Source organism: Eumetopias jubatus, unplaced genomic scaffold, assembly GCF_037043125.1.
Source record: "Eumetopias jubatus isolate StellerSeaLion01/CBP00866 unplaced genomic scaffold, mEumJub1_p1.0 scaffold_6, whole genome shotgun sequence".
Classification (NCBI taxonomy): Eukaryota; Metazoa; Chordata; class Mammalia; order Carnivora; family Otariidae; genus Eumetopias; species Eumetopias jubatus.
The window spans coordinates 137,916,374-137,988,462 of NW_028274812.1; the positions used below are offsets into that span (position 1 = coordinate 137,916,374).

At 42.5% G+C, this 72,089-nt stretch overlaps 1 protein-coding gene across 1 annotated transcript; it reads left to right on the forward strand.

Annotated features, from left to right (window-relative positions):
- Positions 1-4,166: 4,166 nt before the first annotated feature.
- STMND1 (stathmin domain containing 1) lies at positions 4,167-27,709 on the forward strand. Its single transcript, XM_028107368.1, has 5 exons — positions 4,167-4,247; positions 13,733-13,913; positions 18,715-18,863; positions 26,679-26,804; positions 27,434-27,709. Exons 1-5 carry the CDS (start codon positions 4,167-4,169, stop codon positions 27,707-27,709), a joined length of 813 nt encoding a protein of 270 aa, XP_027963169.1.
- Positions 27,710-72,089: the final 44,380 nt, after the last annotated feature.

Consider the following 72,089-nt stretch of genomic DNA (forward strand, 5'->3'; position numbering starts at 1 on the left):
AAGTTCGGCAAACAATTCTTTCCCTGTTTGAGGGCTGACTTCTTTCTGGATGTTCTCTGCAAGAATCTGTCATATCAAGTCCTTGAAAGCGAGGCCTGAGATGGGCCTGCCCTCTGCATTTTGAAGCAACTCCATTAATTCATTGCTGGTGTTACTGCAAGCATTTGGACACCGATCGGGTCGCAAAGATCTTGATGACGCAACTCTGTCGTTGCCTCGTTTTTGTGACAATATTCCGGTACAATTGTTTCTTCTTTACTAGCGGTAGTTCATAGACAGATTCAGGAGGTTTCTAAATGTGCTTGGTACTGTTGTGGAGGCAACCTGCCAGAAAGACAAACCTCAGAGGCTCCTCACGTCTGAGTGACACGATGTGTGTGTACGAAGGAGAAGACTGTTTCCCAGATCTACAGTGTTTGGGTGGAAGTGTCTGACAAAGGAACATGAAGAACCAGAATGAGATGGGGTTTTTTAATTAGGTCTTTAAATTCAAGAAGACACTCAAAATGCCACTCGTTTCTGACAATCTGGTGCTCTCTTTTCTTTTTCCAGAAGCTACAATGTTCCCTGCACCACCTCCCAGGATACAAAACAGCCTTTCAACATAGTGAGGTGGTGTTCCCCACTCCACAGCCTTCCTGTCCAACAGGGTGTTCCAGCAAAGCCCAGGGGGTAAAAACCTTTCTTAGCTCACGTATCAGGGCACAAAAGCAGCCCTAGATAATATGTAAACAAATGGGACTGATTGTGTTCCAATAAAACTTTATTTACGGACACTGAAATTTGAACTTCATGTAATTGTCCCAAATGATTAATTAATGGGCTTCGTTTTTCTATTTTTTTTCCAATATTTTTTTCAACTGTTTAAAAATATAAAAACCTTTCTTAGCTCACGTGTCAGACAGACAGTGGGCCCGATTTCGCCCGGGGGCCATAGTTTTCCAATTCGGGCTTTAAGCCAATAACTGGCTGATAAAATAGAAATAAAATAGAAACACCAACATAGGCATCAGCTTCCCTCTCTCAGTTAATCCTTAGCAAGCACCCAAGATGTCAGCCATTACTGTGGCAATTAGTCATTTGGGACATGTTTGGGAATGAAGGTCAGCATGGAATCGTTCTATTCAGTGCAACCGAGCCTGCCCTCATACACTAATGTTCTCAGTGCTGCAGGGAGACATCTATCTCTGCCCTCTGGTTTATCCACCATCCCTGGAAGGATAGCCAGCTCAAAACAGACAAAGAGGAAAACCTAACTCCAGAGCTTGGGTGACAGCAAGTAAGGATTTTCTTTTCTTCCTCGCCATGACCCAGTTCCTCACAAAGACCCATCCTCTACCAGGGAGGAGGGAAAAGAAGCTATAATTCTATGCTCAGAAGTACTTCCTAGATGGAAGTAAAATGAAGTATGGACTTCATGTTCATTCTCACCTCTCATTTTCCTCCTCAATTCTTTCTCCTTCCTTCCATCTTTCCCATCTGTCTTTTGAAGTAATGATTTAATATTCAGATGTGTTCTATACGCTTCCTACCCCAAGTGCGATGCCCTACCAACAGTACCACTGGAAGCTTGTTAGAAATGTGGTCTTTGGGCCCCAGTCCAAGCCTACTCAATGGGAATCTGCATTTTAACGAGGTCTCCGGGGAGCGCACATTACAATTTGAGAGACACAAGTCCTTACAATATTCTCATCACTCCAGAGAAAAAAGAGTTCAGATCCAAACTCAGGCTTAAATCCTATAGGGAATTGGAGAGTTGACCTTCTCAAGATTATTCGAAACTGAAGAGAAAAACCAAGGATGGTAGTCAAACTTTAAAATGGGCAAGTGTTCGGGCGCCTGGCTGGTTCAGTCCATGGAGCATGTGACTCTTGATCTCAAAGTGGTGAGTTTGAGTCCCAACTTGCACGCAAAGCTTACCTTAAAAAAAAAAAAAAAAGAGGCAAACGATGGCCCTGTTTTGGTGAAAATCAAAGGCTTTTTCACACTGGCAGCCTTCAAAGTGGAAACAAATTATCTAAGACCAGAGCATGATCATTAAGAGCCAACAGCACAGAGCCTTAGTAGGACACTCGGGTTCGAAGGGAGGAGGAGAAATGATACACACACATTCCATGGCTGGGGGTGGGGGTGGCTACAGAAATCAGGGAAAGGTAAGCAGAGCAGAGCTATTCCTTGATGTTCCCAGAATAAAAGAGAAAAGGCCACGTTAGGCTGGTAAATGTTTAATACCCAGCTCCAGGGGTGGGAGTTGGGGGAGAAAGCCCTGATTGTTACCTTTTATCGATTTTCATGGTGTCCATATTCCCACTTTGGCTGTGATGTCACTGGAGGTGGAGTTGGAAAAAGATCCACAGTAGCACATCATGAAGGCACAATAAACATTAACAAACTCAAAAACATAGCAGCGGTAAATTGTCATAAAATAATTAGGAACTGATGAGTTGTATTTATTACCTTTATTTTTAATATAACTAATTTAATCGTAAATTTACATAACTTAATTTTTAATAATGACTGTGTTTAACAATTAGGTCCAAACATTCCAGACAGTCAGCTCTCCTGAGGCAGCATAAGTAGACTCTAGCACATCCCTAGAAAAAGCATTTTCACAACTTTGGAAGTTATAGGATGCTTCCAGAGATACCTGCACAACACATTTGGCTCCCACCCCATTGATTCACACTGACAGCTTAACAAATCTCTGTTCACAGATTGCCTGAAAAGGAAAGGAAAGGAAAGAGAAAAGCCTTTCACCATGCATCCTGTACACTTTCATTAAACTTTCTCAAGAACATTTCACTGGTGTCTTTTGTGTCAAATTATTTTAGTTGAGAATTTTTCTGTTCCCAGCTGGAATATTTCATGTGACTTATTACAACCATGAGTTAATACTTTCAGATATGTTCCCCAAACACCATCTGAGCCTTGTTTCAGCTTCATTCACAAATCCTTCAAACTCCTTGCTCAATAACTATAATGCTTCCACTTGAGTTTTATCCCCTCTTTCCTCGCTTCTCAATTTTAGTGAAAGGAAAATTGACAGGCAACACCATCCAAGCAGTAAGGAGAGGCAGTGAAATGAACTTAAATGCCATGATGTAAATAATCAGCTTCTTCTAACAAAGCTGACCAGTAATTTCCCCGGAAGGATCCAGGATTTTTACATTCCCAAGAATCCTTACTGGAATCTTCCTGGTGTTGTGGATTCATGGACCCACTGAGTCAGGCCACCCCGTTCCTCATTCTAGATCCCTCATTAACTAGTCTCCCCACCGCAATCTGAATCACTCAACCTCTCTGAGCCTAGGTTTACAGCCTGTAAAATAAGGGGTTGGTAGATGATGTCAAAGACCCCTTTCAGCTTTTTTTTTTAATTGTTGAAAATAAAAATTAATTTAGAAATAGAACAAAAAGAAAAAAGAAATCCAGGAAAGAACCTGTTGCTCTTTGAGCAGTCTTCCTGGTCTGACTTTTTTGGTGGATGACACCATTTTTATTTAATTCTCGGAGAGAAGTATGCCTAGCCAGGCACTTTCCTTACCATGTAACAGCTCACAAAACGCAGTCTCCATAAAAATGATTTGCATAACCCATTGCTCGGCTGCCTGGTTTTCTGCATTGTGTGGGTTTCTGTTTGCGTAACCGTGACTGTCCTCCCCAGCTCTGCCTGTGACCCTGCCGTCGGGGGCCGTCGGTCTGTCTGCACCGCCCGCCTCCGCTCAGGAGCTGCTCGCGAGATCGGACTCCGCCGCCGCCTTCCGCGCGGTCCCCAGCGTCCGGGGGGCCCGGGAGAGGCTCCCACGGGCCTTGGAAAGGAACAAAGAGGTCCCCGCAGGATGCCTTCGACTAGGGTACTTTAAAAACTAACTCAGTCGGGCAGCGGGCTCCTCCCATCCCTCGCTTCCCTCTGCAGAGGGCTGCAGTTTGCATCCTGCTTGTGGTTTAGACGCCTCGGATCTTCCAGTTTCCAGTTACAAACGTCCCACCGCCGCCCAGGTCCCAGGCCGCGTGATGCGGTTTATTGTGGCAACAGTTCCCGGCAACTGCCCAGCTGCCGAGCGCCTCCAGACCCGAGCGCGGGTGCAGGGCGCAGGGGCGCAGCAGGGAGCATCCCCGGGGGCGCACTGCCAGCCCGACCCGAGGGGAAGCGCGCGGCGCGCGGCATGGGCTGCGGACCTTCCCGGGCTGCTGAAGCCCAGAGACGCGTGCCCGCGCCCAGGAAGGGCTGGGAGGAGGGATTTAAGGTAAAACAAGCAAACACAACAAACAGGCGGGCACAAAGCCGTTTGCCCCGCTTGGGGGGCGACTGGAGGCTGGAGCTGGGTCCGCAGGGGCTCACAGACCTCCTGGGTGGGTCGGCGGGGTGGGAGCCGCTCTCTTACCCCGTGTTTAACTGCTGTTGAATCCAGGACTCATCCTGCCACAGGACTAGCTTTGAGAGCCTTTTGTGTTTCAAGAACTTGCGGAGGTGGTCACACCCCAGGGCAGAGGCAGGAGTGGCGGGTAGAGCTGTGCGTTCTGCCCAGAGCTGGGGTTGGGGGTGATTCTCGTGGTCGGGGGCGGGGGGAGTGCCTGGGAGCTGCTATACGTTATTGGCTTTCGGAAAGTGGGCTCTTTGAGAATTACTTAGAGCTCGAAGAGATCGTGGAGGCCATCGGTCTGGCTGAGCCCTCTCGCTTATCCCCGGAGGACCCTGAGGCCCAGAGAGGTGGACGTCTTGCCTGAGGCTGCACAGCTTGTTTGGGGGCAGAGCTGGAGATAGAATCTGATTTTCAAGAGTTTCATTCCAATACTCTCTCTGCTCTCTCTCTCTCTCTCTCTCTCTCTCTCTCTCTGTCTCTCGGTTGCAAACCCCGTAATTTTTCTGGAGATATAAAGGGGAATTTTTTCCAAGGTGGGGCCTGGAGGGATGAGGTCCAGGATTTCCTCCCATCCTCACCACCATCAGTATTGCACAAATGAAACTGGGAACCTGCAGGGCTATACCTTGGAGAGGGGTCACCTAAAGATAATATTACCATATAATCTATCATCAAAAGCAGGATATTTTTAAAAGTGGAAAGGAACACTATTAACAAATTTGCCCAATCTGATTTAAGTCCATACAGTCTGCAGAAAACCAGGATTTACAGTCACCCTACCAAAAGGGCATTTTTGGAGCTACTATCTAAAGAGCACACCTTTTTTTTTTTTTTTTTTTTCAGAAATGTGCCAGTCCATTTGATGCCACTTCCAGCAATCACTGTGTGGGTGGCACACATGCCAGGCTCTTGGGGCACATCATAAAACAAACCAGAGACTCGGGCTTAGGACCTGGTACCCACCATCTTGACACTGTTTTCTGCTTGCTTTCTTTTTTTAAAAAGATTTTATTTATTATACTTGACAGAGGAAGAGAGAGCACATGCAGGGGGAGCAGCAGAGGGAGAGGGAGAAGCAGGCTCCCCGAGGAGCAGGGACCCCCCTGCGGGACTCGATCCCGGGATCCCAAGATCATGACCTGAGCCGAAGGCAGACGCTTACCCGACTGAGCCAGCCAGGCGCCCCTGTTTCCTGCTTTCTATCCCAATTGTCTCTGTCCCAGTTTAGGGCCCTATTACCTCTTGCTGGGTCTTCCTGCCTCTCCCATTGGCATCCGCCCTACCCCATCTACCTCTCACACTGCCACCTTTCTTCCTAAGAAAAAAAAAAATCCTTGGAGTGTGCAAAACCCTTTGCATGTGGTCCCGCCGTTCTTCCTGACGCCGTTGTGTCCAGTCCCGCATACTCCTGGGTCTGCCCCAGGAACCTGCAGTGCTCCCTTCCTCTGCTCATCAACTCCATGTATGCTGTTCCCCATGCCATTCCCCCTTCCTGGAATGCCCTCCCCAGACCCCCATTTCCAGTTCACCTGATGAATTCCTACTTAACCTCCAGCACCGAGCCCAAACGCCACTGCTGTGACAGTCCTTTCTCACGTGGTAAATGTTTGTTTTAAAACTCCTTCTGCCTCATAGATGTATTAGCTTCTTGGAAACAATTGGTCATCTTTATTACTCATTACTGCTTTGAATTAATATATAGGAATACATTTTTCTCCCTTTTTCCAAAAACTATATTAATGTGGGGCATGTGGGTGGCTCAGTCAGTTAAGCATCTGCCTTCAGCTCAGGTTATGATCTCGGCGTCCGGCGATAGAGCCCCAAGATGGGTTCCCTGCTCAGCGGGGAGCCTGCTTCTCCCTCTCCCTTGGCCCCTCCCCACCACTCATGCGCTCGCTCTCTCTCTCAAATAAATAAATACAATCTTTAAAAAAATATATTAATGTGATTTAAAATATTAACCCATTGTGCTTTTATTCTTTTCGTATGAAAAAATTTTTTTTAATTTACTCTACTGGCGTGATTACGAATAAGACTTCCATAGAAGTAAATTTTCACTATCTGTGTTTCTTATCTGGCCATTATCCTTTGTTTCATTTTGCGGTTATTACTGAAAATGATTTTGTTGAGCAGGAGGGAGGTAGAGCAGGAGGAAGTGATAAAAAGCAATCCTCTCTGTGTGTTGGATACACTGGGTCCCTCTAAGCCAAGCTTCCTCAAGCTTGGGAGGGTTTCTGTATTTCTCCCTGAAGTCCCTGGGTGTGAAAGTCACTGCGTCTCTGTTGGACTCCTGTCCAGTTCTCCTAACTGGTCTCTCTGGGTCCTTCCTGCCCACCCCGACCTGTGCTCCAGCTTGTCCTTTTCATGACCTCCAGTGCAATCCTGAGTTATTACCTTCTCACGCATATACCTCCTCCCCCACCCCAAGCACTTGACTTTGGAAATCTGATCCAGCAAAGGTATGACTATTAATTAAACACTCTCTAGCTATCAGAGCAGTGATGCTTTTGCCAACTTCCTAAATGCACAGGCTGAGGGTTCAGTAGTTCACCGGTGTCTTTAAAATGAGATGAACGTGCTTGCTTGCGTGAAATATTTATGTTTCTTAGCGGCACAACTTTAAAATATTCTGACTCGAACTTCTCAAGACCTGCCTACTGACTTTCTCCTCACTTTTACCTTTGTCTAAAGTGGTAAAAAGACACGGTAATAAAATAATGCACGATAAGAAAAGCAGGGGAACCTTTTCTCAGTTGGAGAAATGTTCTTCTGTAGGATGAACGCCGAGTTTACGGCTTATTATGAAAAGGAACAGACTAGATTGGAATAGACCATCTCTAAGGGTGCTTCACAGGTTTTCCCTAATCTTTGACAAGAAAAGTCTTGTTTATCATCAGAATAAAAGGGACTAAGTGACTTCTTCTAGTCAAGATTTTTAAAAGATAATATTTCTGAGCGTTTTTGGAGGGTTGCTATTTGTTTTTACATTCATTAGATGTAAACTAGAAAAATCAAATTTTGAAGAATACATTTTGCTTATATGTCTGCAAGACAAACGTATTTTTAAAATGCATCTGCCAATAATGTGATTTAAGGTTTCAGCTCAGGGGAGACTTGACAGATGACTCCCTCCAAACTGTTTGGCAAATGTGTTTCCTGAAAGATTTAGAACACAACCTCCAGACCCAAAACAAACAAAACACCAAAAACAACTCTGTCTGTAGTTAAAAGTAGTATCTTTTTTGGAATGCTGATGATTCTCCTGCATCGCTGTTAGCTTAGAATTCTCAGCTTTTCAATTCTGTCTAAAATTGATAAGATTTTATCCCTAAGACAATGAAGTATAGAATAGAATTGATACAAAATACAGAAACATATTGATTCTGTACTTCTACCACAGCTTCGTCTCAAGGAAAAAATAAAATCTCCCCCTACCTCCCCACCCTCACTCCCAGCACCACGGCAGATAGACTTCTCGTTGGTGTGAAAATGAAAACCCTCCACGCATAAAAAGAACAAGAAATCTGTTTTGCCATATCCCCGAGGGGCAGAGATATAATTACTTTGTAATATCTCTGGTCTTTGAACTCTGTCTATTTTCCAGTCTAGATTATGAAATAGGGTTAAAATTTCCAGAATGTGTTGCACATGGATAAGGTATTTGAAAGACAGACTTAGTTTTCCAAAGAGAAAAACCTTACATTTCTGCTCTGGAATCTGAAGGCTGGTATATGGTATTTTATGTCAAAAGATTGTGTTTCCTCTGCTACCATTTAAGCTTTGGTCACTAACACAGCTTGAAGGCAGACTGGGTCTAAGTAAGCATAAACGGGTGAAGATGCTTGCTAAGGCCTGGGTTCGTGGCTTTGATGAAACCATTGGGAGATCATGCAGGGTTGTGGCACTTCAATATACTCTGACTTGTAGATGACAGAATATCTTTGTGAAAAGCCACCTTTGAGGCTGAGAATGTTCCAATTTGCTCTCAGCTCCAATATGGGCATTTTGTTTGTTGTGGTTAAATTTTTCAGGGTCTCCAATGGGAAATGTGAGATGGCCACACTGCTCCCTGTGTTTAACTCAGTGCCTTCCTAGGTCCAAAACTCGAAGGGTCTGCAAAACAAAACGAAGTTGTAAAATCACCTGTCTCACCATCACGGCAGATAATTGTTTTTTAATAGTTCATTTGGAAAGAGGGGCAAGAATACCTAACACGACTTTTGCTTTACCTTCAGCATGAACTGTGAGTCCCAGAAAAAATATCAGTCTCCTTTTCCTTTGTTATATGTAACAATATGTATTTATATATATTTGCGATATGTGTGTGCATAAGTGTGTGTGCATGTGAGAGAGACCCTGTCTGATATAATAGGATTATTACATAATAAATAATAATATGTAATATCTATAAAGACTTTTCCTGGTCGGCTTACCATACAGGGACTACATGGCAGTAACTATGTCGAGGAAGAAAGACAAATGGAGATAGAAAGAAAAAGCACATATTTGTTCTCATGCTTTCTCCGTATATTACTTCTTTGCTTACTCGTTTGTTCAGTTGCGTCACTTTTTCATACTTTCCCCTGTAGTCCTGAAGCACAGATCTAATTAACCCTCAGCACGATAAAGTGATGTTGATTTAGGTAGAGCGATCATGCTATGTAAAACCGGTGATGAGGAGCTATGTGAGTCTCCCTATGAACATACGAGAATCCCTAACTCAATGACAAGAACCTGAGGGTGTTGGAGCCACCGTGACCTAGCTGCTGTGATTTCTACTTAGCCTCCGAGGGATTTCAAAGCACTTTGGAGAACTTCCAGAAAGTGAACAAATGTGCTTAGCTTTTTTTTTTTTTTTAATTTGTATGATTTTTATGGTGAGAGTACCAGGAGTTTCATGCTGTTGTCCTGTTTTGTTTTGTTTTGTTTTTTCTTATTCAATTTTCCCAAAGGGAATGCTTTCTGTTTAGTGCCTGGAGTCATAACTTCAAACCAGAGAGACCTCCCTCCTTTATTTATTTATTTTTTAAAAGATTTTATTTATTTATTTGACAGAGGGAGACACAGCCAGAGAAGGAACACAAGCAGAAGGAGTGGGAGAGGGAGAAGCAGACTCCCGCTGAGCAGGGAGCCCGATGTGGGGCTCGATCCCAGGACCCTGGGACCATGACCTGAGCCGAAGGCAGACGCTTAACGACTGAGCCGCCCAGGTGCCCCGAGACCTCCCTCCTTTAAATGGAAGTTCTGAGAAGTGTGCTGTCTTCCTTTCTAATGTTTCTGGGCCCATCTCTTTCCCCCAGTTTCACTGCCACTGTCCTAGTTTACGTTCAATGAGATCTCACCTGGAAAATTGCAGTCATCGTTACTGGCCACCCTGCTCTGTCTCTTCCTTGCTTCCTTCAGCTCCCTTAGTTTGCACTAATCCCAGTGATTTCTCTAACAACACATGCCTGATTATTTTATTTCACTTCCATATACAGAAATCCTACGAAGGATTCCTGTTGCATTTAAAATAAAATCAAATTCCTTGACTTTCCTTTCCCACCTCAGCACCTACCCCTCTATACCTCCATCTGTTTCTGCTCCACTGGAAAAATTCAAGTTCAGACGCTTACAATATTGTTTCATACCCTGTCTTTGTGTGTGCTTAGACTCTTGTCTAGAAGGACCCTTTCTTCTTGCCCACTTTTCTTCTTGGAAACTCAATCATCAAGACCCAATTCAAGCATCTTCTCTTCTTCAACACCTTCTGCTGCCCCAGCAAGATACAACGTGGTACTAGGGTACCAGGGCATTGCTGGAAATAGTGGGGTTTGGAGGTAGGATCCTGGGGCCCTTCGAATACACAGGGGAGAGGAAGAGCACCCCTTGGGCCAACAACGTGAAATCAATAGACATGAGAAGAAGACCCAGAGGACAATACTCATAGAAGGTGATTATGTTCTTAGGTCTCCTGGGGACACTGAAGAGGCTCCCTCTGGTATGTGTGTCTTAGATGCAGAAGAGTTTGGCCAATCAACCCAAGCAAGAAAAGAAGAGCCAGCGCTGAGAGGGAGCGGGCAGGGGAGTTAGAAGGCACTGGAGAAAAGTGTTCCTGAACATACCAATATTTAGAACATGCGGCTGCCTTTCCAAATAAATGACAGTTCTTTAAATTGAATTAATTTAGCTTTTTGAAAAACTCACTACATTTTTGTCTTACTTTTCTTCTCTTGTTGTGGGACTCTGAAAGATTTGATGCAGACCAGCATTCTGCAGTCCCCGTGAAACTAAATCATATATGGGCCCTTTTTTTACAGAGTTTTGACCTATTTGCAAGCAACGGAATTGTAGTATGGAGAAATTGATATTCTTAAAAGGGAAAGGTGGTGGTGTACGCCAGTGCAGGATTTAGGGAGGACCCTCTAGAAACCTGTATTCATATAAGATGTGTACATCTTTGATCCAGCATGTCCATATCTAGGGATTTATTCTCATGGAATGATTGGGTGAGTTCACACTGATGTTTATGCACAGGTATTATGCCAGCACTGTTCATTATATTGAAAATATATATAGAAACACATATATAAACACAGGTAGAAACAACTAAATGGCCATCAGTAGGAATTGGTTAAACAAGTTGTGGTATATTACATAATAGACCACACTACAGTCATCAACTAAATGACTACTCCCCACCATTAAGTAGAATGACATAAACCTATATACACTGACCTATATACCCCTATATACACTATATACACTGATGGAAGCAAATGTCTCTGATATATTGTTAATGAAAAAACAGGTTACAGAAATATAATACAATACCATTTGTGGGCGCCTGGGTGGCTCAGTTGGTTAAGCGACTGCCTTCGGCTCAGGTCATGATCCTGGAGTCCCGGGATGAGTCCTGCATTGGGCTCCCTGCTCAGCAAGGAGTCTGCTTCTCCCTCTGACCCTCCCCCCTCTCATGTGCTCTCTCTCTCTCTCTCTCTCATTCTCTCTCTCTCAAATAAATAAATAAATAAAATCTTTTAAAAAATAATACAATACCATTTAATATATGACCTGATTTATTCACAAATAGCTTTATTAAAATATAATCCACATATCATACAACTCGCCCATTTAAAATGCACAATCCACAGTCATCACCACAATCTAATTTTAGAGCATTTTTATCTTCCCCACAAAAGAAACCTCTATCCATTAGCGGCCAACCTCCACTTCCCAAGCAACCACTAAATCTATACTCTGCTTCTATTAATTTGCCTATTCCAAATATTCGGTAAGTGGACCCATCCTTGCGTCTGGCTTCCTTCATTCAGCATTAATGGTTTCAAATGTCACCTATGTAACAGCATACTTCAATATTTTATTTCTGTTTATTGCCATATAATATTCTTTGGTCTGGATAGACCACATTATATTTATCCATTCATCAGTTGATGGATATTTGGGTTGTTTCTACTTTTTTAGATATTATGAATACTAGTTTTGAACATTTGTGTGCAAGGTTTTGTGTGGACATATGTTTTCATTTTGTTTGGGTATATATATCTAGAAGTGGAATTTTTGGATCAAACGCTAACATTCTGTTTGGCTTTTTTTTTTTTTTCTTTTAAGATTTTATTTATTTATTTGAGACAGAGAGAGAGCGCACAGCAGGGGGAGCGGCAGAGGGAGAAGGAGAAGCAGACTCTCTACTGAGCAGGGAGCCCAATGTGGGGCTTGATCCCAGGACGCTGGGATCATGACCTGAGCTGAAGGCAGACGCTTAAACACCTGAGCCACCCAGATGCCCCTCTGTTTGACTTTTTAAGAAACCCTAACTGTTTTCCAAAGTGGCTGCACCATTTTATATTCTCACGGCACTGTACAAAGGCTCCAATATCCCCACATCCCCGCTCACACTTATTATGTGGTTTTCTCATTGTAGTAATCCTGGTGGATGTGAGGTGGTATCTCCTTCTGGTTTTGATTTGCATTTCCTTAATGACTAATGATATTGAGCATCTTCATGTGCTAATTAGCCAATTCCAGTTTATTTTTAAAGATTCTATTTCTTTAAACAAACACATCTGGGAAGTTATATACTAAGATGTTAATAGTGCTTTTGCCTAGGGAATAGTACCTACTTACTTTCTACTGTGTTTCTGTATCATTCAGGTTCTACCAAAAGAACAGAACCAGGATTATGATTTGCTGGCTGGATAGATAGATAGATAGATAGGTGGATGGACGGATGGACGGATGGACAGATGGATGGATGTATTACAAGGAATTGGCTTATGCAATTATGGGGGCTGGCTAGGCAAGTCCAAAATCCACACAAAAGCATAAGTGGTCAGAAAGGACAGGTTGGAATTGAAGATGCAGTCCACAGAATGAACTCCTTCTTCCTCGGGGAAGATTCTACTCTTAATGCCTTCAACTGATTGGATGAGGCCACCCAGATTATCAAGGATACTCTCTTTTACTTAAAGTCAACAGATTGTAGACGATAACCACATTTACCAAATACTCTGACAACAAACACCTAATTTGATGGAATAACAATACTATAGACTAGCTTAGTTGACACATAAAACTGATCATCACCAGTTTCTGTATTACTTATTTTCACAATGAGTCTGTATTACTTTTTTAATCAGCAAAAACAATAAAGACACTTTCATTAAAAAAAACAAACAAACCTTTTTTACACCGCAATATCTTCACTTTTCACACTTGATGAACGTGTTCATCTTGGAGTCATCAGGGGTGCTCAGTGTAGTAGCCTGTATCTGATAGATTCCTAGTAGATACTATATCCATTTCTATTGCTGCTATGACAAATTATCATACACTTGGTGGCTCACTGCCACCCAGTTTTACTCTCTTCCAATTCTGGAGGTCTGAAGACCAAAATCAGTTCCACTGGGCTCAAGTCAAGGTGTTGGCGGGGCTGGTTCCTTTCAGCGGCTGTGAGGAAGGAATCGTCTTCCTTGTGTGTCCTGGCTTCTAGAGCCGAATTCCTCCCGCTCTGCGGCTGGTGGCCCTTCCGCTGTCTGCTGCTGGTAGCATCTTCAGTGTGTCTCTGCTTTGTGGCACATCAATCACCTTCTCCACTTCTGTAGTCGCGTCACCCTGTCTCTGTCTCATAAGGACACTCGTGGTCACACCTGGGTAATCCAGGATCATCGAGCCATCTCGGGGCCCTTAAATGAATCACATCTGCAAGCAAGGTAACATCCCCAGGGAGCTGGGGCTATCTGGCCTCCACTACAGGTACCAGTTGGCTGAATATTCGCAAAGCAGACCTTGTGATGTTGTTTCCATCTTCCAAGAAACCATTTCCTAAGAAATCTTGACTCTCACATGGGGCTATTCCCTTTTCACAGGCTGATGTCGGTGGGACTCATTCCAGGGAGGACAGCAGGCCCCAGAATGAAGCTGCACTACCCAAGGACACTGTGGGCAGCCCCGACAGCCTGGAAAACCAGGCTCCATTGGGAAGCTTACCTGGAACCATACCAGAAAGTTCCCCAGCTCTTAGTGAAAGAAACAGAAGAATAAATTCAGGTAATGGCCCTCATTTATATGAATCTCCACAAAATACTGTGTCTCTAAGCATATTGTATAATGTATGGTAGCAACCCTTTTATCACATTTTTGTGGACCAGGCAGTGCTCCAAATGGCAAAGTCCCTACCTCTGAGACATGAGGATGGAGCCTTAGGACTTCATTATGTGAATAAATAATGCTAACCATTAATCTTCTTGCAGATGAAGTAATTAAAACCGTCTTGTTTTTTTTTCCTTTTTTCTTTCTTTCTTCTCTCTCTCTCTCTCTCTCTCTTTTTTTAAGCTAAGAGCCCTTCCTGGTGGTTGGGAAACAAGCCTTAGGAATAAGACTCACACAGACTTCGGTTACATTCCTGTAAACTTCCGCTGTGTTCGCATCTTTCCAAGAGAAAGTTCTCCATTTGAAAAAATAAATATAACCTACATCAAACTGTTTCCCCCATGTCTCCCATCCAAAGGATCAGCAAATATACAAAATAGTCATCTTCCAAAAACACAGAAGAAGTCATTATGACCTGGTGTGCTCCCTAGAAACTATTTTGATTTTTCCCGTGGTTGTTTTTCTTTACTTGAGTTACCACCACCCCACCCCCGGTGTTGATTTAAGAGCCTCTGAAACAAAGTGAACTCAATAGAACTCAAGGAAAAATGCTCTGGTTTACTTGAGGGGAAGGCTTTCGTGTCATTCCTCACCACTGTCATTTCTTCCGTAGGCCCATGTCAGACCTGGAAAATAGTTGGGTTAGTCGTTAAGCGTCTGCCTTCCGCTCAGGTCATGATCTCAGGATCCTGGGCTCGAGCCCCGCGTCGGGCTCCCTGCTCCGCGGGAAGCCCGCTTCCTCTCCCACTCCCCCTGCTTGTGTTCCCTCTCTCGCTGTCTCTCTCTCTCTCTGTCAAATAAATAAATAAAATCTTTAAAAAAATAGATGGGTTAGTAAATGAGATTCTTTTCCTTGGACTTTGGGGGCGCACTCTCTACTAATGGTAGATTTCATATTAGCCTTCACCTCGTGGTTCTGGTGTGAGGTAGGAGGTGGGGGATACAGCTGGGCGGCCTCTCCTCTCTCTGTGTGTCCGGCCAGCAGGTATATTTTTTCTCAATAATTCCACTGATGGGAATTCCTCCTAGACCTTGGCACAGATGCTCAGCGTCTATGGTGCTAGCAGACTGTAGACCGTCAGGTGCACAGGGACCCGGGCGAACCCTCAGTCAGTCCATCCAGCGGGGTAGTGCTGACAGACACCAGGCTGGGGAGGCAGTGAGTTTTAAAGTAGGTGTTCCCAAGATGTGGCGTAAATTAGTTTCCAGGGAAGACCTTCCCACAGAATGAATAAGAACCAGTATCCTACGCTTTATATTTGTTCTCTGCCCAGTTTCTCCTCTGTCTCTTTTCTGCATCCCTGCTCTGCCCATCTTTAGAGTGTATTTGTTAAAAATTTCAAGTTTCACACTAACACTTCCCAAGTCTTTCCTTTAAAAAAAAAACTTACTTTGAATAATTTCAGACGTAAGGGAAGTTGCAAAAAACAAAGTATGCCTGCATTCTTTCCCCCAGATTCCCCAAATTCTAACATTATACCACATTTGAATGTGATATAATTACATGCATCACGGTCCCTCTCTCTCCCCCTCCTTCCCTCTCTCTCTCTCTCTCTCTCTCTCTCACACACACACACACACACACACACACACACACACACGTAGGTTTTTCTGAGAGCAAATTGCAGACATAATGACACTTTACTCCTAAGTACACCAGTATGTGTTTCCTAAACCAAGGATATTCTTTGTATAATCACAGGAGAAGGATCACAGTCAGCAAATTACCCCTTATGCAGTACATTATCTCATCTGTATATTCAAATTTTATCAATTGTCTCACAAATGTCTTTTATAAATAAATGTCACGTTCAAGATCTAATCCAGGATCACATGTTTAACTTAGGTATCATGCGGTGCTTTTCTCCTTTAATCTGGAGCCAGTCCCTCAGCTTTTCTTTGTCTTTTATCTAATTGATGTGTTTGGAGACATAAGCCATTTACTTTATAGAAACTTCCTCAGTTTGTGTCTTTCTGATATTTCCTGATGATTAGCTTCAGGTTATCCATTTTTAGCAAAAATACCAAAAATGATATTATACCCTGTTTAGTACATCAAATCAGGAGGTATGCGATATCTATATTTGACCTTTATTGCTTTTTTTTTTTGCCTTGCAAACTTTTTTTTAAAGATTTTATTTATTTATTTGACAGAGAGAGACAGTGAGAGAGGGAACACAAGCAGGGGGAGTGGAAGAGGGAGAAGCAGGCTTCCCGCGGAGCAGGGAGCCCGATGCGGGGCTCGATCCCAGGACCCCGGGATCATGACCTGAGCCACAGGCAGACGCTTAACGACTGAGCCACCCAGGCGCCCCGCAAACATTTTTTAATGTAAAATTTATCAATCTTTTTTTTTACTGAATCTGGAATTTGAGTCATAGTTAGAGAGCCTTTCCCTACGCCAGAGTTAAAGATGAATTCATCTACGTTTTCTTCTACGACTTCACTTTTTACGCTTATGAAGAATTTCTAGCCTTGTGAGAAAACGCTAATCTATATGTTAAGTGCATAGGAAACAGAACTGTACGTTCAGTATGAGGTCGAATTTGTAAAAATAAAATTTGAATTTGATATAGCAACAGTGGTAATCTCTGAATGGTAAGAGGATGGGCATTTTTCTTTTTTTCTATACTTTCCAAGTTTACTCTGATAACCATGTATTACTTTCATAATCAGAAAGAAACATCATGTCACTTTCCCACATTCCCCCAATCATCTTCAGCATCCCGACATATCACAAGGATTAGTTGCAAGACCATCATAGTGGAGGGGTTTCTTTGTAGGCTGACCCCCATCAATGTCAAGCCAGTATTTTGGTAGACTCAGAAAAATAATTGATCGAGATGGTTGTTTTTATTTCATAATCATTTTAATAATTTTATTACGTTAGTGATAGTTGTCGACTATGGCATTCTTTTTAGAAGCATCCTGATGGGACGCCTGGGTGGCTCAGTTAGTTTAAGTGTCTGCCTTCTGCTCAGGTCATGATCCCAGGGTCTTGGGATCGAGTCCTGCATCGGGCTCCTTGCTCAGTGGGGAGTCTGCTTCTCCTTATCCCTCTGCTGCCCCCCCTGTTTGTCTTCTCTCTCTCTCTCTCTCTCTCTGACAGATAAATAAATAAAATCTTAAAAAAGAAAAAAAAGAATAGAAGCATCCTGAGAGGGGAAATGGACCATGCAGTGTAGCTCTTTCCATGACCTTGGGGAAGGAGGTGGCAGAGAACATGGGTATTAAAGTCAGACATTCTTGGATTCCAATCCTAGTTGATTCTCTTCTTACCCGTGTCACCTTAAGCAAGTTAATTCGCCTCTCTCATATAGTTTATTTATACAATAGGGATAATGGTAACTCTGTCACAGAATTCACAATGTTACAAAGTATGTAAAGTACCTAATATGGTGCCAGGCACCTAAGTGCTCAGTAAGTAATAACTATTACTTTGACCCTTCCAGATAAGCCCACCTTCTAAAAGAAAAAAAAAATCCTCCTAATTCTTTGAAGAGGATTTACCTCTAACTTTTTATTGAATTTTTCTCTATTGTTTCAAGCTTTAGTTTACTAGTTTACCGACTTGAAAGACATGTTTTACCACTCTACCAAAATCTGTACATAGCTCTTTAAAGTGAAAATTGAGTCTATTTCAAGGGTAGAAGACCCAGCACTGGACGAGAAATGAGATTATTGGCAATTTGTTGAAGTTACTTGCCGTGGTCAATAAAGAAGTCTCTTGTAACAACAAGGTGAATATTCTGAAGTGAGAAACATCTGGCTAGTGGGTGGGTGGGTGTGTGGGTGCGTTTTCTTTTTTTTTTTATCTTCCCACTACAAATTCATGAAAACTGTCTTTGTTAACCAGTGAGGTTAGAAAGTTTCATAAAAAGACTCTGTCCACTAGATGGAATGAATCTGGTTACTATCAGGACTTCCCGATGATTACAAAACAGAAGATAGCCCACTTCTGAGGACTCCTCATTGCACCTTTATTTTATAATGTGAGTCTGTAAAAACAGATGCTTGCTTGTTTATTTGTAGAAGTGGGTGATTTCTAATGGGGGGGTCTCTCATTAGTGCAGTTTATAAAGGCTCCCCAAGAAACTGTTTCAGTGCATTTTTAGAAACAGTAATAGAAATGTAGCTGATATCACTTGACTTCAATTGTGATTTGGTTCAAAGACTCTTTTCAAAAAGGCATACTCTTACTTACATAGATTTAGCAGATAACGTCATTGTAAACTCAAGGTTGCAGAACTAGAAGTCTCTTGGCAACATCCCACTGTTTATGCTTTGTATACAAAGCATAGAAACCAAACTGCAACTCAGAAGAGTCACTGGAAGAATATCTCCTTCCTAGCTGTGTTTTAGCTTCATAATTAGCGTAGAGAACCCATGTAGTCATACTCAAGTGTGTAAGTGTTGTTACAACAAAAAAGTAGTGCATAGCAGCACATGAAAGACTTTTTTTTATGTTAACATGGGGTCTGCTAAATAAACGGTATATTATGCTGATGTGTATCCTCTGTAAGAACATTAAGAATTTGAACTTCAAACCATTCAAAGATTTATAATAGAAACAGATACATAGGTAAAAGTGTTGAGACTAAGATTTAGTTAAGTAACGTGATTTATAAGGCATCCATTTAGCATCTGATTGATAAAGTGTTCATGCTTACATTTCTATTCCTTCTTTCTTTCCCTTTAGACCTAGTGACCGGATTAATCCGTAAACCCCAACCCCTAGAGAGCCAAGAGAGACAAAAGTCATCAGACATTCTGGAGGAATTAATTGTTCAAGGAATAATACAAAGCCACAGCAAAGTATTTGGAAATGGAGAATCTTATGATGTCATGGCAAGTAATTCCATAATTAACATTAGCTTATAGTTAAAAATAGCAATAGAATAGGATCGGTAACAAGTAACAGTCTGCAAACTCTTCAAGTCACCATGCAGATTGTAGCATTTAGCTAAGCCAGTTTTTTCGCCCATAAATTCTCTCTCCTGTCTACACATCACCCTTCTCTACAGATTCAGGAAGTGCCCTAATCCTTTTTTCAAACTTATTTATTTAAGCAACCTCTAACCCGATTGTGAGGCTTGAACTCACGACCCCGAGACCAAGAGCCGCATGGTCCACCGACTGAGCCAGCCAGGCACCCCAGAAATTGCTCTAATCTTCAACGATTAATGAAGCCAATAAAACATCTTGGGTTTTACTGAATTTGAGAGATAGTAAGTCCCATTGAATAACCTGCCTTCATTCTTTGAACAATTTTTATTAAGCATTACCTGTGTACTAGGTATTATGACTATAAAACTGAACTTCGATTTCTGTAATAGGAAAATACACCTAAATACCAAAGCTGTAACAGATATGCTTATATACACCCTAAGGTCAAACATGAGGAAATGAATACAATGATAAAAATCCTCATACTTTAATTTTTTTTCTTTGTTGATTCATCTTGACTAACTGATCATTGTTTTTCCTTAGTGTGGGCAGTATTTTTACTTTGATTTTAACTGGTTGTGGGCCAAGTCTTGACTCCTTAATTTTTTAATAAGTTCTAAGCCCAGGAAGAGGATAGCAGGTGTTGTTTTGGTCTGTTTTCTCCTTTGTTTGTTTGTTGACCAAAGCGCCCAGGCAACCCCCATCATCCTAAAGAAGATGGAAAGAAGAATTAACAGAGAAAAGAAGCCTAAGGAGAAATGAGTAAGAAAAAAAAGAAAGACACAGAAATGATGGAAATAGGGACCAGAAGGAACATCAAAGTCTCCTCTATGGTTGCCCATCCCTGTCTTGTAGGGAAAACAACTAACTGGGAATAAAAAAGATGCATTATTTAAATTAAGTTTGCCACCTCGACCAAGTCACTTAAGTGTTTGAATAAAGATAATTTCCTTCCCTGCGTGTAGGAAATGCTGAGAACTCATGAATAAAAGCCAAAGTGGCATTTTCTTTTGAAGAAGGAAAATACACGTCCTGCAGAAGGTATTTGGGGCAAAGAGAGGAGATTGCAAATCCTCATGAATGGTATTATCGGGCTGCCAGTAATAAGAGGGTGTAGGGGTCAGGGGATGGTAAAAATCGATGATATAATGGAAAAGATAATGCCAGTATAATGACAGTTTACATCTGGGCGACGCTATTGTGATACACGGCACTTCAGAATACCGTATCTTATTTGAAAGTACTAGAAGATGGGTCTTTAACATGGAGAAGGAGGGGAGGGATTCTTTTCTAGCTGTTGGGGAGTCTCTGGGGGTCAGAAAAGGGAAGGTGTGTCAAAAGGAAAAAGACAGGAGAGCAAACTGGAGGAGGATGGATGGTGAAAACTTTCAGTAGCAAAGCGATGCCTTCTTTAGGGAAATGCTGTGAGAACCCTGATGCTAACAGCAGTGGGAGCAGCGTTAAAACATTTGTCAGTGTTTCAAATGCCAGAGATGAATGAGTTCAGACTGCATCTTTACAAGGGCACCAGCATAGTTAATTAATCTAAACTACAGCATGAAAGAAATAGATCTATTGAAAAATGAAAACCATGGGCTTGACCTTCAATAACATCATTAGGTGAGCCCAAGAGAAACACTGGGTTCATTTTATATAGAAATGGAGTTGTTGTCAGGAGCCTAGCTGGAGGGTTCTCAAAAAGATCTTAAAGATGACAGGACCACAGAGGTAGGCAAGAATAACACATTTCGTTTCTTTTGCTTTTTGCTTTGCAATTGGGCTATGATGTTCCAGCATAATCCAGACTTGCAACAACACAGCTGTGTGTTTGATCGCCTAGGGCCGTGGTCCTTCACCTGGCTGCACATTCAAATCACCTAGGAAGCGTTAAAAAAACCCCAGTGCCCAGGTCCCACCTGGGACCAGTGACTGGGGGGTGAGCCCTGGCTATAGAGTTCCCAGGTGATTCCGGTGGGCAGCTCAGGCTGAGAACCAACCATTGCCCTGAGGTTTCTACCAACGTGGACACAAAATCCTCAAATTCATCATAAAGCTGCAAAGGGTTAAATCTTTTGAAATTGAATTCCCGGGGCGCCCGGGTGGCTCCGTCCATTAAGTGTCTGCCTTCAGCTCAGGTCATGATCCCAGGATCCTGGGATCGAGCCCCACATCGGGCTCCCTGCTCAGCGGGGAGTCTGCTTCTCCCTCGCCCTCTGCCCGCCACTCCCCCTGCTCATGCTCTCTCTCTCAAATAAATAAATAAAAATCTCAAAAAAAAAAAAAGAAATTGACCATTCACTATGAAAAAAAATTCTAAATTGTTCCTGAAAATGTTATTATAATGCTATATATATTAACATAATAATATAATAAATATATAATGTTAATATTACAATGTTATAGTAATTATATATGTTTATTATATGTTATATATAATTATATAATTAATATTATAATGCTATAACGCACTTTCAGGTAGAGGACTAAGGATATACCCAGGAACATATGGAAATGAAGGAGAGATATAATTGCTCAGTGTCCCAGGTAAAGTCTCTCAATTCAGGTGTAGTGAGAACATATATATATCAGACATATTTTAGGAAAAGTTAGAAGGCCAATGTAAAAAGATGAGTGAATACTGAAAGGGGAACCATACTAAGAACAGAAATATTATTAGACAGTTCATACTTTTAACTATCCAATATTTAATAATAGTTAACTGGATCATACTTTTATTTATACTATCATACTTAATTGGATAGTTAATTGGCTCATGCTCTTAACTATCCAATATTTAATAATATGTTTTGAGGAAAAAAAGAACAGATGATAAAATTGGCTAAAAATAAACAAACCAAAAGGGATGTTAATGTCAGCAGTTCCTACAATGGGATGAAGCCAACTAGACATGTAACACAATTTCTTCACTGATATCAAAAAAATCTTTTAAATCAAATATTGGGGGGGAATGGAATAATAAATGGAGACTACTTTAAAAAGACTTCTTATGTAGACCAAGAGTGTAAATATAAGGGAGTGTTAGACAGATCTGTCCACTTCTGCAATTTGGTTCTCATGTAGAGGGAAATATACGAAAAGATTCTGTAAAGTGAGGGTCCTCTGCTCATCTGCTGAATCAGGGGACAGCCCCCCCGCCATGGGCCAATCTCTCCCTGGAGTTCCATGGCAGTAGATGTCCCCCACAGGCTCCCAGTCAACTTTTTTTTCTTAATTTTTATCATTTGCTTGTTGGCAAATACTACAGCAATTCCATAGTGCCCCGCCCACCCCAGATAACATGCTTTCAAGCAGATTCATACTAATAGAATATACCCTCACTCAGAAGGAATTATAATGATATGTAAGGAATATAATATTAAGCTAAATATCAGACCAAGTGAATCTTTCAGTATACTTTAAAACATTCTAAAGAGACTTAAGTGGCTGTATTATAAACGTGTATATACTTTATATACACATGAAACTATGTGTCTGGATGGGTATAGATCCCTACAAGAGTTGTAATCGGCTCTCATTTATCCACGTTGGTATTATCCACTTGAAGTGTCTTTTCTCCTTAACTCCTTTTTCTCCCGTCTCTAAACCCACCCAGGGCCTCCAAACACAAGACTCCGATTTCTCTATTGACTCCTTCTGTCTCTGGCCAAGTGGTAACCTCCAGTAGAGTGAGGGAGTTGGTTCATCTTGCACCAGAGTCTCTAACATTGTTGAACTTCATGAGGAGTTTCTTAAGGAGGTGGGACGTGGACTGAGTAAGACTAATGTCAGCTGACGCTGTGGCCTTGCTGGGTGGTCTCAAGGGATGGCGCAGGAATGGCAGGAAGCTTGGACCCATTCTGTGCACAAGACGCTAGTGAGGGAACTTAGCCAAGGTAGTTCATCTGTGGGTCAACAGTTAATTAGGGAAGCTCTGAGGAATCCACAGTGGCTGCAAAAGGAATATATACAAGCAAGGATGGCTGGAAACATGATCCAAACCTTATCACAGCATCTTTGGCCATAGCAGTCCTCTGCTGGTATTCTTAAAGACAATCATTGAACTAGCAACTTCCATAGGTTTTTAGAGTGGATTTTTTTTTTTTTTTGAGTTTCTATGAGTAGCACCTCTCTGAGTGTAGTATTATCATTGTTATTTTCAAGTGCCGACAGTTGGTAAATCTTGACTTCGGAAAATCCAGTGGGAAAGAATACAGATATTTTCCCTCGGGTCTTTCAAGGAAAGGAAGAGGGCTGCACAGGGAGGATTCACTTCCGGAAGCAGGAGGAAGTACTTGATTTTGTAGGTGTCATCTGGGATGAAGCCACAGGAAGAGTCCACCGAGACCCGAAATCCCATGTCTCTCAGAACTACTCATCTACTCCTTTAGTCAAGATGCAGACTCCTGTGGAAAGCCTCACAGAGTCTTTCTTCATTGAATCTGGGATTACCATTTCATGTTCTTTTAGCCCTCCATGAGTGAACTTCTCAAAAAAACTGTTTTCGTACTAATTTCACAGTATCTTTAGCTGAACCACTACAGCAAGAACATCCCTCTTTGCAGCAAATAGCTTTTGCCAGCAGAGAGCCTGAGAGCCGATTGTCATAAAAATAATACAGTGATGGGGGAGGGGAGCTTGCTTTGACAAACATCCCACGGTTTTCATGTAGTGAAAAACTTCTCACCACATAAAACTGTCTGATGGCTGTAACTGAGCCAGAACTTCAACAAATGTTTCCCTCTAAAAGGCTTTCCGAGAATCATGGTTCTTAAAGCTGGAAGGAACCCTAGTGGTCCTCAGCCTCCTCACTATTTTTCCATGAGAGAAAACAGAGTCCAAACAGAAGCGGTGCCTTGTCTCAGGTGACACCATGGGTATTAGTGGTCAACCCAGGTTTAAAGCCCAGGACTCCTGCTGGCCCCTGTGATTTGGGTTCCCATTCCTGCCCTTCAAGACAAACACTGTAACTTGGTGATGATTCTGTGTTGAAAAAAGCCACCGCTTGAAGACATGAGCAGACATCTCTCCGAAGAAGACATCCAGATGGCCAAGAGACACAGGGAAAGAGACTCAACATCACCCATCATCAGAGAAATGCAAATCAAAACTACAATGAGATATCACCTTACACCTGTCAGAATGGCTAAAATCAACAACACAAGAAACAACAGGTGTTGGCGAGGATGTGGAGAAAAAGGAACCCTAATGCACTGTTGGTGGGAATGCAAACTGGTGCAGCCAGTGTGGACAACAGTATGGAGGTTCTTCAAAAAGTTAAAAATAGAACCTTCCTATGATCCAGTAATCGTACTACTGGGTATTTACTCAAAAAACACAAAAACACTAATTCAGAAGGATACATGCACCCCTATGTTTATAGCAGCATTATTTACAATAGCCAAACTATGGAAACGGCCCAAGTGTCCATTCACTGATGCATGGATAAAGAAGATGTGATATATATATATATATACACACACATATATATGAGTGAAAGTGAAAAAAAGAATGAAATCTTGCCATTTGCAACAACACGGATGGAGCTAGAGAGTATTATACTAAGTGAAATAAGTCAAGTCCGAGAAAGACAAACACCATATGATTTCACTCATATGTAGAGCTTAAGAAACAAAACAAATGAACAAAGGGGAAAAAAAGAGAGAGCAACAAGCCAAGAAACACTCTTAACTATAGAGATCAAACTGATAGTTATTAGAGGGGAAGTGGGCGAGGGAGGGGGATGGGGAAACGGGAGCGGGGCATTAAGGAGGGCACTTGTGATGAGCCCTGGGTGATGTATGGAAGTGCTGAATCACTCCATTTTACACCTGAAACTAATATTACACTGGATGTTAACTATACTGGAATTAAAATTTAAAACTTCATTTAAAAAGGCATTGCTTTCACTGAATGAAACGTAATGACCATTTCCTGAGTGATTACTGATACTTCCTTAAGAAAGAAAATCCTGTGAGATAAGTATTATTAAAATGTCTTTTTTTTTTAAGATTTTATTCATTTATTTGACAGAGGGAGACACAGCGAGAGAGGGAACACAAGCAGGGGGAGTGGGAGAGGGAGAAGCAGGCTTCCCGCCGAGCAGAGAGCCCGATGCGGGGCTCGATCCCAGGACCCCGGGACCATGACCTGAGCCGAAGGCAGACGCTTAACGACTGAGCCACCCAGGTGCCCCTAAAATGTCATTTTAAAATGACAAAAGCAAGGCTTACAGAGCTTAAGAACTCAGGCCAAGACACACCATGGCCAAGCCAGGGCTCAAACCTAGGTCTGTCTGAGTCTTGGTTTGGTATCTTTTTCTATTGAGCTGGACCTCCTCTCTGTGGATGTTATTTTCAGTATGGGCAGTCTTATAATATAAAGAAGCAGTCTTTTAGATATTACAATGGGTATCAATAGTTCCTTTGTCTTTAAAAGTCTTTAGAGAAATTACCTAGAACAATCAGTTTATTTATAATGAAACCCCAGAGTTCACTGGGACCTTCCCTGGTTGTCATAAATCTATATATTCTGACCTAGAAGGACAATCGTAGTAAATTAAGTGAAAAAGGCAAATTGCAGAGCCTGGTGAGGGTATAATCCCATTTGTTTGGCTTAACATTACAGAGGTACATCACATACATACGTATATAAATATATGTGCATAGAGAATTCTGGAAAGACACATACCAAACTCTAGTTCATGCTGATGAATAGGACTGGGGGCCAGGTGGTTAAACCGAAGCCTAGGAAACTATTTATGTATTGCTTTACTTTTTCATGACGAATGTATGTTATGAAAAATTAATTTCTAGGGGCACCTGGGTAGCTCAGTTAGTTAAGCATCTGCTTTCAGCTCAGGTCACGATCTCAGGGTCCTGGGACCCAGCCCTGCATCGGGCTCTCTGCACAGCAGGACTCTGCTTCTGCCTCTCCCTCTGCCCCTGCCCCTGCTCGTGCTCTCTCTCTCTCCCTCAAATAAATAAATAAAATCTTTAAAAAAGTAATTTAAAAAATTAATTTTTAAAAAGAAAAAACATGTACATTAAAACTTTCTTTATAAACCCTTTACAACAATTTTACTTTTTTATAACTAGAAATTGTAATCAGAAAGTCATTATCTCTGCTTTGAACTACAGAAAGGGTAATAGTCGGGGATTTTTCCTAATGTCATGAAAAATTCTCAAAGTCCTGACGCAGCAGGGTCGCTGCTCAGGTAATTGTTAATTCTCTCCTTTTTGAGACCCAGAGTACTAAAACCCAACCTCGATCCTAAATGAAAGGTCTTTGTAGCCTGTGGGATATTACAAAATTACCAGATTTAACTTCTTACCTTGAACTACACGTTCATCACTCATCTGCTACGTTTCTCTGCCTTGTGCTTGTTCTCCAGAATTCTCCAGAATGTGTTCTTCTCCTGAATCCTCTTCCGGCTCCAGAACATATTTACATTCTTTCATGGGTTTCAGGAAGAGCCTGTTTTTGTTTTGTTTTGTTTTTTCTAGGCATCTCGAAGACTTATTAGTTTTATTTATTTATTTATTTTGAGGAATTAGTTCTGTTGTTCCCAGCATTCACATGGTGGTTTTTAACTCTGCCAAAATACCTGTGTAGATTTTTAGGACTGACATTTTACACTGTGTGTATTCTGCCTCTCCAGGATCTCTCCTCAGCCTGAACAACATTTATTTCTCCCTTTTGAAAACTGTCTTCCTCCAGGTAAACACGACTCCGCTGAGAAAGCCACCAGCCAGGCTGAAAAAGCTTAAGCTCAAAATGGAAGCAAAAGCATTCACAGTGAACGACCTGGAAGAGAAGATGCAGGAGGTGGAGAGGTGCAGGAAGGTACCCGAAGTCTCGCCTGAGCAGGTTGCCTGCTGAAATGCACTCACATAGGCCTTTCCTATCAGCTGCTTTGAGATTGGGATCAAGTGTTTGAGTAACCTGTATGCTTCCTGTGCTGTATGTGTAATTTTCCTTGAATTCTCTTTGTGCGGTGCAGGGGTAAAGCAACATCTTGAAGCTGGCTGAATGCTGGTTTCATCCATGTAGGCTCAGGAAGCAGTATTCCCTTCTGAGAATGGAGTCTTCCTCATAGGGAAGAAGAAAAGCTTCAGTTGGTGCAGGGATGGGAGGGGGCATTGTGGGGGAGGATGGAAGATGAGGGGAGGCGGGCAAACCATCAGAGGACACCTGGTCCCCATCACCCTCTGCCCCCCATCCTGCCGGAAGCAGCCTGCACAGCTGTGGGCTGCCGACCTCTGTCTCCATCCTCTTACCTGGCCGCTCGGAGAGCAAGGGCCACCCGGAAGCTCCAGGAGGGGAGGGAGTGTGTCTGTCCTCCACAGCAGTGCCTCACCCTGTGTGTGTGAAGTGACTGAATGATGAAACGGACAAGCCATATGGGTTCATTTCAGGCACAGGCATGATCAAGTTATCTGGGCTCATTTTTCTTCTTTCATACTGCTTTTCAGACTAAAGAAGAAGACATAAGGAAAAGGCTGAGGAGCCACCGACTTTTGGCCAATCATCCAGAGGCAGCGGAACCGGTTGGGGCTGAGGTTCCCTCTGCCAAAGGACTCGACGCAGTGACCTCTGCTGAGTTTGAGCCGGCCCACCTGCAGGGAGCAAAGCCTCTGAAGAGGAAGAAGAACGGTGCAACCTCTAGTGAAAGAAACTTCAGTTACGAAGGACTTGGGGTGGTGGAGTCAGACCGGTCCTACAACCAAGCGGATGATGCATTTGAATAAAGCCACCTTACCCGAATTTCGTGAAAAGGTACCCAGTCTCCCTGGTTGTGACCATCTTAGTCTGTCGCGTGTTTTTCCTGGAGGCCTGATCTCCCCCCACTGGGACAAGCTGTGGGTGGAGGAATGATTGTGTAAGAGGCAGGGGCCGATCTGGGTAGATGGAATGCTGCTGCTAGCGAAAGGGAAAAAAACCAAGAAGATTTGACTAGCTTCCATATGATAGAGTTGGCATTCTCCTCCAGTGTGGCTTCAAACATCGTGAAGATGTCTTTATGGATACTTCCCAGCTTACATCAATGTGCCAGATGCAGCCCTTCTTTTTGGCTCCGGGCCCTCGGCTATGCCCATCCTCTGAGGGTCCCTTCAGACGAAGTGCACGGATATGAATTACGTATTTAAATGATCTGTACGCTTCTTATTACCTGTATGTTTAGTTATTTCTTTTTAACTCTCTTTGTGTGGTGAAGGATTAAAGCCATTATCTTGAAGCTGATTGAATTAGAGTTTCATCCATATTAGCTTTAAGCAAGCAATGTCCAATTCTTGAGAACCACATATGAAAAAAAGAAAAACTTCTGTTGGATCTAGGGCTAGGAGGATGTCCGGGAGGGGGTGAGCTGGGAAGACACCCTAAAGTCGGTGTCTTACTTCCCTGTGAGCACTCGGAGCTGAGTTTGCTGGCCCCTTATCTTACCAGAATTATGCCTGGTTCTCCCCTCTGCTTTAGCATCCACATCCAATCACTGACAGGGTTGGATGTGTCTCCATTCTGAAGATCTCCCCTCCCTTGTCACACGTGTCCCGCCCCCCCAACACACCCAACAATCATTCAACGGGATCACAACTTCTGTTGATCTCCAAACCATAGTCCTCTGGTTAAAACCCTCTCTTGGCCTCCTTTTGTGGTCAAGATAAAGTCCAGACTCCTTTCCGCGACCGGTAAGGATCTCCCCTCTCACAACGCACCTGAACTTTTAGTTCCTAAACTCGGCACACTCTCCCTAGCCTCGGGGTCTCTGCGCCTGCAGATGCCCCCTTCCCCTCTCTCCCTCCCGCTAGGTGAGCTGACTAATGCCCTCTTGTTTTTCACGTCTCCACTCAGACCACTTCCTCCAAAGCTCCTGGTCTGGGTGGATGCCCCTCCCTCATAGTTGCCTTTTGACACACTGGCCCGCTCATCTCTGCACTTGCCACCCTCCTTTGCAACTGCCCAATACGTTTGCAGCTCCCCCACTAGATATTTCAATAGTAACAGGGCAAGAGACAAGTCTGTTTGTTTCCCCCTCAGCAAGTGAATGGCGCATAAGTGCTGTGTAAATATTTTGTTAGCAGATGAGTCAATGTACCCATACATCTTCCAGAAGAAGGATAGCCTCAGAAGATGGGAACCACTAGCTAGGGGCAGTGCCAACTGGACTTGACAACCACAAGGTACCTCCCATTTAGGCATTCCCTTTGGGATATTGTGTTCCTATAGCCTATAGGACTGAGGGCTCTTGCAGCCAATGAGGTATGATGCTGGAGGGTGGGGTTTCTTTCAAAATTCATTCCAGAACAAAACCTTTCAGAAACTTTAAGAGTGTCCTTCATACAGTGCGACCTGGAGAGCCCTGGTCCAGGACTCCCCGGGTCTCCATTATCTTACATGTTAATTTGGGAATACCACTTTTATGAAGTCGTACCAAACACTGCTTTAAAAAGTACTACTTTTGGGCGCCTGGGTGGCTCAGTTGGTTAAGCGACTGCCTTCAGCTCAGGTCATGATCCTGGAGTCCCGGGATCGAGTCCCGCATCAGGCTCCTTGCTCAGCAAGGAGTCTGCTTCTCCCTCTGACCCTCTTCCCTCTCGTGCTCTCTGTCTCTCATTCTCTCTCTCTCAAATAAATAAATAAAATCTTTAAAAAAAAATAAAAAAAATAAATAAAAAGTACTACTTTTAATCCTCCATGACACAAAGAGAATTAAAAAAAAAACTAAACATGCAGATAAAAAGCATATAGATCATTAAAATGGCATCTAGAATATGCCATAATATTATAGAATATATTATTTATATAAAATCCCATGTGAGCAACACGATGTTTTCCACGTGTCCTGAGATGTTTCTCTGGAGATTATCTTGTGGTGACATGTGCTAATCTTATAAAATATTGAAGTAGCTAAAATGACTGCACTAGGCCACTTAGGAAAAGATTTGGGTATCATTCAGACCTCCGTAAAAAGTCAAATTTAAATGATCCAAACAGACATCAAATGCAAATGTATAGTAACTTTGGAAATTAAATCCCCCAATTTGATAAATACTCCAATAATATTTTCTCTTGAACTTTCATGCTCCTGCCTATGCTATTTATAGTGACTTGGGGGACGTGTCTGTTGAGTTAAAATACACACGCTATAGATGTGGACATCATCACTGATACCCTGGCTTGGAAACCTCTCTACATATAGAGAGTCAAATACGCCCGAGTCACACTGCCCGAATGACTAGCTGCTATTTCCTTAGGGAGAAACACTCGAAAGGGTGGGAAGAGAGGCAAAGGAAGCGGACGTCTAGACCCAGGGAACAACTCTAAAGATCTAAGTATATTACTATCACTACTCACCAAAAAAGCGGAGGCTTTAGGGATAGTTTCAGAGGCTCTAAGCACCTCCTACCTTCGGAGTCAGGCATCCACCGAGGTGCCCCTTGGCATTTGAACCCAAGCACAATGCCCCCCAGAGCTATCAACCCATCCCTGCAAAGCATTTTTTTAACTTCAGATGTAAATGGGACTTTTCCCATGATCTTTTTTTTTTTTTAAAGAATGATTTATACTGAAGAGTAATAGAAAAGAAGGAGATTTCTAAAATACAGGCAATGGGATCATGTTAATTATAGGTGTTGAAATAACATACTTGGCTTTCTCAGTCTTAAAACATAAAGTTTTAAACAACCACCAGGGTATTTCAACTCAAATCCAGCCACAACCTTTGGGAAGTCATGAGTCCGGAAGACAAGATTAGGTAAATGTCCCTCAAACCACTTTAACTGGGGGCAACGGAAAAATGCGCATATAGATTTCCTTGTGAGAGATGATCCAGTCCTGTCTAATAGAAGGTAACCTTGATATTTAGTAAATCCTCCAGTTTTTTTGGCGGGGGAAATACTTATGAATAACATCTAAAATAATATTTAAAAGGTATATTTAAAATATTTCACCTATATTTAAAATAATACACTTTGTAAGATTCTTATGTTAGATCAAAAGTAACTTCGCAATCACAGGAACAAAAATAGAATTTATCCTAGACTGTTTCTATAGTGATACCAGTAACTTATGACTGTGCCTATTTCTGTGTTTCTTATTCCTACCAGTAAACAGCTAGTAAATACTGCATTTTAAAGATGTGTGATGCTAAAGATCACTTTGCACTCACGTAACCTGTAGACGCCTCACCTTCTTGTAGGACGTCTCAGGTCAGGAAAGGGCATGAATTATTTTGAAATAAACAATGGGAGAGGACAGTTACGGTCTCTCTGGGTCACTCGTATTTGCTTTTTAAAAATAATAGCTGCCTCTTTTTTTTTTTTTTTTAGTTATGTAAGTAAGTTGGAGTAGCAAACACTGAAAAACATAAGAAGCGAAAAACACCAGGAATCCAACGTGTTTCCCTCTAGCTAAGATAACTGCTAGGAACACGTGTTTCCCTCTAGCTAAGATAACTGCTAGGAACATTTTGCCGGCTGTATCTCAACACTGTTTCCCTGCAAAAATGGACTCATGCTATAGAAACTCTTTTTGCAGCTTGCTTTTTTCACTCGACAACATGCCATTCCATGTATATAAATCTACTTGAGCACCATCGTTCTTAATGATGTAACACTGTTTTGTTTTCTTATTACATATCTAAGGGTTCCCATAGCCAAAGACAGAATGCAGGCTCCATTTCTGTTTTTAAAATGTTGATAGGTCAAATGACTTGAACGTTTCCCCAGTGAACCCAGAACAGTCTGAACACCTGGGAGGGCAGAAGCTGACTTGCTCACTTTCCTGGCACGGGCTTTCTGTTCCTCTGGCCTTCCGTGCAGGATGGCCAGTGCAAGTGAACCCAAGGTCGGATGCAACCAGCTTTGTAGACCCACTGCAGACTCTGCTCCTGACTTCGTGTCATCACAGCTCCCGTTCAGCACATGGAGACCTCAAGCATGCTTCAAAAGCCCACGTGATAAAGAGAAAACAAGAGTGACAATTACATCTCACCTCTGAGGTGGCTTTTCATGGATCCGGAATAAAGGCGAGCTGCATTTGCAAAGTGTTATTGCCAGAAAAGCCGTTTGCAGGGAAGGTCTGAAACCTTTTCTCTCCTCATTCAGAAACAAGAAATTACAGTCCTAAAAATAAAGCGATTGGCTATTTTGAGCACAGAGTGCAATCATTCTAAACATCAGGGGCAGGAAAGCAGTAATTCAATTCCTAGTAATTTCTGGTAATTAATACATAAATTTCCTCTCTATGTAATACAACTCAGTCCCTGAAGTAAACACAATGGAATCTAAAATGGACATGACAACAATTCATACCCTTTCCTTGCTTAACTTAAAATGAACAGCAATGCTTACTTGTTAAGTGGGAAAAAGACAGCACAGAGAATTTTTATCAACTCCCCGGGTTGGACTGTGCCTGTGTTTCTCAGAGGGTGACCACCCTCCGCCCCCACCAGTAGAACCAGCCTCACCTGGAAATTTGTAATAAATGCTAGTTCTCAGCCTTCCACCCAGACCTTCTATATCAGAAGGTGGCGCCCAGCGTTCTGGGTCTGCTCAAGCCTGCCAGGTAGTTCTGAGGCTCACCCACGTCTGCACTGGGCTTCCGTTCACTCGTAGGCACACAGTGCATGCCTGTGGAAGCTGCCCACTCAAGTCAAAGCCACTTTCCAGCAGGACCAAGGACCCCTGCCCCCCGAGGCTTGCTTTCAATATTTACCAGTCAGTTATGTTTCTCCTAAAGCCTATTAATGCCACTTGTACTGGCTATTATATTTAATTTTTAACAGCTTCTGTATTTTAAATGTGGTCTGTAAGGGAATAGATAAGATGGTAAAAAAAAAAAAATCTTCAAAGGTTCTACACTCACATCATTTGATAAAATATACGGATTCCACCCTCCAATTAAAACAACTAAAACTTCGGTTGCGGATAATGCATTATGGATGTGGCTTGTGTAAGAATTCAGTCCACACCTTGGTGTTACATCAAAGTATCTTCAAATGAAAGTCTATGTAAATGTTTTAAGTTAAAATGAACTACTTAGGGTATATAGGCATTGTTTCTTAAGACTCTCTGTCCAACCGACTACTTTTTATTCACTAAGAATCTCCCAGACTTGATTCTGTCTATTATATTTCAAAGGAATTTTATAACACAGCCTTTAATATACAGATCAAAATTATAAAAATACTTTTTATTTAAAATCAGTTCTCTCGGGGAGCCTGGGTCACTCGATCGGTTAAGTGTCCGACTCTTGGTTTCGGCTCAGGTCATGATCTCAGGGTTGTGAGATCGAGCCCCGCGTCGGGCTCTGTGCTCAGTGCGGAGTCTGTTTGAGACTCTCTCTCCCTCTCCCTCTGCCCTTCCCCGATCACATGCATGCTACCCCCCAAAAATAAATAAATAAAATCTCTAAAAATAAATAAATACATAAAATCAGTTCTCTCTCACATGCCACTCAAAACTGCTAAAAATACTTTTTAAACCATTCAAGGGGATTTGCATGTTTAAAAAAAGTTGGAAGATACTGTTATTATTTATTTAGTTAATCTCTGTTAAGGGAGGTTTTGGTTATAGTTTCAATTTGTCAGTTTCATAAGTTATTGTAAATCATTCCGCAGTCAACGTACAAATGCTAGCTTATTCAACTAGTCTTCAATGTCTTCAATTTCATTCCCTACATTCTATGCAATGGAAATTTTCGTTTTGCCTCTCACGTCTACCATTGCAGGGAACTTGACGATGCAGGAAATCGCCGTTTCCACAGATACCCCAGCAATGAGTGACTGCTTGATTAGCTTCGAGGGCTTGGAACCATTTGTGCGATTTTCCAGGAAGGGACTGCTTCTCCCTTCATCCTTCCAAACTTGCTGTAATCTGTGCAGTTCGAATGCTGGAAATCCTCACTGTAAAACACAAACAAGTCATCATCAGCTGCAACAGCAGAAGTAGAGAAGTTCATCTGGACTTGAGTCCTCAGCCCAAGGTGAACAATTGCTGGGCTGCAAATCAGTTGCTAGAAAGACTGATATCTCCAGTGTGACATGCTATAATCGCAAGAAGGAAGGAAGTGATGCCCTGGATAGACGGCCTTGGAGTATGGCCTTGGCTAAAATATTACATTCCACTCTCTAATGTAAAACTCAGAGGTTCAATATGGTCCAGTCATGGGCAATTTCATGTCACTCTGTCTGATAAAGGCCTGCTATTTCATATGATCAAGGGGCATAGCAAGACCTGCACAAGCAATGCTCCCAACTTGGGGGACCCTGGGACCCTCACGTGCCCCCTGGAGCCTCTGAACAACCAGCCAGCTTGATCCCTCCCTGAGGTGCCTGCTATTTAACCGTCTCTCCAGTATATCCCTATCATCTCAATAAAATCAATGAGTACTTTTCAATATATTTTTTCCTCCTTCCTCACCTGGTCTTTTTTTTTTTTTTTTTTTGAGAGACAGACTGTGTGTGTGTTTGTGTGTGTAAGGGGGGAAGGGGCAGAGGGAGAGGGAGACTAGCAGACTCCCCGCTTGGCGTGGAGCCCAATATGGGGCACCATCTCATGACCCTGAGATCATGACCTGAGCCGAAAATCAAGAGTCAGACACTCAACCCACTGAGCCGCCCAGGTGCCCCCTTCTTCACCTTGTCTTAAATTGAAAGTTTTAGAATGATTTTAGTTACTACTTCTGCCAATTTCCACTTTTTCTGAGAGTACTTCCAATTTAATATTGTTAAATTATCCATAAAGAATGCCCTTTTGTTTCAGGAATCCATAGCTGCGCTTATATACAGATTGTAAATATCGCAAGTGTCATTGCCCATGATGGTTTCCTACCATCTTCTTGCCTTACTTCATGCCTGCTTGGGTTTGTGGTCTGCTTAGAACATTTCCTTGACAAAATTCCTCCTTTGGGGCCACTTAAGTGATACCGTCTCTGAACTCATGCCTACCTTCAAGTTTCTTTGACATGGGAAATGGGATATCTTAGCTGGGTATAGGATTGTGGCTTATAGTTCTTTTCTTGCAGAAGTCTGTAGATCTGACTCTATTGTCTTGCATCTTCTAGTGTTACATGTGAGAGGTCCAAGGCCAGTCTGATTCTTTTTCTTTGGAAGGTGATTTGGTCTTTTTGCTTGAAGGTTTTATGATTTTCTCTTTCGTTTTTGAATTCAGGACTCATATTGGGATTTTTTCCCAAGTCTGTGTTTTTTCTCATATATGAAGTCTGGAAATCAGTATGCCCTTTCAATCTATAGGCCACCAATATCTATTTAACTTACAGAAGTTTTCTTTTATTATTTTTTAAGGGATTGCCTCTTTTTTTAGAGCTCCATTGCAGAACTAGGTGTTTAAGTCTGTTTTCCTAGTCTCTTATTATATATATATATATATATACATATATGTATATATATATATATATAAATAATATATAGCCAAACTAGCACCTATTTAAGGGATAAAGAAATGTATCAAGGTATCTTGCAAAACTGTCATACATTATCACAACCAGGATATTACACTGATAGTCAAGATTCCAGATATTTCACTGGTGCAAGGATCCTTCATATTGCCTTTAAATTTTTTTTTAATTTTTAATTGTGGTAAAAAAATACATAACATAAGCTTTATTATCTTAACATTTTTGAGTGTACAACATGGTATGGTTTGTTAAGTGTATTCACACGGTTATACAACTAGGTTTACCGTTGAGTGCTTCTTCTTACTCTGATATTTGGCAAATATTAAACATTTACTCTTCACCTGGACCTGTACTAGGTTCAGTGGTAGGGTGGGCATGTCACTAGTAATATTTAAATGCAGTATCTGATTACAGAAAACTTTAATGAACTGAGGTAGGGTGGGGTGGGGGGAAAGACATGTACATATGAAAAAAGAGAATGGATAGCATATTCCCCAAAGGCCAAATTATAGAAGAGACAACTCTTCTGTCTTATTCCTGTTTCCTTTTCTTTGATCCCTTTGGGTGCCTGTTGGTTAGTCTTCCCCAAACTCAGCTTCCCTCTTATGTCCTTCCTCTTTCTTCTATTTCTTCTCTAGATATTTCAGAAACCAAGCTCTGTGAACCTGATCACCTCCGGTGAAATGCCAAAGTGATTATCTAATTAATCACAGTGCACTGAGAACTTTTCTATTTTTCTCCTGCCATGGCATTTATTAAAATCACACGGAGGACGGTCCTTAGAGGCGTCATCCTTCTAGTTATTGCTTTGGCCTGTGTCCAGCAGGTGGCGCAAAAGGATAATTAATCGAAGTCAATCCGCAATTCACTGGGTTTTTACATTTTGAGTCATTCTGCTTGATTGCATAAATAATCAAAATTTTGGATAGTCTATCCCTCGACTATCTTAGCTCCTGGGTCACTATCACACTTCCCAACACTCCTCTTGTCCCCGTTGCTGGCGATTTCAGTATCTGCGTGGATATCCTTCTCACATCTCTACTTCTCGGTTCCTTGACTTCCTCATATCCCTGATCTCTTCCCGTTAGACCGTCCAGGATGTAGCTTTTCCTCTGGGCTTCTTTTCTTTCCTACCTGTATCACCTTTGGTGAAACCCAAGCTGGTGGCTTCAAATTACCATCTGCATGCGGATGACTGACGACTTTATATCCAATGTAGATATCTTCCCTAAGACCAGGCTCCACCTGATTGTCTCATCAGCAGCTCAACCTCACACGTTCCAAATAGAGCTCTCTCCCTCGGCTTTATTCACCGCCCTTCCAATCTCAATGAATGGTAGCTCTACCTCCATGGCTTGGGCCCCAAACCCGAACGTCATGTTTGACTTCTCTCCTTCCCTCCCATTTTCTGTCCCGTCCTTTCGCAGACACTGTTGGTGAGTCCATTGGTGAGTCTGACCCCTCTGCACTAAGACCCTGTGCAAGCCACACCCATCTCTCAGTAGAATCGTTGTCATGGCTTTCTCATTCATCCCCCTGCGTCTGCCCCGTCTCCCTGCTGTCTACTCTGAAGACAGGAGCCAGAGTGACCCTGTGAAAGCACAAAAGAGAGCCTGTCCTTTTTCTAATTGACATTACAAAGGCTTCCCACCGGCACATCCAATAAAAGCCCAGATCATTTCAATGGCCTGCGAGGCCATACATGAGGAGGCCCCCACCCCACCCCATGCTCTCTGGACCTCATCTTCTGGTACTCCCCCCACTCACTCTGCTCCAGACTCACTAGTACCTCACCACTCCTCAGCCCCCAGGCATGTTCCCCTGGCCTGGGAGGCTCCTCCCCCGGACAGCGGCAGGACCACGCCTCCACCTCCTTGGGGCCAACAAGCTCTTCCCTGACCCCCTGGTGGAAAACTACAGGCTGTCTACTCTCCTAGTTCTCTAGCCTGCTTCCGGCTTTCTTCTTCTCCATGGTGATTTACACACACACACATACATACCCCATACACATACACCAATCAGATTTGGTTTATTGCCTGCCTCCCAACTAGAGTGCAAGATCCATGTGGGCAGCGACTTGTGTGTCTGTTGGTATCCCCGGGGGCCAACCGGAGCCCCTGGCGCAGGATCCGCCCTCAATACCAACTCGTCGAAGGACGGAGAAACGGAAGATTACTCTGCCTTGCATTAGGGGTTGAATCCCAGAATATTTCTGGGCACACAAATACCACCCACCGCTCAGTGACGGATAGTACTTTGCCCTTCCAAAGTACAAGCTCAGGCAGATCTCCAAGCCCTTGGTCAAGGTTTTACTGAAAGGAAAGATTAAAACTCAGGACAAACCAACTCACATGTCTTTGCAAACCATTTACCGGCCTATGCTCTGCCAACAATTCCCTTTCCTTGAGCCAGCTCTTACCTGAATGTACAAGCCCTAATGGTATAACTTCTGCAAGGCTGAACACAATGGCACGTTTTATAAAATACCAGACAGTGACTGAAAAACATCCTCACCCTTAAAACCATCTATAAAGATTGGGTTTCCCAAACTGAGGGTTGCTGGAGTGGGGGTGGGGTGGGAGGGATGGGGTGGCTGGGTGATAGACATTGGGGCGGGTATGTGCTACGGTGAGCGCTGTGAATTGTGCAAGACTGTTGAATCATAGATCTGTACCTCTGAAACAAATAATGCAATATATGCTAAGAAAAAAAAAGAAGATAGCGGGAGGGGAAGAATGAAGTGGGGGAAATCGGGGCGGAGGAGACGAACCATGAGAGACGATGGACTCTGAAAAACAAACTGAGGGTTCTGGAGGGGAGGGGGTGGGGGGATGGGTTAGCCTGGTGATGGGTATTAAAGAGGGCACGTTCTGCGTGGAGCACTGGGTGTTATGCACAATGAATCATGGAACACTACATCAAAAACTAATGATGTAATGTATGGTGATTAACGTAACAATAAAAAATTAAAGGGAAAAAATTAAATAAATTTATGTGACAGACAAAAAAAAAAAAAAAAAAAGACAGGGTTTCCCCCAGCTTCGCCTATGTTTTAGAAACCTGAGAATAGATGAGAAAAGAAATTTTTTAATTTCTTCTGTGGCCGGTGTAGTGTCTTTCATCCCTAAGACACTTGCATTAATCTTAATAAAAGGAACAACCTTGGGTCTCTATCCTCCAAATTACAGCGTGTCCTATATTTCAAATGGGGAGGGTGTTACCAAGTCCTGTCTCTGGCTTTTTGTCACTGAAATAATGGGGCAGTTTGTATTTGCTCCGAAGAACGAGACCACACCCAAACTCTCTTTAGCACCGATCAGATTTAAAATGCTAATGCCTTTCTGGAGGGGCGGGGGAAGGGTAGGGGGAAGTAGCATAAAATTGGAATTTTATGTAGAGCAGACAATGGTCTAAGGGAATTCTTTCTGGAAATCTGCATATTGTCCACAGTGTCCAGCCTTGAAAATGTTTTCCAGGCCCCTCTAGCTGATTTGCCCAACCCCCATCTAACGAGTGAGTCTATCTTTTCATCGTATTTTTATGCCTTAAGGGAAAAGTCAACTGACCCTTTGCTTCTATAGTTTGCCCTTGACTGTCCAGTATTTCATGCAGCAAGAGTTTATTTAGCATGTGTCTTATGCTGGCCACCAGCCTAGGTCTCGGGGATACACAGAATTCAAAGATAAAGAGAATACATTGAGCTTTATTTCTAGGGGCTCACAAGGCATTAGAGAAATGCACAAATAGGTCATCAGAAGGTGATGTGATGCATTGTAAATCAGAGCACAGAGGAGCGAAGAGAGAGATTGTGTTACTGAAGGGCTTTGCAATGGCTTCATGGAGAAAGTGACATTTAAGCAGAATCTTGACTGATGAGTGGGAGTTTACCCAATATAGAAGCAGGAGGGAAAGACTCCAGGCAGAGGAGGAGATGCAAAATCTGAAAGTGTGAAAGTAGCAGGCACATCGGTGCTAGAACAGGGATAAGTTTGCTGTGCCCGAATGAGAGATGCCGAGGAGAGAGAGACGTCGCCGAGAACCTGAAGTGTCTGCATTCCCTGCTCAATGGTTGGACTTTATCCTGTCAACACGGAAGGGTTTCCGGCGATGGACGAGTGCACCAATCCGTTGTAGGGTGATTGCGGGGTTACAGTGCTTCCGGAGGCGTGGGCAGCAGCAGAAGCCTCACCTGGGAACCTGATAAAAATCCAGATTCTGGCCCCAACCTCAGACTTTAGAGTCAGAATTCAGAATTTCTGGCCATGGGGCTTGGGAATTTGTGTTGTACCCAGGTGTCCGGCTGATTCTGACCCATATTCAAATTTGAGATGCACAGTCCTAGTAACAGTTTGGAAGCTGAAGGCAGATGGGAGGTGTAGAAGGACAGACTGAAGCTGCATAGATCCAAACAGCTCAGCCCGGAAGAAAGCAAAAGCCAGGGGCGTGAGTTTAAGTGGGACAGGATTCGCTAGAAAGACCTTTCTGAAACCTCATGTTTATAGGATATAAGGATATCTCCAGATATCCAGTTCTCACGTCTCACCAATGACCAAAATTATCTGGGTGGCTTTTTAAAATTATAACTTCTAGGTCGTACTCTTGACTTAGCAAACACGATTTGCTTTCGGCTTTTCTTCTTCTGCAGTTCCTGTGTCTCCTTTGTGTTTTGCATTTTCTGTTCATGGAATCTCCCCTGGGGCTAAAGTTGTTCAACTACCTGCACTTTGTGGGGATTTCTGGTAAGTACCACCCACCTTCTTTAGAGTGGAAGACAGCCTTACAGCATCAAAGCTAGGTGGGGCCGTCACTATTCAGAGACCCTGGCTCTCAATTAATTAGATTTCCTGGGTGATGCTCCCTTGGTGATTCTAATGTGCAACCAGCACTGAGAACTGACAAGTGGTCTGAGAGCTTCGTTTTAGTGTGATGGAGTCCAAAAAAGAGAGGTCCTAGGGCCAAGCAGGAGCATATCACAGAACCTGGGTCAGATGTGGGCATAATCCACTGCATTAAAATGCTGAGGAGGTGGGGGATGAGTACCAAGAAAAGACCATTACGTTTCATAATGAGGACGCTGCCATTGGCCTTCCAGGCACAGACGACCACACAAAGCCAACTCTAGAATCTCTCCTCAGTTGCTAAAGCAATGAGCAAAACATTGCCAACAAACACAAAAGCCAAAAGTAAACAACACAAACTTAGCAGGCATAATCAAACACGAAAAAAGAGACCACCATGTCATACACTTTGAAAAAGAGACGCAGAGGAAGGATCAAGCGATTTTGGGGTGGTGCCATCCGTGTGGCTCCAGACAGCTCTCTCCTCCCCCGGAAACACTAGCGGAGGAAAGAAGATGAATGAGCTGATGAAATCTTGGGCCTTCTCACTTCCGATCTGTGGAGAAGTAGACCAAGCACATGGTTTTGGCATCCCTGGACAAACTGTGGAAAAGTCTTCCACATTAGAAGCCCTTCTCTCTGTTGGGTCCTGGAAAGATCCTAGAAAGATGAAGAGGGCTTCCCACCCTCCAAGATGTCGTGTTGAGTTGGGGTGATGAATCCAGCCTGATGGGGGTTGGTTGTCCCCCTGGCTGGGTCAAGTGGGCCCTGTTACATTTGAGAAAAATCTCAAAACACTTTCAGAACTCGTGTACCCAGCCTGAGATGTTAGCCCCAGGCTGGATGTTAGCCTCCACCCCTCTTCATGCCACCAGGCTACAGAAAACTGAACTGAAAGCAACACCTAGCCTTAAAATTGGCCTCAAAATAAGGTGAGGAACATGTCAAGTAGAACTCCTTAGAAGAGCAGTTGGATGTCTGAGCAGAGCTGTCTGCTTAAAGCATGAGTAATTTCTGTCTGCTCTCCAGGTGTCCCATGGCTAAAAACAAACCTACACAAAATTAAACTAAAAGCAAATTAAAGGGGAAAGAAGGGAGTTGCAGAACATGGACAAAGAACCTCATCTGGAAGAAAACATAAGCCAAGAAATAGAAGTAGATTTCCCGTGAGTGCATCATGTCATAGAAGAATTTTTTTTTAAATAATTCCGGGAAGTTCTAACACTCTTCAAGGAAATAGTTTTAAAAGAGTGGTGAGCTACAAACCAGATCCCAAAGAGGAAAGGACTGAGCACAGGGTAGTTAAGGGTCTATGATGATGAAGAAGAAAAACATAAGTTTGAGGGTTTATCTAAGAGAGGAGATCATTGTTTTTGTTATTTCTATTATTATGAGATGGGATCATTGAGCATATTTGTAGACTAAAGAAAACAAGTAATCAAATTAATCTTATCAGTCTTAGGAAAGAAAGAAATTTTGACACATGCCCTCACATGGATGAACCCTGAGGACATTATTGAAGAGAAATAGGCCAGGGCGCCTGGGTGGCTCAGTTGGTTAAGCGACTGCCTTCGGTTCAGGTCATGATCCTGGAGTCCCGGGATCGAGTCCCGCATCGGGCTCTCTGCTCAGCAGGGAGTCTGCTTCTCCCTCTGACCCTCTTCCTTCTCGTGCTTTCTATCTCTCATTCTCTCTCTCTCTCAAATAAATAAATAAAATCTTTAAAAAAAAAAAAAGAGAAATAGGCCAATCATGAAAAGACAAGGACTGTATGATTGCACTTACGTGAGGTATCTGGAGTAGCCAAACTCATGGAAACAGAAAGCAGGACGTTGGGGGTGGGGGGCCGGGGGCTGAGGGGTGGGGAAGATGGGAAGATGGCTTCCAGTGGGCACAGAGTGTCAGTTTTGCAAGATGAAAAAGTTTTAGGGATCTATTGCACAACAGCGTGAGTATACTTAACACAAGTGCACACTTTAGAATGGTTAAGTTGGTGTATTTTACATTATGCAGGGTTTTTTTTTTTTACCACAATTATAAACAATGAGTAAAATAAAATAGTCTTAAAGCCCAAATAGGCACTTCTTATGACCTCACTCTCAGGGTTGCTTCCCGTCTGTTTAGAACGATCTTCATTCTCTCTGATGGAATGTAGGAAATGACTTGGACTCAAGCATTTTTAAAATAATAGATTAATTGGGGCTTCTGGGTGCTCAGTCGGTTAAGCATCTGACTCTTGATTTCAATTCAGGTCATGATCTCCGTGTCCTGGGATCGAGTCCCGCTTCAGGCTCCCTGCTCAGTGGGGAGTCTACTTCTCCCTCTCACTCTCCCTCTCTTCTCTCTCTGTCTCTCTCAAATAGATAAATTTTTTTAAATGTTAAAATAATAGGTTAATAACCTTTGTAATAAAGTCAAAGGGTAGACAGTTTAACAATTTTATTTATTTGAGGAGGGGGGAGAGGAGCAGAGAGAGAGGGACAAGCAGACCCCACGCTGAGCAGAGGCCGGATGTGGAGCTCAATCCCACAACCCCAAGATCACGACATGAGCCAAAATCAAGAGTCGATGCTTAACCCACTGAGCCACCCAGATGCCCCCAAAGGATAGACAGTTTATCAAAGACCTGAATCGAAAATGAAGCCATCATAGGCCAATCAAACTAGAAAGCAAATATTTGGTGTGTCAGAATAACAGTGCTCCCAGGAGAGGAATGCTTTGGCATTGAATATGACTTTCTAAAAAACCCAATGGAAATCATAGTTTGCAAACAGTATTATAGCATGATTTATTTAGCACTGTAGCACAAACATTTTTATGTGCAGCATTTCAGTTTTTATCAATATTTATAATGGATGTATAATATTCCACCCAGTGAATAGACCGCCGCTTAACATATCTTTGCTAACATTTCTCCTGCTTGATATTTTGGCTGTTTCTGATATTGCACTATTAGATAACCATGGTGCACATTCATTTCATCCATGTAGATTTTCCTGCATTGTGAATTGTTTCCTCCTAATAGATTCTCAGAAGGGGCATGATAAGGTCAAAGGGTAAACAATTTTATCATCCTTGACCCAACGCTGAGTATTATCAAAATAATTTTTATTGTAATTAAGAGAAAGAAATGTTCATTTGCCCTCATATTGTTACTGCTGAAAATAAACATTTTAAATATATTTTTATTAATTTATTTCCTTTTTTGGTGAATTGCTTGTTTATGTGATAGTCTATAAACCAGTGCCGGAGGTGATGTTTAATTCTGGAACCTTAAAATACCCTCAAACTCTTCTGTTCTCTCATCCCAACTACCTGTGATGTTCAGACCAGAAAATTTCCCACAATGCTCTACTGTCACACCAGGGGATGTGTTCAGGGGCAAGTCCCGGGGGCTTCTGTGTTACCTACTTTCTTCTTCTTCTTCTTCTTCTTCTTCTTCTTCTTCTTCTTCTTCTTCTTCTGCTTCTGCTTCTGCTTCTGCTTCTGCTTCTGCTTCTGCTTCTGCTGCTGCTGCTGCTGCTTCTTCTTCTTCTTCTTCTTCTTCTTCTTCTCCTCCTCCTTCTTAAGATTTTATTCATTTATTTGAAAGAGAAAGAGAACACAAGAGGGGGGGAAGGAGAAGCAGACTCCCCGCTGAGCAGGGAGCCCTATGCAGGACTCAATCCCAGGACCCTGAGATCATGATCTGAGCCGAAGGCAGACGGTTAACTGACTGAGCACCCAGGCGCCCCTCACTTCCTTCTTCTTGCCGCCCTCTACCACTGATGAGAAGTGATACTGCCATTTCAGCACTTGGAGAATTTACTCCTAAAATCAGTGGTTCCCAACATTGACTGCACATTAGAATCATCTGAAGAACTTTTAAAATTCCCGATACCCAGCACGTTCTACACACCAATGAAATCAGAGTCTCTGGGGTGGCACCTGGCATCAGTGTTCTTGAAAGCTCCCCGGAGGATCCCAAAACACAGCCAAAGTTTAGAACCATTGCTTTACATCCCTGGTCATGGGAGCACTATGCTAGGCACTCAGGGTGTAGAGGCCCATATGCAGGGGCTCCTACCGTCAGGGAGCTCACAGTTGGGAGGTGGGAAGCAAACACACTGAATGCTTCAATATATATGCACAGAATATAATATGTATAATGTGCGCACACACACACATATGTATGGGACACTTGATTAACTATAACCTATAACTTCATTAACCAGTAGCATCAACTCTATAAAATTTTATGCACTAAGTTTTTGTCATTAAGAGGTAAACTGCATGAAAACAAAAGACTTCTTAAAAACACGTGTAACAAAGGCGTTTGTGACGATCTCTAGCTGTCTGCGCTACTAAGAAAACTGATTCTCCACCTAGGAAACTGGTTTTTCTAAAGGATGACCGTGAAGCACTATCATTCCGATTTGCCTAAGAAATGGTTGGTTATGTTCACGATGCTGTATTTATCGAGGCAAAATATAGATGGACACATTAGGAAAATCATTTTAGAATGAGGCCACAAAGGCTTTTTTCACTGTTCTTAAACTCATTGCGCTCTCCCTCCCTGCCGTTTCTGCAGCGGCACGGATCTCTCCACTAGGTGGCGCTCTGGACAAATTCATGAGCCGCGCGCTCTGGAGACGCTCCTATCTCATTCTGTGGTTACTCAATCCTGGTCTGGACCTAAAACAATCAGAAGTGGTTTTCTTATCTTTTGCTAATTGAGAGATAAAGTTAGGCGCACTTGAACAGTATTTATAACTATCGGTCCGAGAGTTGTCCTTAGAATTTTTAAAACCTACCTTATTATTTTATTGAGTTCTGGTGCATTTCCCCCCCAGTTATCAAGACAATTACAGGCTTTAAAAGGGTGCTACAGGCTTCACTTACAGACATTTAGTCCCTGCTTTTTCTATTAAAGCCAATAATGAAATATAGCTCCCATTGTCTCTATATAAAGATCCAAACACACATCAGACTTCAAAGAATTGGATTTATTTTTATGGGTTAAAGCATCTGAATATTATCTGAGACAGAATTAAATGGCAAGCATTCCTGACTCTTCTCAACAGAAATAGGATGGTGCCTGGCCCTGGGCCTGGCGGTTGAGTCCTCAGCTAGAATAATATACGGTATTCAGCAAAAGACAGGTCCAGTTCCGAAGCACCACTCAGTGGTTGTGCAACTTCTCTGGAAGTTTGGTGAGAATTCCCAGAGGCAGCTGGCCACTGCCGTTCCTCTCAGCTCCTCTGGAAAGGGCAGGATTTTTGAGGGTCAAATTCTGTCCTATGTTAATCTTCCCCTATCCACAGGTGCTGCCTCCCGACTTCTTCTTTCTGACATTTATGTTGACAGAGATGGACCATTAGAATGAGTCTGGACTCTTCCGCTGTAAACCGGAGCTTGATACCCAGAGACAGAGAAGGTTAAAGACATGTTTTGCTTCCTTCTAGCACTGGGATAAATGTCCCCTCAGGAAAACTGGATATTAATGAGCACAGAAAACAACGGTAATATTTTATCCTTCTGTTGGCAGTGGCCAAGAGTTTGGCTGTCCTCTGATCCTGCCTCAGCAAATGTGATGCACTTGACATTCATAGCAGTTTCTTGGATGGGGATCCTGGTGCCTGAGGGTTTAGATGGCACTATTTCTGATCGCCACTTGATTCTCTTTGCTGTCACCCTCCAGGGACCGGGCCAGCCATAGAAAGGGTTAGCCAACCCCCTTGCTTCAAAGTGTCCCTCAGTCTGCTGCTGCTTTTGCACAAACACTGCTTCCTCTTTCTAAGACATGTTCTCCAGAGAACATGGGGTACTTGGAATGAGCACACAGGTAAGTACGGATGGTGGAAAGAAAGAACTGGAACACCGTCCAAGTCATAGCTTCTGAAAGAGCATAATACTCGGCTAAAGACAAGCCTCTCACCCCGATGGGGCATCTGGATACATGGGACAGAGGACACTCCATATCAGGTGGTGCTCTCCCTGTGTGAGACCAGCCAACCCGGAAATGACCCAGTGCTCACGGGAAAACAGGAGAGAGAGAGAGAGAGAGAGAGAGAGAGAAGCTTCCAGTTAAGTGATGCCTCTGGAAGTAAGGCTGACATGAGTGTGGCTCTTCCTCAATGCCCCTCCTCCCTGCCTTGTGCTGGGGGCACACAGGGGGCCAAGGAGAGAGACTGGGACAACCCAGAAAAGGGGGTGAGGTCAGGGTATGGTTGGGACCAAACAGAACTCTTGCCAAATAATCATGGGCCAAGCACGTTACGTAGAGCAGCTCCTTTAATACTCAACCAACGCTGTGTAAAATGATCTCAACTTTACAAATGACAAAAATCAAAACTTTAAAGTGTTCAATGTTCTATTCAGCATCACACAGTAAGGGACCAAGTCTAAATCTGGGGCCAGGGCTGTTTGCCTCCAAGTCTCAGGCTCTGTGCTGTATCCCAGCAAGAGATGGAGCTTTCCGCGTAGTCTCCTGGCCTTTGTCCTCAACCTTCAAAGGGGGCAAAGGATCCTGAAGGAAGTGCTAGCTACTCCAAGGAACGAGGAATGTGGAATGCACAGGATGGGGAAGAATTCTGCTCCATGAAATGGTGATTCAGTGCAACAAAGCTGAGCCTAGTGGTAGAATCTGGTTTGTTTTTCTGTTGCAATCAACATCTCTCTTTTTAAAGGATGGTGATACCTATTGCCGATACTCTTATTTTTAAAATATGGGGACATAGCACAGAGCTGCTTTGATCAACTGCCCCTTTTATTTTTTAATTTTTTTTAAGATTTTATTTATTTATTTGACAGAGAGACACAGCGAGAGAAGAAACACAAGCAGGGGGAGCGGGAGAGAGGGAAGCAGGCTTCCCGTGGAGCAGGGAGCCCCATGTGGGGCTCGATCCCAGGGCCCTGAGATCATGACCCGAGCCAAAGGCAGACGCTTAATGACTGAGCCCCCCGGGTGCCCCTCAACTGCCCCTCTTAAATCTCAGCTTTAGCTCCTCAACAAACGAAAGATAGACTTAGAAAAGAGTTTTTCTCGCTAGACACAATATTGTAGTGTTTGTTAAATCTATATCCACAGGACTAAATATTCTTCACACAATAGCACTTAACACAGAATTTTAAACAAAACATCTGACCCATTTTAATAAACTTGGCAGAGCAGACTTTTTTGCCTGGATGGATATTTCTGCAAGGTTCTCTCAAAGGAGACAAACACCATAGTATTCAAAGCATCATTTCTTCAAAAAGAGACATGTGCACAGCAAAACCAGCATGACTTGCATTACCTAAAAGAAGGTGATTTAGATTCGATGACCTCAATATAAGTTCGTACACCGTCCAAAGGAAAGGACTTTTCCAGATCCCTGTGGCCCTTGGATCCAGGGGTGACCTTCTTGCCTCAGCCCATCCAATCACAGCCTTACCTTGGCATTTTATTGTACTGTGAGACCAAGAGAGAGTGAATCAGTCCTGCTCTGGTTGTGGCCTCAGCGAGATGTCAAATTTGGGCTCGTCTGTTGTGATAATAAGGTCGACCGAGCAGACAGAAGCAGAGACAAAGCACAAATCCTGGTGGTAGTTCAAGGCTCTCCCGGTTTTTCCTTGAGTCGAGCCCCATCCTTATTCCCTTCACAGTCAGGCTGTTGGTTTCCTCTGATTATGTCAGAAACCCCAAGATCCTAGCAAATCCCTCTTTGTGCTTCAGCTAGTTTGAGTTGATCTTTTATCATACGCAAGGGAAAAAAAAAACAATAACAACTCACTACTAACGTACCATCAAACTGAAAATAGATGAACTATTTGTCTCAAGAAATTTTAGGGCTATGTCAGAATTTTAACTTCTTGATAGAAGGAGGCCAGCTTCTCTGATTAGAGCTAACAAATGGTTGCTACCTTAAAAGGGCTCTGTAAAATCTGAGCAGGATGCAAGGAGTCAGAGGATAGCTCTGCTGTGGATCAGACTTTTACATAAAAGGAAAGCATTCCGCCCATCTGCATAGGAGCACCCGGCCTGGCTGTTGGAAAATGCTAATAAGAATCCAACACTTCACCTTGGGCTTCTGCTCTGCCTAAAAAGACGTTGCACCGAGGAAGCTGGGAGACTGAGCCCTTGTCGGAAGAGATGATATTTTCAAAAAAGTGCTCAGTAGAGAGGTTGAGGGCATCTAATCACTTTCGAGTCATGTCAATAACTAACAAAAGCACTTAGACAATTAGAGGCTGCCGTTGACATGAGTGAATGCCACTAGTCGTTTCTTTCCTGGACAAAACCCTCGAACACCAGTCTATCACTTTCAAAACACTTTAAGCCCGATCCCTGTGAAGCCGTCTTAGGTAGAATCGGGTCCCTCTGTAGGGAGGACCAAGCAGACAGGGGACAAGGGGCAGGGTAAGAAAGGAGGCAAGCTGGGGAGAGAATGTTCTCCAGCTCTACAGTAGGTCTGAGGGACGGGAGAGAGCTCAACACCGTAGGTCGGCACCTGCAGTTGCATCTTCTGCCCCATCAGGCCAGATTTTCTGGAAGGAGAAGCCAAGTCTCACCTGACAAGAGAAGAGAGGAAGGGCCAGCTCTAGAAAAAAGACTTAATTTTACAGCTTATTCCGGCTCCTCTCCAGCACCACCTAGATGCCCCCACCCCCACTCTTGCAACGCCTCTACAGTGGTTGAACAGTGTCCCACTGCAAATCCATGGCCAACCAAAACCTCAGAGTGTGACCTCGTTTGGAAATAGGGTCTTTGCAGTTGTTATTAGTTAAAAATCTTGAGATGAAACCATCCTGGATTAGGATGGATTAAATGCCGTGACTGGTTCCTTACAAGAAGAGAAGGCACACAGAGAAACACATAGGGAAGGAGGCCACGTGAACAGGGAGGTAGACATGGGAATGATATGGCCACAAGCCAGGATGCCAGGAGCCCCCAGAAGCTAGAATAGGCACGGAAAGATTCTTCTCTAGAGCCTCCAGGAGGAGCGTGGCCCTGATGACACCTTGATCTTGGACTTCTGGCTTCCAGAACTGTGAAAAAATACATGTCTACTGTTTGAAGCCACCAAGTTTGTAGTCATTTGTTATAGTAGCCACCGGACACTAGTGCAGTCTGGAAGCTCGTTAGGCATCCCTCCCCAAACCGAGTTCGCCAAAGCAGCCATGCAGACCTTCCTTGTCTTACACACCTTCTTCTCTCCCCACACCAGGCCTCCTCTCCGCCCTCCACTTGCTCATCCTAATATCAAAGGCCCCATTTCCTAAACGTGGCTCTTGTCAGTTAAAGGGTCAAAGAGAATCAGTTTGATTGAATCCATTCTCATCCGAATAGATGATACCACCATTTGTCCAAAACCATTTCCACTTTTAGAGAGAAACCTTATGAACAAATGTTTAACCGGTGGCATTTCCTATATGAGAAGAGCATTTGAAGAGTAGACACACTTCCATTCTGAAGAAGAAAGGTCTGCCCTTGGGGTTCTCTGGGTTCAGCGTTCAGGGGGGACCTCAGAGCAGGAACTCAGCCCTTCCACTCTCCACCCAGGTGATTCCCACCAGCCAAGGTCATGTCAAACCTGTGTCCCCGGTCTTGGTTATATGCATTCCACCGCCATTTTCGCAGCCCCAGCCCCACAAAGCCAGGAGAGCTCAAACAGAACTTAGAGACCGTCCCACTCAAAGTCCTCATTTTATTGATCAGGAAACACCGCTCTCAAGTGGCGTGATCAAGACAAGAACCAAGGTCTCTTCTGTTCTAAAGATGGTCACTGGAATTTGTGGAGTGGTTGTGCCAGGCACTGTGCTCGGTACTTTGGATACAATGGAGCATAATATTGCCTCTGCAGTGAAAGCTACAATACGTGTAAATGTGCAGGGACAGTCCGTTATCCAACAGGGAAAAAAAGTGCAAGAAGACAGTGTTTAATACTTCTTTCCCCATTGAGATCCTTTCAGCTCATTGGTTTGGAAGGAATGACCCTTCTCTTTCTGGTCTCTCTTCCTCTGTCTCTTTCACTCGGAATCTTTTTGGCCTTTTCTACCCTTGTTCTTCCCCACAGGTTGGTTGCCCTGTGGGGGCAGGAAGCACGGTGGGATCCCAAGTGATCTGAGTGCTCTGGGAAGGGCTTGCAAGCCTTTATGCGAGTCCGAAGAGCAGCGCCCTCTTATGGGACATCTGCAGGAGACCCCTCCTCTTGCCAACATGACCCCAGCCTCGGGCAAAGCTTCAGGATGGCGCAGTCTATCGTCCACACAAAGCCTCAGCCTTTCTCCTTGTCTTACTGCAGACCCATTCAGCACCTAGACTGGGGATGGTCAAGGAGAGAGGAGGGAAGGGGTGGAAAGGCAAAAAGAAATCTCCACCTGCAGCAGTTACTAGTGTTACACCCTGTTTTACAAGAGAGGAACCAGAAGCTGAGTGAGGTTGAGGAACTTCGCGGAGAACTGGGAGGGCATGAGGCCAGCTTCAAACCCAGATCTGTTTTTATCCGCCCCACCTCGTTTGTTCTCCGGAGAGTTGAAGCATGACTCCCCAGGATGCTTGGCTCCAGACTTCTGCTCCCTTAGTGTCTCCTATCGACCCCGGGAGCCCCCTCAGCTTCAGTCATGCCCATGTCAGGACCCACCAGGGGACAGGGGTTGATTTGGGAAGTGGGGTGAGCTCCGAGGAGCTGAAGAATCAACACTGCTTGTGTCTCTCACTGGTGATGCCCGTGGCCTGTCGACATGGCTCAGTCTTCAGCGGGTATAACTCAGAGCTGCAGCTCTGTAGCTTATATTGCTCAGGGCACACTGGCCTGGAGCCAATACGACCCTGCAAGCAATAATAAAAATATTTCTCTGGGGGCCGCCTGGGTGGCTCAGTCTGTTGAGCATCCGACTCTTGATTTTGGCTCAGGTCATGATCTCGGGGTCGTGGGATCGTGCTATGCACTCAGCAGGGAATCTGCTTCTCTCCCCCTCTCTCTCTGCCCCTCCCCCTGTGCTCTCTCTCTCTCTCTCTCAAATAAATGAATAAATAAATCTTAAAAAAATATTTCTCTGGCTTTGCAGTCCCCTCTTTCCCAGGACCTCTTGATCCACTCTCTTACCTCAAGCACCCCTCCCCTCTCCACACCAGAGTATTTCACCCACGTTTATTCACATACCTTCTCAAATGCCCTTGCTTGCAGGAGACAGGATGGGACCATGGCACCTGCAGCGGCCACCTACCAGAGCGGGCCCCAGCCCCCCCACCAGGCAGCGCTGCCTCTGGTCAATGCCCTCTAAAGCACCATATCGTGGGGGCCTCTGAAATAGGAAGACCCTCCTTCAATGCGTTACACAGATTCCTTTACATAGATTAGTTGTTTGAGGTTATTACCTGAGGTCCTTTATCTCTTGAGGACTCAGACACAAACTACGTGTGTGTGCCCGTTCTTCCCTGTTTATTCCTTCCTGCTTGTTGAAAAATAGACATGGTGGCTGGAACTGGAACAACCAACATAGACCATAAGGTGACCTTTGAAAATAAGGTCATGGATTACTGATCATCAAGCCGGAAGGATGGACTTCTGAGTTTCTGAGGCCATAGGATACTCTACCAACTGGACTGTTTATTTCCAGAGTCTCAAGTGAGAGAGAAAGAAATTTCTATCTCATTTGAACCACTGCTATTTTAGGGTTTGTAGCTCATCACTGAACCAAGTCCCGTAATATCCTTTAGCTTCATGTGCACTTCATGTTCTCAGTGAGGTGTGTTTAGTTGTAAGTGACAGAATAGCAAGCCGGTGGGGATTCAAGCAACAAAACATTTAATTGTCTCCCATGAAGATGTCCGGAGGTAGGGAGCTTCTGAGTCTGTTCTATATCTCAACAGCACCAGGACACGAAGATGATATTTCTGTGGTTCTCTTGGCCTGCTACCCCTGGTCACAATCTGGCTGCAGCAGCTCCTTCTCACACACCAGCATCCAAAACGGAAAGGCAATCTCATCTTTATCAGCTAAGAAAATCTCTCCCACAAGCCCATGAGCACATTTCCCCTTATACCTCACTGCAAGTCCCTAGTTTGGTCATTATCAAGGGGGAGTGGGATTTCCAAAACTTGTTTAGCCTGTTGATTTAGCTTGTGGATTCCCCAACATGGGGCACATTGCCATTCAGCAAAACCATGGTTCCATTAGCAAAGAAAGGAGAATAGATATTGGGGAGGCAACCACCAGTGTCTGCCCTACAAATAAAAAAGAGCACATTGTGAGATAAAGACATTTGGGTCCTTGATATGGTTTCCCCCCCGCAGTTGTATTGACATCATTCTGAAATGCCAACACTAACTTTATTCACCTGGGGCTTGTAGCTTCTCCATTTACAATACACTATCCCATGATTTAAGGCTAAAGAAGAGCTAAGTGTGGACAATATTTCATTAAACTTATAACTAGGAAAGATGATGATTTAATCGTTTATGCTCTCAGCCCAAATCAAGCTCAAGCTCAGAGAGAAAAAAAAAAAAGGAGCTATTTATTTTAAGAAATACCAACATCAAGGGCTCCTGAGCCGTTCCCTGTCATTCCGGGTTATTGGTTCTCTTCTCAAACACTGTGTCTGCCCTTCCTCCATGGCGGTCTGCGGCTCTCACCCTGCCCCCACCACACACCGCCTCCCTCATCCTCCAGACTTGCTCTGTGCCTTGTTGTTGTTGTTACTGTTTTTCTTCTTTTTATTTCTTTGGTCGTTCTCATTCCTTAGTCTTCCTTCCCTGCCTTCCAACTGCACCCGATTGTGAAGTGTTTCTGGTAGGAGTGGTTGTTTCACTAGATTTGTTTCACGTTCATTATCCTTACTCCTGAAAGCAGGTGAGTTCCGTGTTTGGGCACGGCCCTTGCAGAAAAAGCTTTCACAAAATTAAATGAAACTGAATGAAAACAAGACAAACAAACAAAGAAACAAACAAACAAAAAACCAAACCCAACCTTCCCCATTTCTGTCATGTGACTGATTAATTCCATTCAGTATTTGGTCTTATGAGGGAAAGAACTAGCAGCAAAGCAGTATCCTATTAAGCTCTCTTCTTTGATTTGATCTAATGAATTCAGTCAAGCTCTGGCAGACTGTGCAAAGCCATATGGGCTGTCATGAAGCCCAGCAAATATTCATGGAGCTGGATCCTCTCAGGTACTTGGCTACCAACACAGAGAACTGGCTTGGACCCAGCACTGAGCAGGAGAGTCCCACAGGGGGAGGTGGTGGGATGAATTGTGTCTCCCCAGAGTTGAAGCCCTAACCTCCAACGTGACTGAATTTGGAGACAGGACTCTTAGGAGGTAATTAAGGTTAAATGAGGTCATAAGGCTGGGCTCTAATCCAACAAACTGTGGCCTTATAAGAAGACGAAGATCTCTCTCTCTCTCTCTCCCTTCCTCCCTCCATCCCTCTCTCTTTCCCTCTCTCTCTCTCTCCCCCATCTCCCTCTCTATCTCTCTCCCTTCCTCCCTCTCTCCTCTTACCATTACTATATGAGGACATGTCAAGGTGGTGGCCATCTGCAAGCCAAGAAGAGGGTTCTCATCAGAAACCAAAACCAGCTAGTACCTTGATCTTGGACTTCCCAGCCTCTAGAACTGTGAGAAAATATATTTCCGTTGTTTAGCCCTCCAGCCTATGGTATTTGTTATGGCAACCTGAGCTGACTAATACAAGGGCATAGTTTCAAGGCAAAGTGTTGAGGGACGAAACTAGAACAACATGGCACCATTTCCCCATCCAACCTGGCCCGAGCCTGAAGCAAAAGTCCCACCTTCCCAAGAGCCTGGGTGGCTCAGTCAGTTAAGCGTCTGCCTTTGGCTCAGGTCGTGATCTTGGGGTCCTGGGATCAAGCCCTGCATTAGGATCCCTGCTCAGTGGGGAGTCTGCTTCTCCCTCTCTCTCTGCCTCTCCCCCCACCGCTTGCTTGTGTGCTCTCTCTCTCTCTCTCAAATAAATAAATAAAACCTTTTTAAAAAATGTCCCACCTTCCTATGTAGGCTCTATTTGTGCATCCATGACTCAATAGAATAAACTCTGACCTCTAGGGGTGCAGTGGGGAGGACATGAAACTTTCCTGAAATAGATTATATCTCTTTCCTATCTATTATGACTGGGTTGATTTCTTTCTCTTTAAATTTCACCCATAAAATATTTAGCATGTATCTCTAAAAGATAAAGATTCTTCAAAATTAACCATAATTATTACATCCCAAGAATTAAGTCATTCATCAATATCATCAACTATTTAGTGTCCAATGTTCACGTTAATAATTGTTTCATAAATGCATTAATGGCTGTGTTTTCATTCTTACACCTTGTTTATTTGAATCAAAATCCAAAAAGCCCACCACTGGCAGTGGTGACTAAGTTGCTTAAGTCTCTCGTAATCTACAGTGTCTTCTTTAAATCATTTTATTTCCTTCAATTTTGTTGTTGTTATGGAAAAGCTGGTTGATTCCTCCCGTAGAGTTTCCCTGTTTGGATTTGCTTCTTATATCTCCCAGGTGTTTTAACATATCACTCTTGTGCTTTATAATTTCTTATAAGTGGATAGTTGGATCTGATTTTAGGATGAATTTTCTTTAAGATGGTTTTGTAAGTGGTGTTGAGGTCTTTCACGTGGAGGATCTAGTTGTTTCTCTTTGTGTGATGTTGGCAGCCACTAATGAATAATATGTAGATACATTAATTCTTTGAGGGATATAAAATGATAATATGCTATCAATCCTTCTTCATTTATTAGCTGGAATAATTCTATAGAGGAATGCCCCCTCATGTACTATTTAACCTGTGATACCGTTCACAGAGAAACATCAGGATAAATGCTTGATTGTTTCCCTTTGTATATTAGCTTCATATTAATGTGTTGGTTCTCCAGTGTTCCCCAAAGGTAACCACTTGTCAATGAGTCTGAGTTGATTTTGTTTATGTTGTCGTTCCATCATGAACTTGTGGATTTTAACCTATTTTTACGTGCTTGTTCGCTCTCTTTTTTAAAAAGATTTATTTATTTATTTGAGAGAGAGAGAGAGAGCACATGTGCGAGCAGGGAAAGGGCAGAAGGAGAGAGAGAGAGAGAATCTCAATCAGACTCACCTCTGAGCATGGAGCCATTGCAGGGCTCTATCTCATGACCCTGAGATCATGACCTGAGCTGAAACCAAGAGTCGGTCACTCAACCAAATGAGCCACCCAGGCCCCCCTGCACTTGTTCTCTTTGATGATGTTTAAATTGCTCAGTCTTTAGCCAGGGGGCCTCTTCGTGTTGGCTCCTAAGTCCCTCTGACGTGTCTTAGTAAATAAGTTGTCTTTGCCATCTTCCCTTCTTCCTTCATTTCTGATCCAAGAAGATATTCCAGGTTTCTCCTGTACATTTCCTGACCCAGATCTCGAATCAATCATTTCTCCAAGGAGCACTTTCCTTTTAGTGGGAAATGATATTGCAGGATCACCATCTGTCTGCTGAAGATATTCATTGCTATGAGGTTCATCATTATTTTCTTGGCTATTTCTGGAGACAGAACTAAAAAATTGTTTTAGAAGAAGTTTAAAAAAATTTTAAAAGATAAAATACATCATGAAAATATATAGAACCTCCAATTCAAATTTAGGAGTAAATGGTTTATTAGGCTCTTGTATCTTAAATATGGCCTTTTCCCTGCACCAGTAAAACTGGTTGTCAAGGACACTGGAAATGAATTAGAACATCACACCATTATCCCTTTGCTTTATCCTGCAATAGACCCAGAGCAGTCTTAGAGAAACAATGCCGTTGCTCACCATCCCCAGATAATGTGAATCCTGAAACCAGCGTTAAGATTTTTTTCCCCTTTATGTTTTGTCCTTATGGTATATCCCACTGAGAGTGTACTGTTAAATTATTGTGTTTAAAGCCTCTTGGAATAGTTCTTCTTTGTGTGGCCATCTTTCAGAATGTAGCTCTGAGAAGTCTGAGGAGGACCGAGCCAGAACAGAGGTAAAGGACTTGCCTACCTTGAAGGACCATTATCCTTTCCCCAAGAACCAAATGCTCTTACATCCAGCTTAATTTTTAGCTCCTGCCTCCTTCATGTAGTTTCCCTAACTCCCAGTCACCCCAACCTCCAGTATCTCCCTTCATGCTTGGCTCCTCCAACGCTAGCTTCTGGGCCTTATGGTCAGGTCCCTGAGCCATAGGAATTTCTACCCCTATTTGGGGATGTGAATCAAGATTTACAAAAATGTGTTTTAAAAAAATAGGTGTTATTTCTTATAGCACCTTTAGGTTCACAGTAATGTCGAATAGAAGGTACAGAAATTTTCCATATATTCCCTGTCTCCATTCATGCATGGCCTCCCCCTTACAACATCCCCCACAGAATGGTGCATTTGTTACAACAGATAAACCTACATTGACACATCATTACAGCCCAAAGGCCATAATTTCCATTAGGACTCACTCTTGGTGGTGTACTTTCCATGGGTTTGGACAAATGTTATAATGACTTGTATTCATTATTATAGTGTCATATAGACTAGTTGCACTGTCCTAAAAATCCTCTGTGCTCCTCCTAGTCATCCGACCCTCCTTCCCTGCTCACACCAGGCATCCACTGATTTTTAACTGTCTCCATAGTTTTGCCTTTTCCAAAATTTCTTACAGTGGGAACCATAGAGTACGTGGCCCTTTCAGATTGGTTTCTTGCACTGAGTAACATGCACTTAACTTTCCTTCATGTCTTTTCATGGCTTGATAGTTCATTTCTTTTTAGTGCTGAATAATATTTCATTGTCACATGTGCCACAGTTCACTTACCCATTCACCTATTGAAGGACAATTTGATTGCTTACATATTTTGGTACTTGTGAATAAAGCTACTGTAAACACCAGCATACAGGCTTTGTGTGAACATAAGTTTTTCATTGTTTTGAGAAAATATCAAGGAGCATGATTATATGATAAGAGTATGTTTAGTTTTAAAAGAAATGACCGCATATGTTCCAAATGGATGTGCCATTCTACATTGCCACCAGCAACCTGTGAGAGTTCCTGTTCCTCCATATCCTTGCCAGTATTTGATGTTGTCAGTGTTTTGGATTTGGGCCATTCTACTAGGTGTCTAATGATATCTCATTGTTTGAATTTGCATTTCTCAGATTACATATGATGTGGAGCATCTTTTCACATGGTTTTTTCCTTGTGAGGTGTCTGTTAAGGTCTTTGACTCATGTTTTAATCACGTTTATTTATTGTAGAGTTTTAAGTGTTCCTTGTACATTTTGGATGAGTCCTTTATCAGATATAGCTTTGGCAAACATTTTCTCCCCCACTCTGTGGCTTATCTTTCCATTCTCTTGACAGTGTCTTTGGCAGAGCAAGAAATGGTAATGGTAATGAAGTCCAGCTCATCAGTTCTTTCTTTCATGGATCATGTATTGGTGTTATATCTAAAAAGTTATCACCAAACCCAAGGTCATCTAGATTTCTCCTTTGTTATCTTCCAGGAGATTTACAGTTTTGTGTTCTACATTTAGGTCTGTAATCTACTTTGAGTTAATTTTTGGGTAGAGTGTAATGACTCTGTCTAGATTCATATATATATATATATATATATATATATATATATTTTTTTTTTTTTTGCATGTGGATGCCCCGTTGTTCCAGCACCATCTGTTGAAAAAACTATCTTTGCTCCACTGTATTGTCTTTGCTCTTTTGTCAAATATCAGTTGACTATATTTCTGGGAGTTTATTTCTGGGCTTTCTATTCTGTGCTCCTGATCTATTTGTCTATTTTCTCTCCAAAACCACACTGTCTTGATTACCATAGATTTATAGTAAGTCTTGAAGTTAAGTAGAGTACAGGCCTCCAACTTGGTTCTTCTTCAGTATTGTGTTGCCTGGTCTAGGTCATGTGCCTCTCCCTATAAACTTTAGAATCAGTTGCTCTCTCCATAAAAACTGGGATTTTAATTGGGGCTGCACTGAATCTATAGATCAAGTTGGGAAGAACTAATATGTTGACAATCCTGAGTCTTCCCATTCACGAGCATGAAACATCTCTCCATTTATGTGGGTCTTTGATTCATACACCTTTGATGCAGTAATTTCATTTCTGATAAGTATAAGTCACCCAAAAAAGGAAGAAAAAAAATATATGCAGCATTGATTTTAATAACACATGGACAAGATAATTCTGAAACTTTAAAATGAATACAAAATTTCCAAGGGAACATATTTAAAATGTAGATTTTTTAATTAAAAAAAGGAATCGAGGCATTTTATCTTGTATTTTTCTTTTGATAGGTAAAATGTAGATTGTATTTGTGGCTTTAAAGTACGTTTCTCTGAACACCAGTTAGGTTGAGCACCTTCTCATATGTCTATTGGCCATTTTATTCCCTTCTTTGTGAATAGTCTCTTTCTGTGGGAATTTTTCTCATTTGTTTTCTGAGTTCTCAGTTTTTTCCTTATCAATTTGTAAGAATTTTTAATCTATTCAAGATCCTAGACTGACTTTCTGGTAATACATGTTGCAAATATTTTTTTTTTCTATTCTGTGTTTTGTGCTTTCAGTCTCTTTTTGATGTCTTTTGATTGACAGAATTCCTAACTTTATTAAAGTTAAAATTAGCAAGTTTTTCCTTCATGAATAAGAAATTCTTCACTACTTTTAGGTAATTGAAGTTTTCCCATCTTCTATATGCTTTATAATTCTGTCTTTTGCATGTTGATCACTTATCTACTGGGACTCAATTTTTATGTATGATATGAGTGAGGTTTCACTTTTACTTTTTTCCATTTGGATTACCTACCTATCCCAGGAGTACCATTTGAAAAACTCATTTTCCCTCAATGATACACAAAGCCACTCTGGTCACATATCAACGTTCTATATGAGCACATATCTGTTTCTGGGTTCTCTATTCTAGTCTATCAGTCTGTTTACAATCCTGGCATCAGTATCACACTATCTAATTCCTGTAGCTTTATACCATATGGAAGGACAAATTCACCCCTTGTATTTTCCTTCAAGAGTGTTTTGGTTATTTTTTCATCATTTGCATTTCCTTATACTTTAGAAGCAGTGAATCAATCTCAATAGATAATCTGATTTAATTGTTATTAGGATTGAAAATACTACAGTTCCATTTAGGGAGAATTGACATGTTTAATTGATACCAAATCTTCCAACCCATGAACATGGTATGGGACAACTTTCCATTTATGTAGGTCTTCTTTAATGTTCAATAAAGTTTTATTATTTTCTCCATAAAGATCTTTTGCACGCACACACACGCACACACACAAAAGATCTTGTGCACATCTTTTCTTAGATTTATTCTTAGGTCTGCTGTATATTCAAGTTAAAGGTATCCTTTTTCTTTATCTTCTGGTTGTTTGTAGCTAGTACAAGTAAATGATGTATGTTAATTTTGTACCTATCAACCTTGGTGATTCTTTTATTAATTCTATAATGGATCTGTATAGTTTTTTGCATTTTCTATATACATTATCATATCATTTACAAATAATGACAGTTTTGCTTCTTACTTTCCAATATTAATACCTTTTATTTCTTTTTTTTTTGCCTTACTACTTCAACGTGACCCTCTCTGATGGATAAAAGTGATGATAGTAGATATCCCTGTCTGATCCCAAACAGAGGGAAACCTTTCATTTTTAAAGAATTTTTAGATATCCTGACAAACATAAGAAAGTTTCCTTCTATTAGTTATTTTAAAGTATTTTCTAAATTATTATTATAAATGGGTGCAGAATGTTATCAGTGTTTTAATCTCTCAAGAAAACAATATTATGTATCTTCTGTAAGAAAATAATGGTTAATTATATTAGTTGACTTTTCTAATACCAAATCACCTTGTATTCTTAAGACAAGCTTAACTTGGTCGTGATGTGTTGCTGTCCTTTTAAAACATTGTTGGGAACAAATATATTGATGGATTTGATTTTTGTAGGAATTTACATTTTTACATATTAACTTCCTTAGCAAATATTTATTGAGCACCTACGATGTGCCAGGCAGAGTTCCACATCAACAAAACAAACCAGGATCCTTGCTTTCAAGAAGTGTAAATTTTAGCAGGGAGAGATATAAAAGAATAACTGAACATAATCCACAAGTCTTATTCAGTGTGTTAGAAGATGAAAAGTACTACGGAATAAAGAAAAATGGAACAAGGTTTGGAGGATAGGGAGATCTAAAGATGGATTGGGGGGTTGTAGTGGAACAGGGTGATAAGAACAGGTCTTGTTGAAAAGACAACAGCTAAGAAAAGAGTTAAAAGAGATAAAGGGTACTAGCTATGTGGCTATCTGGTGGATAATATTTAGGAATGGGGAAGAGCAAGGCTAAGTTCAAAGGTCAGTGTGGCTGGACTGGAGCGAACAATGGGAGAACTAATAGGTGAGCTGGTCAGAACATTAAAGGGCTAGGTCATGTGAGGTTCTGTCAACTACAGAAGCGTTTTGGATTCTCTGAGTGACCAGGGGAGCCACTGTAGAGTTTCAGGCAGAGACTTGGCATGATCGGACTTACACCTTAAAAGGACCACTCTGGCAGCTGAGTTGGGAATAGATTGTAAGTTAGTAAACATAGAAAGAGGAGACTCATTAGGAGGTTATTACAATAATCCAAGAAGGAGATGCTGATGGTTCAGGGAAGACTGAGAGCAGTGGCACTGGTAAGCAGTTGTTAGATTCTGGATATATTTTAAAGGTTGAGGCTACAGGATTTCCTGATGGATTATATTTGAGGTGTAAGGCTTGGGGAAGGAGGATAAAACTGGCTTCAAATTTTTTTCACATGTGTCGCTGGAAATGCACGCATTAATGCATATTTGGCAGATAAAATCCCAAGTTCATTTTGGTACATGTTGAATTTAAGGTTTTTATTAGACAGTTAAGTAGAATGGTCAACTAGGTAGTTAAATCTTGACATTGAAAGAGAAGTCTGGGCTGGAAATACAAATTTGGGAGTCCTCAGCTTATAAATGGTATTTAAAGTTAATTGTCTGGATGAGATTATCAAGGAAGTGAGTCTACAAAAAATAAGAAGAGAGGGACCAAGGATTCACTCTGAAGAACCCCAACACTAAGAGTTTGGGGAGAAGAGGAGGAGTCTGCAAAAGAGACAGGGAATGAGGAAACCGTGAGGCAGATAGAGAACTAGGGAACTATGCTGTCATGGAAGTCAAAGGAAAAGAATTTTTAGATATCCTATCCAAGAAGAAAGGAAAAATGCACTCTTATTCTGTCAAATGCTATTGATAGGTTCAGTCAGATGAGGGCAGAGGTTGACCATTTGATTTAGCAAGGTCCTTTGATGACCCCATCCAGCGCTTTGTTGAAGGAGTGGTAGGAGAAAAGCATGTGTGAGAGGAGAAAGATGCGAGTAGAGGAATGGTTCAACTTTGGGCTATAAAGAGAAGCAAAGAAATGGGTAGATGGAGATTTGGGGCAAAGAGAGGGTTTTTTTTTTCCCTTAGGATGGAGAAATGCACATATATTTGCATGCTCATGGAAAAAACCTGGTCAGAAGCAAAAAATCAAATATATAACAAGGAGGGGAGAATTGATAAAGCAATGCCCTTAAGTAGGAGAGAGGGGTAGGATCTAGTGCATAAATGGAGGGATTGTGTTTAGACAGGGGCGTGGATAAGTTCATTATATTAACAGACAGGAAGTTTGTGGGTGCAAAGAAGGGTCTTACAGGGAGTGAATTGGGTGGCAGAGGTCTGTGGAAATTCTTTTGTGATTTATTTCAAGTTTCTCAGTGAAGTAAGAAATGAGGTCATCAGCTTAGGTTCTAGAGTTTCAAAAGTTTTAGAACAGAGTTGTTCCTGTTCTCTTATTATTTATAATAACTACAGCATTGGTAGTGGAAACACATTTTCATTCCTGTTATTGGCTCTCTTCCTTTTTGTTGCTGTTCTATGCATTTCACTGGACATTTGTCCCTATTGTATGTTTTTTCAAAGAACTATATTCTTCCATTATTGATTCTCTTACGATTTCTCCATTTATTGTCTATTTTACTTATTTCTGTACTTTATTTCCTTCCTTATATTTTTTTGTGTGGGAAGGGGTTATTTTGCTGGTTGTTTGCTAACTTCTTGTGACAAATACTGAGCTCATGAATTTCAAGCACTCTTCTTAGCTAATATATATTTAAGATTTAAAATTTTCCTTTATAAAATGTATTAATTACATTCCACAAGCAGCTAAACATATATTAGTATTACAATCACTCAGTTCAAAATATGATCTAATTTCTATTTTATAGCTCCTTCTTTAATCCACTTATTATGTTGAGGTGTATTTTTTTTTAATTTCTACTCATTTTTATTATTGATTTTTTGCTTTATTATGTTGCCGTTGGAATCAAGCTCTGTAAAATTTCACTTCTTCAAAATTTATTAGGGCTTACCATGTGAACTTGTATCTGGTCCTTTGCTATAAATGTTCTACATGTGCCAGGAAAAATTATGGACCTTGCAGTTGGTGGGGACAGTTTTTTGTCTGTGCTCATTAGGTCAAGTTTGTCAATAATGCTATAAAATCTTCTGTATTTTATCTAATTCTTACATGCTAAATTTATGAATTACTGAGAGGTCTAGGCTATGATTGGAATTATCTCTTTTTTCCTTACATTTCTGTCAATATGTTTTCTTATACTTTGAGATTAGAAGATTAAGTTATACTGTCAAAAATGCATTTGGGGGCTGCCTGGGTGGCTCAGTCAGTTAAGCATCTGACTCTCAGTTTCGCTCGGGTCTTGATCTCAGGGTCCTGGGATGGAGCCCCACGTGCGGCTGCACACTCAGCAGGCAGTCTGCTTAAAGATTCTCTCCTGCTCCTCCCCCCAACTCACGCTCCTTCAAGCTCTCTCTCTGTCTCCAAAACAAATAAATAAATCGTTAAAAAAAATGCGTTTGGGCACTTAGGTGATTTATATTTAATGTAATTAGTAATATATTTTGACTTAATTCAACCATATTATTCGTACTTTATATATGTTCTACCCATTCTACACTTTTTCTCTTAAACCCTTACATACCTACTTAACAAGGCCTAAAATTAATCAGTAGACTTAGCCTCCCTCCAAACAATATGAGAACCAAGAAACTTAGAACACCTAAGCCTACATTCACCTGGCTCAGCAAATGCTCTCAGGGCACCAAGGGTTTAAATGCTCCAGGTTCCCATTTAGTCCTCTTGGTTCCCATTTCTATTTAGGTTTTAACTTGTTAATTTCTTATTCTCTTGTCAACTTTTTCATGTTTTAATGACATAGCTTGGCACAATATCAGTATCCTAAATTATATTCTACTGAACTTACTATAGCGAATACAAGAGCACTTGGCTGATTTCATACAAGTATTTTCCCACTATGTTTATGCTTTTTTTTTTTTATTTATTTTTCAATGTACAGAGTTGTAATGATTAAGCATCGCAGAGCCTCGAGCAGAGTGAGCACAGAGCTGGTCACAAAGTGGCAGTGCATTAAATATTTATTGGATAAACTAATGTTCTTCGTTATTATGTGATTGAATATGCCACTTTCTTCCATTGTGAATTTGCCAGTTTGCAGGCTCCAAAGTTAAGAAAGTTACTCCTATTATTCATACACTTAATGTAGGATATTCTCTGGAATAAGAAAAATCAGTCAACATTTCTTAAATATATTGTAGCACAAATATGGTGAAATTAATACAGACATTAACTTGATTTAGCCATACTGGCAACATGCCATGCCTCTGGAGACACTGTATTGCTAAAGAGTCGCAAGTGTTTTAACACTTTGGATTATGTTTTTCTACATTCTTGAAGTCAGTTAATCATATTGGGAGATGAGCCTGCAGACTACCAGGGCCATTACATTAATTTGCTTATTAACTTTTTTCCAAACCCTTTCCAAGGATCTGGACCAGAGAAACACCAAACCAGTCTTAGGACATAACTTGGCAAAGGAATTGACTTCTGAGTCCTCTGTCAGCCTCCCCTCAATTTCCGTAAGCCCTTCCACCGGTCCCACTTGCCACGGCCAAGCAGCAAGGGGAACAGTAAATCTCCATTTTAGTGACGGTGACTGGTACTCACAGTATGAGCTCTCTGGCTTCCAAAAGTCCCAGGAGCACGTTCCCCATTTGGTGAGGTATCCTATTTATACCAGTGACCTTCCCCACATTCAGAACTTGAACAGCTGCATAATATATATAACGGAATGGAAAGTAACATGACACACATTTCAAAGAGAAAATTGGAAAGGGATATGTCTCCAACGTTCCTTCCAGCCCTGAAAGACTATGCTTCTTTGAGTCTATATAATAAAAATAACAAAGGGGCCAGCATGGGGCATGACAGAGGAGGCTGTTGTAGGGAAAATTATTCTGGCTTTCCAAAGTTAAAGCCTGAAACGAGGAAGGAAATGTTTAAAACAGGACCGAAAAAGTTTACTGATCAAGACTCTTAATGAGCACTATAATTATTCTTTCTGAATTTGAAACAGTACATTTTAAAAGGTACCAATCGTTACACTTAACATATTTTTTTAAAAGATTTTATTTATTTATTGGACAGAGAGAGACACAGAGAAAGAGGGAACACAAGCAGGGGGAGTGGGAGAGGGAGAAGCAGGCCTCCCGCGGAGCAGGGAGCCCGATGCGGGGCTCGATCCCAGGACCCTGGGATCATGACCTGAGCCGAGGGCAGACGCTTAACAACTGAGCCACTCAGGCACCCCTACACTTCACATATTTTAAAAATAACTACAGATTTATTTATTAGTACCCTTGAGATCCAAGATCGTGTGTATGACTTTCCATCTGCAGGGCCTAGTGCCACACATATAATAATCATTCATGTGTTGTAATTAATAAATTGTGACAATCTCGAGAGTGACAGAGGATATGTGTGTGCAGTGGACACCTGTAGTTGTAAGGAATCATTAACCTTTATGGGGTGCTTGCTGTATACACCACCTGCTCAAGGGAGTGAGATGTCTTTGGAGATAAGTAAAGTGCTCCTAAGTAGAGTGGAGTCATTGGGTTTTGTGATGGGAAAATGATATTTAGAGTGTAAAACTATTGTAAATCCTAATTTTAAAGTCAAATTAAGCAACCTCTTCTCCATCAACTAAAGACCTCCCTTGTCTTCCAGCCCAGTTACACCCTGAACTCACCTCTGGCCTACGTAACTGGAAAATCAAGGTCAAAGGCAAGAGCCCCCTGCTTTGCCAGACACCTGCCTCCCTCCCTTCTTCCTACTCAACTCCATTATGCACCTCCATTAGTGTGGAAGCTAATATGTGTGGCTTGCTCAGATTGCTGCAATCGCTAGAAGAGGCTCTGCAAGGCACAGCCCCACAGTTGTATTCCTTGTCCCTGAAACACCCTCTCTCTTCCCAATAGTGTGACAGGAAAACAGTAATGTTGTTTTGCTTTTAGTAAACTGTTAGCTGCTCAGTAGAAAACACAAGGAGCATACAAATATGTGAATATGTTCAAATAATTTGGAAATAGGTTTATTTTTCTTTTATATAGGAAAAACATGGAAACTTATTGCTATCACACCCCATCCAATTTTACTCACTAGCCAATTTCCGGAATATAAAGTTAGTCTTCTCCTTCTTCTCCCTCTCCATCTTTCTTCTCCTCCTTTTCCTCCCTGTCAGAGAATGCATGCTTTGAACAGAAGAATGGGAAAGTCACTTCAGCAATATGAGGTAAAAACTTATTTCAAGAATTCAAATGGAAACCCAGGTGGAAATGTGAGGAAGGAACACAGATTTGCTTACCTGTAAAACTTGGGTCTAGATTCTAGATGGACTGTAAGTCTCCTACCTACTCTATAATTCTGAAATTCTGTGATATGAGTAAAGAAAAGAGGAAAGACAGGTGTGCAAAACGTTTGGAGCTACCTCAAGAGATGATTGTCATGGTCCATCTTAACTACAGCAGTACAAGGCAGACCAGGAGGGACCAGGACCCAAAAGTGGACTAGTTTCAGCCTCTTCGTTGGGTGAGAAAAGGCTCTGAAAGAATGTACCTAGCTAGGAAGAGGCGTAGAAGCAAGCAGAGACTGAGATCTCACTGGTCAGAAAATGCCAAGTGGATATTGGGGGGCTCTCTAATCCCAGAGACAGGGAATCCAAGAGCTGTGAGTTTTCAGAGATCCAAGAAAAACAGAGGGAAGGTGGCATGAGGGAAATTGGCTGGGACTTAGGTGGACTCAAAAAGATGGAATCCACTTATAAAATTGGGTTCAAGGTAGACCTCAAGGCTTCAATAAGAGGAAAAGACCTGTTTTCAAAAGTAGACATAAGTGAAGGTAGGTGGAGGATATATGGTAGTCTACTGTGGTGAGTTAAAGATGGCCATAAATCTGATACCTCTTCCACCAAGAGATGAGCCCTATGTCCTCAACTCTTGAACCTGGGATGACTTTTTGATTTGATCAACAGAATATGAAAGAGAACTATACTAGTTTCTTGGCCCAGGTTTTAAGCAACTGGTAGTTTCTACTTCCTGTCTCGATACACTCACTCTTGGAAATCAGCTTTAGAGGAAGCCCAAGCATCCTCTCAAGAGGGCTACATGTAGAGAAACCAAGGTCCCAGTCAACAATCCCAGCTGACTTTCAGCCAACAGCCAGCACTAGCTGACGGCCATCTTGGAAGTGACTCTTCCAGCCCTAGCTGAGCTGCCCGAGCTGATGACAGGTGAGGCAGAGACTAGCTGCCCCAACTGAGCCTTGCCTGAACTGCAGATTCATGAGCAAAATGCATGCGTGTTGTTGTTGTAAACAAACAAGTTATGGGGTGATTTGTTATGCAGCAATAGGGAACACTCATCATATTATTTCTATTTTTTATGCATGTATGAAATGCATACATGGTTTTCGCTCCCTGGAGGAAATCCAAAGAGAGTTTTCACTTTTATGGAAATGGTGAATGTAGTGCTCAGCATCGGTTTGGCAACGAGTTGTTACAGAGATGGTGCCACCCCGCCAGAGCCTTGAACTGTGTCTGCGAGCATTTGGATTTTATCTTGATTTCTTTTGTGTATCGTTAGCAAGATGTGTCCTAAGGTTTCAGAAAAGCCCAAGAAAGTTTATTTTTTAGGTCTGGGGACACTCAAAACTGTTTCCAGACAAATTAATAGTAACTGCTTGTTCACTTTATACCATTCGGGCATAGGAAAGGCTTCATAGGAACACTCTACTTTTGGATAGTGGGGGAAACCTTTACCGGAAAAATGGAAGGACCAAAGCACAAACTAAAGTTTTTCTTTGTGATTGAGTAGAAAATAGATGTTTTTTTGCTGAGAGGAATTCAGACTTCAATTTCCTTTTCAAAATTATTTCTACACCCACTTTAAAGTGTTCATCTCTCTTTTGCTATTGCAAAGGCTCTTCTGAGCCAACACATTGCATTTGGGCCTTCCGGTTTTGAGTGGTGTGGGGAGGTGTTAAAGAAGGCGGACTGTGGGAGGATTGACAAGTACAGAAATCTGTGTGGTGCTTCAGCGAGTCGCAAAGCAGGCAGATGGAAGCCAGGCACCAATTACTAGCACATGGGTAGGCATGGCTTTCCCCCTTCCCCACTGCTGGAGGTCATGCTGTCTTGTTCACCTGCTTTCCACCCCACTCCCCTAGTGGCAGGAAATGTAGACAGAGGCACTGGGAAGAGAGGAGAGAGACCAGAAAACTGCAGGGGCTCTTTGTGGAGAGGGTTTTACTTGGGACCAGCTTTGGTTATGAGAGAATTAGATCGGAGAGAGAAGAGTGTGGCCACGTGGCCGAGAGGAATCTCTTGGCATGATCCATGAAAAGTCCAAATAAGAGGATGGAGTCGCTTTTTGAGTGTAGGTGAACAGTGGTTCAACTTGGCAATGGTGTAAAAGTGATATGCATTCAGTAGAAACCATACTTGTGTTTTTATTTTTGATAGCAATATGCAGTGTCGTCCTCATCTGTGATGCAGGACAGGGGCAGCGAGATCACACGGGAGTGAACGACCACACGCTAACAACCACTCTGGCCCACACACCATTCCGTTTTCACTTTTACTGAGGTGTTCAATACATTAGATGAGATCTTCAACACTTTATTATCAAAAAGGCTTTGTGTTGGATGATCTGACCCAACCGTAGGCTTGTCTAAGTGTTCTGAGCACGTGCAAGGTAGGCCAGGATGAGCTATGATATTTGGGAGCTTAGGTGCATTAAGGGCATTTTTGGCTTACGATATTTTCAACTAGCGAAGGGTTTATTGTGGATGTAACCACATAAACTGGTCCCAGATACGTAAGTATTGTGTAAATATGAACCTGGTTTAGAAGCTAAGGTGGTACTCCAAGGACTTTCTGCTCTCCTTATAAATTAGATGCAAAGTCCTTCAACCCACACTCCACCTTGTCTGCATTTATATGCATTTTTATTAATAAGCTGCCAAGAGTTACCACGTATATTTGACTAGTTGATTTGTTGGTATCGAGAACAAAACAATGTGTATTGGAAAACAAACACAAACAAAATGCAACATGTGTCCTTAACATTCTATTGCACATGGAATCTCAAATCTAAAATATTTTGTAGGTAGTCATCTGAGAGAAGCAAGAAAAAATTTCTCACTGCTCCGTAGTAACACAGACCACTATCTGTCTTGCACAAACCCAATTTCTTGTGATGAAGAACTCCTTTCCTTTTGCTTAAAATAACCAGGAAGGGTGTTCTTGGAAATGGGGCTGAATACGGTACTTGGGGACAGAGATGGTTAATATCCCCCAAATATTGATGGGTTCTGCTACAACTCCCCACCTCCTTGCATTGGGTTGGGAGCCACATGAGTATAGGTGGGCAAAGAACTTAAAATAGAAGTGATGATCATCACTCTGTGCATTTCAAGGCCAATGAGTTTTCTCTATTTCTTGTTTCCCCTTTCCACAGTGACTTGGAAGTTGCATGATACCGATGGCCCAGCTCTAAGATGGAAGCAACCCAGACTCCAAAGTCACTGTATGGATAAAGGCTGCCAAGGGAAGTGAGCAAGAAGTACATTTTCGTTATGTCAACCCACTGAGAACTTGAGCTTTATTTGTCACTGAAGCATAACCCAGCATCACCCTAACATGGTTCCTGGAGAAAATGGAGAACGGGTTCTGTTATCCTTCTCCCTAGAAAACTGGGTAGAGGGAGGAAAGCACCCCAGGAAGGCTACTTTCCCATTTGGTGGGAGTTGCAAGGTCAATTGAGGTAGAGACACAATAAGGCAAGATAATTTTGTATCTGTTCACCCAGAACCTCAGAGGTCTCCACTTACCTCCCAACAAATGCCTTTTGTGACCACCTTTTCGATAAACCTTCCTGCATTTACCCAGGGTTGAGCCTGAGCCATCTTCAGGGTTGCCTTCGAGAAAGATGTGGCAATACCTCTGATGAAGCCACTTGTTCTATGATTTCAACACTGCCTTCACATTTATTCAACAGAGGTGGAAGACATTCTATGGCACTAGGCTGCGTCCAGTCCTCTAGGATCTTCTGGTCAAGGTCAGCCAATTCGGAGAAAAAGTGCCTTTCGGCTCTAAGCTCACATCAGTTTAAAACCATGCACTAGAACCTAGTGTTTAGACAAAAGGACGTTTCTTTTCATTTTGACATAAATAATCAGTGGTAAATTAAAACCGATTTGGATCTCAAAATCAATCCTTTTTACTTAAGACCAAGAACTTTCTTTAAAGATCCAACGAGATCGTTTTTGTAGTACTGGATAATGTACTTGAAAGTGCTTTATGAACCATTCATTTTCGCCGCCATGCACAGAAATGCTCTCTTGCTGGTTTTAAAGAGTTGGAGAACACTCACCTTATTTTTGAAAGACTGTTTAAACCCCCAAACAACTTAGAATTACTGGCATGCAACTGGTGTCTCATAGTTGCCTCTGCCTTTATCTGATAAAGCCGTGGATGGTTCTCTCAGCCTTTCTCTCTTTCAATCATGTACAATCTGGTGATTATGGGACTTAATTTTTTTTAAGCACCAAAACCCAGCATTTAGCCCATGGGTCTCTGTATTACCATCTAAGGACTCCTGGCAGACTGGAGCCATTTTTCCCTCAGACAGACCTTTAAATGATTCTTCATGCTTTTGTCACATAATTAAAATTAGATTACTTCAACTCCCTGCTGGCCGGCCTGAGTGCGGGCCCTTGTAAAGCCTCCAGCTGGCCCGGGGGCCTTTGAAAAGAGGAATATGGTCCAAACACACTCAGCTGCTGCCTCACCCCACCCCTGGCCTGGAGGCCATTGTGCTCCTTGCCAAAGGCAGACAAGATTTACCCCGAGTTTATCAATGGCCGCTTATTTTCTAAGGGCTGGATTTTTCTATTCAAAAGACTTGGAGTCAGAGATTGGTATGTTGGCTTTTAAGGATCCCAAGCTATTCCAACCCCACCCTCCCAGCCCCCCACGCCCCCCACTTCCCAACACCCGGAGAGCTCACCTCTTAGTGCTTTGCCTGGGCCGGCGAGGGGAGGGGTCCGCTGAAACGGATGGCATCAGGAAGATCAAGCAGCTGAGCATGTATATTGTCCGACACATTCGCTTCCAAATACTTATTTGGCTTCTCAGCCAAGGCTGAGTTCAAAATCTCTGCTCTCTGCACCCACCCCTCTGCCCCCAGGATGCGCCCTGGCTGCGTTTCTAAGGGCAGCCTCAACTTGGTTTCTGCTCATCACCGCAGACAGCACAAAACAACTCTTCACTATATATACCTACGCCTGCTGAGTTTCTGACATCTGTCTCTTCTCTCTCCTTCTCAAGTTCCCTAAAAAAATAGAGGAGGCAGAACTCCTGTCCACTGTTAGCATCCGTCAAGGAATCTCAGCTCCCTCTGCTAAAAGAACAGCTCTTGCGGGTCACTCTTGGTGTCTCTAGACAAACGCCTCCTCCGTAACCTTGCCCGGGGTCCCTCTGCCTGCCTCACCCTCCCATCTGCCAGCCTCTCGCCCGCCCACTTTCTAGCCCATAGTGCAGCCACGGAAGAGAGGGTTTGACTTTGATCAGACGTGGGCTAGTCTTCCCGCGATAGCAACTGATGAGGGCCGTGACCTCGAGTAAGTGACTTGGCCTCCTTTGAATTTCATTTTCATGACATTAAAATTAGGGATACTAATGCCCAACACAAAGGGCTGTAGAGAGGATTAGGAAAAACGCAATGGCTGCCTGGCCTGTGGTGTCACTCGGCTTCCCAAAGGAGCAGAGAAATTGCACGCTTGGGCTTCGTGATTAAACACCGCCTCCCCTCTTTCTGCAAAAGGCAGTGAATTTCCCTAGTTTATTGATTACTGTAGTCTTGACGGCCTCACAAGTGAGGTGAAGATAGACATAACCATATTTTCTGCCACATGCTCTGGAGTCTGTGTGTGTGTGTGTGTGTGTGTGTGTGTGTGTAACATTTACGGAGTATTTGCAATGTGCCAGACTTTGTGATCTGTGCTTTGCATGGACTCTGTTAGGTGAGGCAGCTTCTAGTATATTCCCACTTCACAGGGGAGAGGGCCAAGGCTTAGGGGTCATAACTTGCCTGAAGCCACGTGGTCAGCAAATGGCAAAGCTGGAATTTGAACCCAAGCCGTCTGGGTTTGGACATTTCTCTTGCAGGACTTGAACTCACGACCCCGAGATCAAAAGCCGGACACTTTTTTTTTTTTAAGATTCTTTACTTATGTATTGGACAGAGAGATGGAGAGAGAGCACAAGTAGACAGAGCGGCAGGCAGAGGGAGAGGGAGAAGCAGGCTCTCCGCCGAGCAGGGAACCCGACGTGGGGCTCAATCCTAGGACCCTGGGATCATGACCTGAGCCGAAGGCAGACGCTTATCAGCTGAG

Bases quoted from the DNA above. Each gene is read 5' to 3' on its own strand.
- STMND1 (XM_028107368.1), top strand. From the start codon at position 4,167: ATGGGCTGCGGACCTTCCCGGGCTGCTGAAGCCCAGAGACGCGTGCCC. The intron at 4,248-13,732 runs GTAAAACAAGCA...CCCTTTTCACAG, and splicing joins GCTGGGAGGAGGGATTTAAG to GCTGATGTCGGTGGGACTCA. The intron at 26,805-27,433 runs GTACCCGAAGTC...ACTGCTTTTCAG, and splicing joins AGGTGGAGAGGTGCAGGAAG to ACTAAAGAAGAAGACATAAG.